The sequence below is a fragment of the Vicia villosa genome, linkage group LG4, assembly GCF_029867415.1.
Source record: "Vicia villosa cultivar HV-30 ecotype Madison, WI linkage group LG4, Vvil1.0, whole genome shotgun sequence".
In the NCBI taxonomy this organism is placed as follows: Eukaryota; Viridiplantae; Streptophyta; class Magnoliopsida; order Fabales; family Fabaceae; genus Vicia; species Vicia villosa.
This window is the reverse complement of record NC_081183.1, coordinates 181,740,547-181,812,635: the sequence shown is the minus strand read 5'-3', so window position 1 is coordinate 181,812,635 and position 72,089 is coordinate 181,740,547. Positions and strand designations below refer to the sequence as shown.

Genomic DNA, 72,089 nt, shown 5'->3' with positions numbered 1-72,089 from the left:
CCCACTCTAATTGAAGTACATGAATATTCACAAGTTAGACACACATTTTAAAATACAAAGATAAAAAAATGTTGATATGCTGAAACGGAAAACCCTAGCGACCTCTCTCATCGTCACGAAAAAGCTTCGATTTCACTTCCATTACGATTCTCCACTAGTTTGCTCATCTTGAAGGACATACGAAATCATCTTTCTACTTAAATCCAGTTCTCTTTTACGTTGAATAAGTAATTTTCTATTTCTCTTCTACTATATTATTTTTCTTATTTTCCATATCATTTTTTCAATTCTCTTTAGGATTTTTCATCTCTTCTCTTATATATTTTGGGGTTTTATATTTATTTTTTTTAATCATCTGGGTTTGTGATTTTTTTTATTATTAGGATTTTTTATTAAGAGTAAGTTTATCCTTTGCAAGCTTATGTAGTTAGTATCTTTTATGCTTTGCAAACTTCTGCAATCATTAATTTATGAGTAATCTAAATTGATTTTTTGATATGGTTCTACTTTTACTTTTTGAGTTGGGTTCTAAGTTATAAGATTCTCTTCTAAATTTTTTGTTCTATTGTTTCCATGAGATTTTTAATTTGGGTTTATTGAAGCATGTCATCATCAACAACCATTTTAATTGTGGAATTCTGTTTTGTGGTGTTTAATCTCTATTGGGTAAGAGAACTTTGTTTTGTGGTGTTTATGGAACATATTTTACCTTCCTGAAGAAATTTTGTTTTGGATTGTAATTTTTTCCCAATTTTGATTGATGAATTTTGAAAGGTGAACCTAGTCTTAGTGATGAGAGAAATGTAGTGAGAGTTTGAAGTTGCAAAAAATCTATAGTGAGCGGTTGAAGTGGTTAAATAAGATGGAATAAAGCAATACACAGAAGAACACCCTTATAAAGAACACCCTTAAAAATATATGAGAATGAGAAACATTTACAACTGTAAGAACCTCTGACTCGAAAAGCGTAAAAGGTATTAGCACCCATAGGTCATGAACGACTGGGAGTGAATGTCAAATAAATCATCTGATGACCAACTACGGTGACCATGTTAACTCGTTCCTCCTCGGAGTTGGCCTCGAAGAAGGCATCCTCCTCGTAGCCCAAGATTGATATGTTTATTCCTTTGCGAAAGGAATTTACTTTTTCTTGGGTTGTATAGATGATCTCATAATAATCAACTTTTGATAAGTTGGAAGAGATGGAAATCATCAATGCTCCAAATTTCCTATGAAACAATATGGAAAAGGGATCACCATCACTACTAGAATTGAAAGTACTATCATAAATTCCAAATATCCCTAATTCGATAAATTTGTAGCTAAGTGTTTTGTCTATCCGCCTCACATTTCTAACATAGTACATCCATACCTCTATATAATCCACATTAGTATATGTGTAACACGGTGAACTGACTTTTTGAAATGTTGCGGTAAGCAAGAGTCGCCACCGACTTTTATTTTATCCAATTTAAAGAAAGGCTAAAAGAACAGAAAAAACCTTTTTGAAAGAGATTGAGTTCGGGGGGTAAATTATACAAAGGGAAGGTTTAAAGCACCCTTTGTATCCATGGTTATCCATGGGCTCTTAATTACTTAGCTCACTTTGAAATGTTTGAAAATGTTTGCAGTGAATAAAGAAAAGGATTTGAATAAGGACTTTAACTTGTAAATAAGCGTAGCCTTTTTGAAGGTTTTTGAAAAAAAGGGTAAAACTTGAATTTAAACCAGAGCAAGCAATTAGGAGGTAGTTACCCTAAAATATTAAAAAGGTTCTTTTAGCCTTTCAGGGCTATCCATACCATAAGAGGGTAGGAAGTCCTTGTATTGGATGTTGAAGGGTCATCGAGATATCGTTCGCCATAAAACTGTCCCTGCCATAAGAGTGTAGGTAGTCTAAGGGAAGGATAAAATAGTCATTTTAGGCAACCAAAGAGGACACCTCAGCAATTGAAAGGGACTATCATATCACATTGTAGGCAGCCTCGAGGGACGAGATCATAAAACCGAAGGCAGCATCGAAGGGACTTATGATCTTTAGTGACGAGAATGAACTGAGGGCAACATTTGCTGAGGCATCCTCGTATCCGAGGGACTTGACTATTTTGTAATAAACAAGGCAACAAATAACAAGGCAACAGGCAACATGCAACAAGAGGGGTTACCTTTAAAGGTGTGTGGGTGCACAATCACGTGATTCAATTCAGATAATTATCTTGTAATTAATTATTCTAAATTCAATTCGAGGTTTTCACGCCCTAAATTACTAACCACGCAGTTAATCAGAAAATAAAGAAGCAAAATTAAACCCTAATTACTATTACAACCTCGGAGAAGTTACATAATAAGGCAAAAGGGTTTGTGGGCAAACCACAAAAAAAAAAGAAATAATTAAATAGATGATAAGTTTAGGGTTACCACAAAGTTTGAGCTTTAATCAATCTGGTTAACCCTGAAAATTACGCACAAATAAGAGAAATGTTAGTGCATTACAAATTCATTGACTATTGACACAAACCCTATTTTGACCCAAAGGACAAATAAAAATAAAGTGATGATAAACAAACCCTAAAAGGTTAATGAAATCGAAAGTTCGATTAAATAGATAAACCAAAACAAAAATCTAATAATTATAGGGTTAAACCTGATATTTTAATTAATTAAACGTATGCACAAAAAATTAGAAACTTAGCTTTTTGATCTGGTATGGCGCGTGGCTGAAGGATCTTGGTCAACCTTGGAAATTAGGCACGAAGAAGAGAAATTTTAGTGCATTATAGTTCCACAAACCCTAGTTCCACAAACCCTAGTTAAATAATAATTGTTTGATTAATTTAAAGTATTTATAAAAAAAAGAGTTGAAAAACAATTATCAATATAATTAAAAAAAATCGAACTTTCGATAAAATAAATAATTATAATTTTATTATAAAAAAAATCAAGTTATTAGTATAATTAAAAATATAAATAAAAACTATAATAGAAAAAAAGAAAGAAGAAAAAAAAAGAAAATAAAAGCATTTGTGTAATTAAATTTAAAAAAATTTTAGAAAACTTAGCGTTTAATCTGGTGTGGTAGAGATCTGAAGGTCCATGGTGAGCCTGCAGGTCCAGATGCGCTAGATTTGAGGAGAGGATGATCTGAAGGCCATAAACCGAGGGCGTATGGTAGGCTCTCGTTGCTGGCACACATGGAATCTGCATGGCTAATTCATTAAAAAAAATATGTTTGGGACGGAGATCGAACCCACGCCCCCTGAGTGAGCACTGAAACGCCTTGCCATCCAACCAAACGTTGCTAGCTATCTATTGAATGCGCATCATAAAATATATAAAAAAACAAGCATTGGTTAAAAACGCGCGCGAGATTCAAATTCTCCAATGATGCGTTGACACGCCATCATCTCTTACCTCAGGACCTGCAAATTCTGGATAAAATTAGCTACGAATTAGCTACGATTACATTCGTAGCTAACAACCTATAAACCGTCAAAAGCTTCATGCACGCATAAAAATTAAAACCGATACCATAGTCCAGTCTGTCTTGTCCACGCGAAGTCACTGGTACCTGTATTTCTTCCTAATTCGTCTAAATCAAAGAGCCCTAATTCAAGATCCAAAACCCTAATAATGGCGAACCATGGTACAAACACCCAACGACCAAATTAAAAACCCAGAATCCTTCCAAACATCACAACAAATAATAATATGCAACCAAAAATCAATTATGCATGATGAATATATGGAAAAGAACGCGAGTTTGATAAGGCAAACCGTGACTAGTGGAGAAGCGATTCCGACTGTATAGATTGAAGGTAAGGACTTGGTTAGCTTCAGAATCGCCTAAGAAAGTCTTCTGAACCTTTAGAATACCTTGAATCTCCTTCTAACTCCAAAGCCGACCTCCACTTGTTCTTGTGTTTTTGAGAGTTTGAGTATGGCTCTTGACTGCAAAATTTCGTCCTTTACAGGTCTGCCATGATTACGTTTATATAGGGGAATGCATTAGGGTAAAAATTATGGACTGAATCTTCTTCAATCTTTGATTTCAATCTTGGAAATTTGATTGGAAAATATGGTTCATAATGTTTCCAATTTTGGCCAATTTCAATCTCTCTTGCACCAATCTTGCTTGCACGAAATTATATTGGAAATATGGTATAAATGGTGATTGAATGTAATTGGAATAAGATTCTTAATTGAATATTTGAATTTTATGTGATTTATATAAATTAATATCACTTTTACATGATTAAAAATTCATATAAAATCAAATAAAAAACCAAAAATTCGTGGAAACTAAATTTGGGGCCTTGGATAACTTTATGATCAAGATTGGGTCATAAAAAGTTGGGCCTCTTTGCAAAGAAATCCATTTTGAAGCCTTTTTGTTTCACATTTTTCTCTCAAAATTGTCCAACTTTGGTAAGGCATATCTCTCTCAAGTTTTAAGATATGGAGGATTTATAGGACTTTTTGGAAACCTCAAGATGTCCTTTACCAGCCACTTTGGAAGATTTTTTCCATTTGAGGATTTTATCTTGATGATATGGGCTTTGACAAAAAACTGCTTTTGATTGACTTTCAAAAAGGACCTATAATGTTTTGGTCCATATATCTCAAATCAAGCATTTCTAGACTTGGCATGTGAGAGACAAAGTTGTAGGGAAATCAATTTCCTTCAAAATGAGATTTGGATTGAAAATTTCTGATGCTCCATGTGAAAGTTATGGCTGGTCAAATTTCAGTTGACTTTTTAGTCCAAAAACCCTAATTTAGAAACTTTGGATTTTGTTGATTTCTGAACTTTTCTTGATGAATCATGATCAATCCTTGCCCAAATGATGAATGATACTTCAAAATAAGGATGTTGACCAAAAATCAGGAATTTTGACTGTACTTTAACCACAGTTGACTTTTAGGTCAAACTAGTCGACTGTTGACTTTCTGAGCAATTGACTAGGTAATCCTTGGAATTGAAACTTGTACTTTGCCATAGAAATAGTTTTAAGCATCATAGGCCATATGAAATCCATTGGAGGATTTGATTCATTGGTTTTCTTCAGAGAAATCAAAACCTTAGTTCATTGAGCCATTGTTTAGGAGGATGTGTCTTTGAGCCTGAACCTTGGTATGAGCTTGAATAGGAGAAATGAGATGGGCAAATTTTGGAGTATGACAATATGGTTATATCATGTTGTCACAATTATTTACATTCTTAATAATCCCTATTTAAAAATAAGGTAAAATAGAAAGATAAAATATTTAATACTTGCACTCGAGATAAAATATTTAATAATCCCTATTCCAAGTCCTAGGATTGTGCCTACAAATAGGTGGGTGGTAGGACTCATACAGACCAGATCATATGCAAGAAGATTATCAATGGCCCATGATGATTGTGCCTTCTTAAGACAAAAGGTATTAGCACCCCTAGGTCATGAACGACTGGGAGTGCATATCAAATAAATCATCTGATGACCAATTACATTGACCATGTTAACCCGTAACTCCTCGAAGTAGGCCTCAAAAAGGCATCCTCCTCGTAGCCCAAGATTGATAGGTTTATTATTATGCGAAAGGAATTTACTTTTTCTTGGGTTGTATAGATGATCTCATAATAATTAACTTTTGATAATTTGGAAGAGATGGACATCATCAATGCTTATAATTTCCTATGAAACAATATGGAAAAGGGATCACCATCACTACTAGAATTGAAAGTACTATCATAAATTCCAAATATCCCAAATTCGATAAATTTGTAGCCAAGTGTTTTGTCTAGTCGCCGCATTTCTAACATAGTACATATACATCTCTATATAATCCACATTAGTATATGGATATATCATGTTGTCACAATTATTTACATTTTTAATGATCCCTATTTAAAAATAAGGTAAAAGAGAAAGATAAAATATTTAAAACTTGCACTTGAGATTCTGATGGATTGATGATTAAGTTGAACTTGGAAAGAAGAAACCATGGTAAACATTTTTACGCTAAAAAAATATAGAAAGCATGGAGAGGAATCTGGTTTCCACTCCTCTATTCAAAGTCCAGAGAACTAAGGCATAATAGGCATCATTTCCAAGTCCTAGGATTGTGCCTATGAATAGGTGGTAGGACTCATACAAACCAGATCATATGCAAAACTCTCATCCTTCTTGATCTCTATTAGCTTTTCCCAATCAAAAGTTGATCATTCCCTCTACACTAAATCTACCGCAACAAGTTTTAAAACCTTACTAGTTTATGTGGATGACATTGTTCTAACATAAAATTTGATAAGTGCCAAAATGTACTTATTTTGTGTATGTAAATAGTGGCACTTATCGATACTTTTGTTAATACCGTTTGAATAATTCCTCGTTTTGTGTATAAATACGTATACTTTGTGAATAATTGTATTTTCATATACTTTTATACCATTTGATAATTTTTCCTTTGTTTTTATAGGTATTCATGCTTATTGGAGCCTTGAGGAATAAAGTGTCAAAGGCACGGCTTCGATTTCGCAGTTTTGGTGCAAGCCCGCTTAGCCACCATCAAGCGGACTTCCAAAGATTCAAAATAAGGATGATCAAAATCTTCAATTTGGTTTCCATTCATTCATTATTGGATAGATCATTGAATAAGCTTTCCAACGCTTCGAACCGGGCGCAATTCGGAGTTACGGTTCTCGAGTTATGGCGAAAACAAAATCTGATTTTTAGCAGACTCCGCTAAGCGGAGGGGGTCCGCTGAGCGGAGCTCCAGCGGAGCAAATCAGCGTCTGGCAGCAATTTTGAGTCCGCTGAGCGGAGGGGGTCCGCTAAGCGGACCTGCTAAGACAGCAGCTCGTTAAAAGGGGCCAAAATCACATTTTTAGGTCATGGGTTGGGTATTTTTGAGTCTCAACACCATCAACTTCATTCTTAGAGTAGAATTGGCTTAGAAAACAACTTCGGAGGTTGCATAAGGATGATCGGGGGTGGATTGAGCGTCGAACGGAGCTGACAAACCGGGAGATTTTTGGTTCATTTCTCTTCTTCTTTGTGTATTTCTCTTTGGTTGGGTTTTGTTTGTATATTTACTTGAATCTTATGTATATTTACCGATTATAATGTTATATTTAACTTGCTTTACGAATCTGTGTTGATGTTATCCTGGATTTTTGCTCTATGCTGGGGATTTGGGGTGCTTTAGAGATAAACTTCTTGAATCCTTATCTAGGATGATTATCTGTTGGTTCTGAACTCTAGAGATAGATTTAGAGCTAGCATTCACTGTTTGTATCTGTACTTAATGCTTTCGTGTTTGAGCGGCGCGCGAGAGATCGCCGACGCGAGAATACGGATGTTCTCGTGACTTCGCGTTAGAGATAACCTTAGTTATGAGATGATCTCGTTTGTGCTCCAGAGATGGGCGCTTATGTGAGAGATACGTGATGACATAGATGAGTATCGTAGGTTGAGTATAACGGGTTGGTAAGTGTATGTTTGTGAAGAGTGGATATATTTACATTCCTGATAAGTTCTTTCTCTTCTAAGAATGTGTTTATTCTTTTCCTGTCTATATCTTTGTTTACTTTTTGCTCATTCAAACCCAAGCTCAAAATCATAGAAACTATTGAAGGGCATCTCTCCATCTCTGTGGACGATAATTCCCGGATCAATATTTCCAAATCTTTTGTTGTTGCTTGCCCTATACTGCATTCAACAAAATGGCGCCGTTGCCGGGGATGGTTGTGATTGCATCGCAATAGTTTTCGTGGTTTTGAGCTTTGTATGTATCGTATATATTGTATAGTTTCACTTGTATATATATTTACTTGTACATGTTTACTTGTTTATGTTCACCATATAAGTTTACTTGTATATGTTACATATAAGTATACTTTTGTTGGTGAATGTTGGTGAAACATGTTGATCTCGGATGAGCTCTTTAATAACAAATCATCACTTTTCAACTTGTGAATCCAACATTCACTAACTTTTCTCTTTTTATATGATAATAGTTGTTCTTGTTCCATACTTGTGCATATGTGTTGGTTTGTGTACATAATTGTATACTTGTGTTTTCTTTTATGTTCGTATAATTGTTGTATATATTTGTACCCGTAACGTTTGTTGAGTGGTTGGTTAGGACACTTTCTTTAGGCTTGTGCGGTGAGACGTCACCATGGCATGACGAGAGGAGGCTACTTTCCAAACACCGAAACAATAAAGGCGTCGAGCTAACGACGTAAAACAAGCGCTTGTTGGGAGGCACCCCAACGGTTGTAAATGTTGTTTATATTTCTGTTTATGAGGTATTTAGGTGAAGTGGCGAGTGATTGAAACAGCTGGTGCAATTCTGATTTTTCTGAGTTTTGATGTGCCCGCTAAGCGAGCATAGCAGAATTTTGTTTTTCTGCTCTGTACCAGTGGGGTTCCTATTCCACTTGGTTCCCTTCTTTTTCCCACTTTCACAAAGGCTAATTACTAGTAGATAATAATTTTGTTTTTCTAATTCTTTTATTGGTTGTTTGGATTCAAATTTTGTTCGGTAATTCGAAGATTTTTGAGGTGATTTTCCAAAGCTTGAGTGTTTCAACTTGCGGATGTATGGTAGGGTATTGTTTTTGAAGTTGTATCATTCAAGGTACTCATTTATCGCTTTCTATAGCATAACATGTTTAAGAAACTTTTCATTTGTACAATTACCATACAATTCATTCTTTTGCATTACTTGCTTGTTGATTGAATCACTTTAGTTCCCAAACCATAAATGTGAGGAAGCTTTCCATTATTCACATATGCTGGAGGCCACAATCTTTGTTTTAACTGGATTTTATTATGCTTAATCTTTTGTTTATGTTGATTTTATGAAAGCATGAAAAGGATCAAGGCATTTTGTTTCATTTTGAGCACAACTACAAAAACCAAATAGTTAAATTCACCTTGTGAGTGTGTGATCATTTGTTAACTCTTCTGAGCCTTTTTGTCAATATCCATGTTGTTTTTGCTAAATGCTTATCTTTGAGTGTTTAATTCTCATTTTTGCATGGATGATTGATTCTTTATTTTCTTGAACCCTCAACCATGATTTTTGGTATGAATTTTTACCTTGCCTTAGAAAGTAGGGAGTATTCATATGATGGTGTGGTTGAATTCAAGTTGGGGAGAGAAATGGTTGCTACTTATGTGGTTGTTGCTATGAGGTTGAAAAGAAAGAAGAAGAAAAAAAAGAAAAAAATGTGAAAAGAAAAGAAAAGAAAAAAAGAAAGTGAAAAAGTTTTGAAAAAGAAAAATAAAAGAGAAGTGAATAATTGTGCTAATAAGTATTGTGATTGGTTTGAGAAACTTGTGTTTAAGGAAGAAGTTTAATCTAGATTTTGTTGTTTGAATCTTTGGTGGATTGATCACTCCCTTAGGTTTAGGCAAGTTTTTGTTTCGATTAGCCTTAGGACTTATCCCTTGTTTATTAACCAAGCCACATTACAACCTTGAAAAGCCCTTGTGATTCTTGCTTTTATATCTTCAATGTGATTTTTGGATGAATGCATAATTTAATCTTTTGTTTGCAAGATTGTTGGATGAGTGTTAAAAGTCCTCCACCTTTGTGTGTTCTTCATCCATTGATGAAATTTTGCTAGGTGTGATTCATGATGTGAGCATGTATTGTGTTAGAATGTTTGGTATGCTTTTTGTGCTTAGGATTCGTTTCGTTTACATGTTGTCGTTGTAGTATAGTGGTAAGTATTTACTTTGTCTATACATTTTTGTGTGAGCCATACATTTGTTTTTGGTTTTCAAAACTTGTTGATTCACAATTCTTTGGTTTATTACTTTTGATTCTTTGATTTATTTGACATTGTTTGAGGACAAACAAAGTTTCAAGTTGGGGAGAGTTTGATAAGTGCCAAAATGTACTTATTTTGTGTATGTAAATAGTGGCACTTATCGATACTTTTGTTAATACCGTTTGAATAATTCCTCGTTTTGTGTATAAATACGTATACTTTGTGAATAATTGTATTTTCATATACTTTTATACCATTTGATAATTTTTCCTTTGTTTTTATAGGTATTCATGCTTATTGGAGCCTTGAGGAATAAAGTGTCAAAGGCACGGCTTCGATTTCGCAGTTTTGGTGCAAGCCCGCTTAGCCACCATCAAGCGGACTTCCAAAGATTCAAAATAAGGATGATCAAAATCTTCAATTTGGTTTCCATTCATTCATTATTGGATAGATCATTGAATAAGCTTTCCAACGCTTCGAACCGGGCGCAATTCGGAGTTACGGTTCTCGAGTTATGGCGAAAACAAAATCTGATTTTTAGCAGACTCCGCTAAGCGGAGGGGGTCCGCTGAGCGGAGCTCCAGCGGAGCAAATCAGCGTCTGGCAGCAATTTTGAGTCCGCTGAGCGGAGGGGGTCCGCTAAGCGGACCTGCTAAGACAGCAGCTCGTTAAAAGGGGCCAAAATCACATTTTTAGGTCATGGGTTGGGTATTTTTGAGTCTCAACACCATCAACTTCATTCTTAGAGTAGAATTGGCTTAGAAAACAACTTCGGAGGTTGCATAAGGATGATCGGGGGTGGATTGAGCGTCGAACGGAGCTGACAAACCGGGAGATTTTTGGTTCATTTCTCTTCTTCTTTGTGTATTTCTCTTTGGTTGGGTTTTGTTTGTATATTTACTTGAATCTTATGTATATTTACCGATTATAATGTTATATTTAACTTGCTTTACGAATCTGTGTTGATGTTATCCTGGATTTTTGCTCTATGCTGGGGATTTGGGGTGCTTTAGAGATAAACTTCTTGAATCCTTATCTAGGATGATTATCTGTTGGTTCTGAACTCTAGAGATAGATTTAGAGCTAGCATTCACTGTTTGTATCTGTACTTAATGCTTTCGTGTTTGAGCGGCGCGCGAGAGATCGCCGACGCGAGAATACGGATGTTCTCGTGACTTCGCGTTAGAGATAACCTTAGTTATGAGATGATCTCGTTTGTGCTCCAGAGATGGGCGCTTATGTGAGAGATACGTGATGACATAGATGAGTATCGTAGGTTGAGTATAACGGGTTGGTAAGTGTATGTTTGTGAAGAGTGGATATATTTACATTCCTGATAAGTTCTTTCTCTTCTAAGAATGTGTTTATTCTTTTCCTGTCTATATCTTTGTTTACTTTTTGCTCATTCAAACCCAAGCTCAAAATCATAGAAACTATTGAAGGGCATCTCTCCATCTCTGTGGACGATAATTCCCGGATCAATATTTCCAAATCTTTTGTTGTTGCTTGCCCTATACTGCATTCAACAAAATTCCATTGATGATATAACATATGTTAAACAATAATTAGACCAACAATTCAAAATCAATTATTTGGGACAATTGAGATATTGTTAGACTTTGAAATTGCCAGACAATTGAGATTTTTGTGCTTTGAATTTTCCAGATATTTTTAGGTATCTTTTTAAACCAAAGACAATATACCTGAGTTTTTCCAAGACACAAATCATCTTGATGTCAAACCTTCCTTAGTACCATTTGATCCAACATTTAAATTGTCTACATCAGATGGATCTCAACTACATGATCTTACCTTATATAGAAGACTAATTGACAAGTTGATCTACCTAACAAATAATAGACCCAATATCTCATATTTTGTTCAACACCTAAGTCAGTTTGTCTCCAATCCTCTTATCCCTCACAACCATGCTATAATTTCCATCTTAAGATACCTCAAATTCCTCTAATTAAAGAGTCATTATCACTACCAGTTCCCTCAAAATTCACGCCTCTGTAGATTTTAAATGAGCTAGATGTGTTGATACTAGAAGATCAATAACTAGTATTGTTTTCTCCTTGGATCCTTTCTGATCAGTTGAAAATCCAAGAAGAAACATATAGTCCCGAGGTCTTATATTGAAGTAGAGTACAAGTCATTAGAAACCTTAACCTTTAAAGTAAATTATTGCAACATCAATTCAGAGGCTTTCACATCAGTTTTCCCCAACCAAATTTTATTTATTGTGATAGTAAATTAACAATATGCCTTGCTCATATAATCAAATCTTTCGTGAAAGAAGAAAACATATTGAACTTGACTGTCATGTCATATGAGAGTAGATTTAACCAAGGCTTGTTCACTTACTTCATGTATCTAGAACAAACCAGCTGGAAGACATGCTCATAAATCTTCTCCATTATCTTGCCTTGTCTTCTATCTTGTTCAAGTTGAGACTCTGCACTATACAATACAATAAACCTTTAGGGAAGATTTTAACTATCTTAAACCCATTAATATTTAGTCTAAGACTCGTCTTTCATTTATTATACTTGGCCCTTTTACTATCTCAAGCCTAATCAATTAGGGCAATTAATTAGTTTTAGGTTAGTTAAAAAGTTTGTTAGAATGTACCTAACTTCATATTCTTCCTCATATTCATATAGGTCATTCTTTTTCCATAGTAATATACTAGTTTCATTGAATAACGAAATATACTATGTTGCTAAATCACTCTCTTTGTACATATCATTAACATAAAACTAACAATTAGCGCTTCTTCCTTCTTTGGTGTACATAATATGGCATCACTCTTTTCTTTTGCAACATATACTAATATAAACATCAAACTTGTTTATTTGCAAAATATTTCTAATGTGTGCATTTATAATTTTCTTATGAAATGGTTTCTGTCTGGACTATGAAACCATTTTTATCTATGTCGCATTGTATAATTATTAAACTTGCACTATTACACAATCATTTGTCAACTTCTATAATGGAGGAAAACAACTTACAATAATTTATATTGATACTTTTTTTTATCAGAATTGAATTTTAAACCCTGCTAGCATTGGGTTCAATTCCACCTAACTTCCTTGTACTAAATGTCTTATTCATAATGCATGAAGTAATTAAACTTCTATGTAATTTGTCACAAACTGCTTTATGTTTTTACACAGTTTAAAGAAGGTGAAACATCATCATCTGTTGTTCCATTAACATTATTGCATATTGTTTTACTTGATTTCGTTGGATCAACTGCGGTAAGCTTAATATGCTGCAAGGAAATATTGTCACACCCTATCTTGGCACAATCTAGCACAATAGGTTCTTCGCCAGTATATGTTCCCGAAATATTACTAAATGTTATATTACTCACTTTAAGTGCGTCTGGCTGCAACAACAAAAAATTGCATCTTATTAATACTATCCATATTCCATGAACAAAATCAATACAAGGTGAGTGAGAAAGAACATTAACTTTTTCTGGAGTTTGCATGTAATGTTGATCAAGATATATAGGATTGTTTACTTCATTGACTATGATGTGATCGAAAACAACATATTTGACGTATCCTTTTCCACCCTTGAAAAATAAATAGAAATTTTTTATATATTAAAAATAAAATTCAAATATATAAAAATAAAAATTCTTGTTATATAATTATATTTATTTTCAATTAAACTTGTAGTATTACTGGACATGTCTTGATTCTTGCTGCACTAACAGCTCCATTGAAAGTGCAATTCTTGATGTTTATATTTTCTGCAAATTCCTCAGATTCATCACCCCCTAGACTTCCCACACTGAATCAAAATATAAGGCATGCCAATTATATAGTTATATAGTTGGTTGATATATATTTTAGAGTATTTATTTTTTACATTACCTAATGCCATGAGTAGTAGGTCCACATGTAACATGAGTGACATTAATGAATTGTGAACCACCTTTAATAGCAATGCAATCATCACCTATATAATAAAATTCAAGAGTAACTAACACTGGAAATCCTAAAATCATTAATATTAATAATTATAATTCATAATATATTTACCGCCTTGTATTGTGGAGTCTTGAATATTGACTCGAATTGCATTTGTGAGATCAATTCCATCAGTATTGTGACTACTGGCTGTCGCATTTATATTAATATACGAGATTGTTACATCTTTACTGTGAACTATATTTAAATGAAATCCTGGCCCGTTTAAATGATTGATCCCACTTAATTGTAGTCCGTCACACCTATCAAATATTAAAGCCTGCTCGAAATATATTGGAATTTATTCATATCATAATTGGTTTTATCGTCTAATAAATGCAATAAAGATGATAAAAAATTGAAAAAACTTAATTTTCTTTTTAACAACTTTGAAAAGGAAATAATTACTTACCGTAGGTGATCCATTACATTGTGTAGTTGAATTATACTGCAAATTAAAAAAAAATGCATTGTTAGATTATTTGTTTATCTACTAAATTATATTTAATTAAAAATTTAAAAATGTATAATCCAATATTAAATAAATGTGTATGTTTATGTCATTACATCTTTCCACCAATCTTCTCCATTACCATCGATCACTCCTGATCCATCAAATGTAATCCCATGCACATTAAGAAACTGAAGCCATCTTTTTGAGCATGCTCCCCATGCATTTCTATGAGGTGCTAGTATAGTTCCATCAAGCTGCATTTATTAGAAATATTAAATATAATGTAAAAATTAAACAATTATTTAATATAAAATATATATTTTTGTGTACCTTAATATGAAGATTTTGAGAATTGCAAGGACCTTTGAAAATATGTTGATGCACAAGAAATGTATGTCCAGCTGGTACCTCAAGGGTTGGAGTTCCTTTTTTTGCTTCACATAAATCTTTAAATGCTTTCACAAAGGCCTTTAGAAAAAACAATTTAATAAAGATTAATTTAGATAGTATAATAAAACATAGATTAATTCTTTATATAACTAAGTATTGTAAGAAGAAAAAAAAATCATGTACATACATCTGTATCATCAGAAGTGCCATCTCCTTTGGCACCATATTTAAGTACATCAAAGGTATTTTCACCAAATCCAACCCATGAGTTGCAAAATACAATAGAAATTATCAAAAGGGCAGTTATAAGCATGTCCTGCAAGATGAATATATTAATTAAATTGAAAAATTAATTGCAACAATGAAATGAACTATTATACATTTTTACTAACCATGAGTGTTTATGCAAACTAATGTTGTTTATAATTGTAATGACTATACACCCTATATATAGTAATATATAGAATGCCTGTTGTACACTTTTAATAAAAGTAATTTTGTTGTTGTTTAGCTAATAAGGAAAAATTAAGTAACCAGATTCTCTATAAAGTAAATAAAGAAGGAACCATTTTCTAGTTTAAAAAAATAATAAATAATTGTATGATAAAGTTCAATAGGTGTAAGGTTACCTAAGATATAAAAAACATAAAACTATATTTTTTTCCATAACAAATTCATATTTTTTTAAGTAAGGAAATAACCATTGCTTAAAATTTATCCTCTCAATTCTTTTTTTTTATATTGTTGATAATATCAACAATTTATCATTGCTTTATAGCATTGAAAGTGAAACGTTGAATGAAGTCTATTGAAAGATTATTTTTTAATCTTATTTGCCTTTTATAAAAATTATTTTATAGATTAAAAATATCCATTTTTTTAAAAAAAAAGAATTAAATATAAAAATTACTCTTACATAAAGAGTCAATCTCAAATAGACCAACCTACAAAACTAGGGAATACACTGAATTAGTTTATATAAATGTCTAACAAATTGATGGCTTAATAAAACGTTTTTAAAAATTTATAGTTATTTAGTCTCCTATCATACAGGCGAGTTTTGGTTTATGCACTATAAAAAAAACTTGGTTACATAATTTAAAAGATCATATTTGTTTAAACTTTGGAGAAAAATAACACAAATTAAATATTTAGCACGTTTTTATAAAATCAACTTTGACATTTAAATATTTGATTTGTTTTAGAAAATTTCTTTGTACACCTATATGGGGTGAAAACTCATGCTGAAACACTAAAATATCCTTCAGAGATGCAGCTTCGAAGGCACTCATTTTCACATTTTCAATTATTTCGGAGATGCATCTCCGAAATCACCCATTTTATGTGTTTTTGGATATGCATCTCCGAAAGCACTTATTTTCTAGTTTAAACGTTGGATTCAAGATTTCAAGTATTTTTCGGAGATGCATCTCCAAAAAAACCCTTCATATACCTTTTTCCCTCCTTCACTATTTCATTCATTTTCCTCCCAACAAAACTCAAACCCTCTTCAAAAACTCAATCATTTTCAATCCATTTTTCTTCTACAAAACCTCAATCTATTTATGCACAAATATATTGATAGTATAGTTGATGTGGATACTGATGATAATTGTGGGTATCGAGCCGTTGCTGGTTTACTCGGAAAAGGAGAAGAAAATCACACTCTTATTTGATGGGCACTTATTTCGGAGTTGACTTCGCATAGGGACATCTACGACCGACTTTATGAGAAACAAGAAAACTTTGATAAAATTCATGATTCCCTTGTTCCATCAATTACCGGTCACGCACCGGTTTCAAAGTGGATGTCATTCCCCGAGATGGGCCATCTTATAGCAAGTGCGTACGACCGGGTGTGTGTCGATTTGACAAGATTTGGATTTTCGGAGACATTTTTTTCCACTTCATAGTCACCACCCTTCAGGCGCGTCAGGCCGCATCATTTGTATCGGGTATCTAAGACCACGTCACTTTGTACCAGTGTTTCTGAAACTGGGGTGTCCCATTTCGGCTACGTCTTATGAGTCGACGACGCATCATACAAAAGAGGCGGACACTTGGCCGGATCCTTTTTTTAAAAGAATGGTGGAGTTCGATGAAATGATGAAGCAAGGGAGGGAAGAAAATAGAGAGAAGTAGAAGAATTTACCAGTTTTAGAATTAAGCAGCAACGGATCGTTCGACGCATTTTAGATTATACTAGATCTTTTTTGTTTGCAATGACTGAATATGTATCATTTTTCTATGTATTATCGTCTAGAATTTAAAATCTAGCCGATTCAATACATATATAATATATCTATATTTAATGTTGTGAATGTTTATGTCATTCCCATTTAATTGTTGTATCATTATTCAAGATAGCACCCCTAGGTCATGAACGACTGGGAGTGCATATCAAATAAATCATCTGATGACCAACTACATTGACCATGTTAACCCGTACCTCCTCGGAGTAGGCCTCAAAGAAGACATCTTCCTCGTAGCCCAAGATTGATAGGTTTATTCTTAAGCGAAAGGAATTTACTTTTTCTTAGGTTGTATAGATGATCTCGTAATAATCAACTTTTGATAATTTGGAAGAGATGGACATCATCAATGCTTCTAATTTCCTATGAAACAATATGGAAAAGGGATCATCATCACTACTAGAATTGAAAGTACTATCATAAATTTCAAATGTCCCAATCAATGGACTCATACAGACCAGATCATATGCAAAAAGATAATCAATGGCCCACGATGATTGTGCCTTCTTAAGACAAAACCTATCATGCCTAAATATTAAATGTCATATGGGTTTCCCAAAGAAATGCTTGAGGGTATCGCCCCAAGAAATGCTTGAGGGGATGACCTAAGCTACACTTGAGAGACTCACTTCATTAAGTTTCAAAGAAACCATTGTGCATCCAACTTAATCACTTATTACACGTCATACTTGAGGGGCTAGAGGGAAACAGACCATGATCTAGCCAACCCAAAGGAGTTGTGAAAAGGCCATTGAAAGAATAAGTAGGCGCAACCTCAGGTTGCTTGATCGAAGCTTGGGCCATATAACCCATAGCCATGCATATCGCTAATCCTTGTGTCCACCATGTGCCAAATAAGGTATCATAGAAGGGTTGTTTTGATCATACCTACAAAGGAGAAAATCGTTCCTCCATTGTAGGAGAAAGAATAGTTCCTTTCGTACTCCTACGTACTCGTTAGAAAGTTGAGAGATAATTGTTTGCTTCCTATAATCTGACGTATAGTGCTTTTTATAAATATAACAACCTCTAAAATTGATAAGTTTATTCAATATTCACATAATTAGAACATACAAATCCTTTTGTGTTCACCTTCGTAAACATGATCATCTTTATTGTACTTTTTACAAGTACAATTTTTTTTTTATGCAAAATCAACCTAGTCATTTTATATTTATTTTAATCTTATAAAATTAATAAAATTCTAAAAAGTTTAAATAACATGAGACTAGAACCCATACCCTTTCAATTCTAATTCCAACACTTTTTCCACTAGACTATTACAATTCTACTGTTAAACTTTCACACAACTTTTATATGTAATAAATATTATCAATTACTTATTAACTTACTTATTATAGTATCTTCTATGTTTTAAATTAATTTCATATATTAACTTACTATCAGGATTAACATCATAAAGTAATGTCATACATTAACTTACTTATATATATATATATATATATATATATATATATATATATATATATATATATATATATATATATATATATATATATATATATACTGCATGTTAAAATTTAATTTCAATTTTATTATAATATAGCAAAAATTTGTTTTAGTTTGTTTATTCAAATATATACTATATGTAATAAATTAGTTTCAGTTTATTATTATATAGAGAAATTAATTTTAGATTATTTATCAAAATCTATAAAATATGTTAAAAATTAATTTTAATTTATTTTAATATATGAAAATTTAATTTCAATTTATTTATTCAAATATATACTATATATTAAAAATTAATTTTCATTTATTATTATATGTTAAAAATTTATTGCAATTTATTTATAAATATATTCTATGGTTTATTTATCCAAATATATACTATAAGTTATTTCTAAACTAATTTCAGTTTATTTCTATATATTATTTTGAAAACAATTGTACATCAAAATATATTTTAATAGTATATACTAAAATAGAAAATAATTAAAATAATTTTAATAGGTGTTAATATTAAAAATTTTAATATTAAAATAATTATAATAGAAAGTTAATAAAAAAATTAAAATTAATTTTTAATAACATTAAAAATATTATGCCTATAAATTCCTGAATAAATATTTGAGTAAATATTGAATAATATCTATAGAATAATATAATATTATTAAAGTATTGATAATATTATTATAAGTTAATGTATTGATAATATTTTGAATTCTTTTTGGATAACCAAAATTTTTAAAAATATTACACAAATAACCAAAGTTTCAAAATAATTACAGAAATAACCAGTTTTTCAAAAAATTTATACATTGTCACCACCCTAAGTGGCGACTATACTAAGATTTTGGAGCGAATCGCCATCCTAGGTGACGACTATATTGTATTTGATTATTTAAATTTATTTTTACAATATAGTCGCACCTAGGGTGACGACTTGCCCCTATTTTAAGGGTAGTCGGCATCTAAGGTGACGACAATGTATTAAAAAAATAGAATAAATTAGTCATTTCTATAAATATTTTGAAACTTTGGTTATTTGCGTAATACTTTTGAAAAACTTGGTTATTTAAAAAGAAATTATAATATTTACTACATATATAAATAGAGTGAAAGTTATACATGTAAAGTGTCATAGCCCATTGGTATGGGCCTTTGGGCTGAGCTCTAATTGTAACTCAAGAACGTGGAGAAACCTACCTGTCACCCCCTTCTTTATACCTGACATCCCATATTTTTTTTAATCCAATTTTATCCTTGTTTAAAAATGTTGAAATATAAAGAATTTTCGGGATAACGGAAATTTGAAATTTCCGGTACATACCAGAAATTTCAAATTTATGATATCACAGTTTTTTTTTTTTGCAAAAAATACCGGAAATTCAAGTTATAAGGAAATTTCCAGTACATCATACCGGAAATTTTAGTTAATTTAAAATTTATGGTATCACAGTTTTTTTTTGTAAAAAATACCGGAAATTTCAAAGTTTCCAGTAAAAACTAAAGGAAATTTTTAAAAATCCGGTATTTTTTTGAAATTTCCGGTAAAAACATTTATTTTTTTAAAATTAGTAACTTTAAGCAGGGGTATAATAGTAAGAGCATGGATATGGGGTGGCAGGTTTAATTTTAAGGGTGGCGGGTAGATTTCTCAAGAACATGTTTTTTCTAAGTTTAAAACAAGACAATTTCTTTATAGACCCATATGGCTTCTTACTAACTTGTCGCGAAATTTCATAAATGTCCCTATATTTCGGATGTACATCTCCAAATGCACAATTTTCTGAAGAAAAATAAGGTGATTTCGGATGTGCACATCCGAAGAAACCTCTTTTATTAAAAAAAATATGCACTCGTAGATGCACATCCGAAGACACTTTTTTTTATAAAAAAATAAGGTGACATCGGATGTCCACATCCGAAATAACCCTTTTTTTAAAAAAAGAACATTTCGGAGATGCACATCCAAAATATTGTCTGAAGCAGAAAATAAATAACAAACCAACAAAGTTTCAATTTATCATAAATAATCGAAATTACAAAGATAGATTAACATAAAATTAAAGTTACATATTGTTAAACACGGGTAGTTGAGGACATCTCAACATTTTGATTACGTTGGCTCTCGATTTTTGAAGTTTCACATCCAACTCGATCGGACCCTTCGAAGAATATCAATCAAAATTTGACCATATAACCGCTATATCTTCGTCGTTCTTGACCTCAAATGGGGTGAACTGGACGTTTTTCACGTCGTCAAGTGAAGGTGAACGGTACTCAAGCTTGACAACCTTTTGATTTTCCAAGTATCGCAAGAGAGAGTTAAACATCGATATCAACTCTGGGAACGGGTGTCGCGCAAGAACCTAAATTGGAACGACATTGGATAACCACTGCTGAAGTAGACAAAAGCAAGGTGGGGTAGGTTTGTGTCATTGTTGTTTGTGGCTTAATTTCAATTTTATTATAATATAGCAAAAATTTGTTTTAGTTTGTTTATTCAAATATATACTATATGTAATAAATTAGTTTCAGTTTATTATTATATAGAGAAATTAATTTTAGATTATTTATCAAAATCTATAAAATATGTTAAAAATTAATTTTAATTTATTTTAATATATGAAAATTTAATTTCAATTTATTTATTCAAATATATACTATATATTAAAAATTAATTTTCATTTATTATTATATGTTAAAAATTTATTGCAATTTATTTATAAATATATTCTATGGTTTATTTATCCAAATATATACTATAAGTTATTTCTAAACTAATTTCAGTTTATTTCTATATATTATTTTGAAAACAATTGTACATCAAAATATATTTTAATAGTATATACTAAAATAGAAAATAATTAAAATAATTTTAATAGGTGTTAATATTAAAAATTTTAATATTAAAATAATTATAATAGAAAGTTAATAAAAAAAATTAAAATTAATTTTTAATAACATTAAAAATATTATGCCTATAAATTCCTGAATAAATATTTGAGTAAATATTGAATAATATCTATAGAATAATATAATATTATTAAAGTATTGATAATATTATTATAAGTTAATGTATTGATAATATTTTGAATTCTTTTTGGATAACCAAAATTTTTAAAAATATTACACAAATAACCAAAGTTTCAAAATAATTACAGAAATAACCAGTTTTTCAAAAAATTTATACATTGTCACCACCCTAAGTGGCGACTATACTAAGATTTTGGAGCGAATCGCCATCCTAGGTGACGACTATATTGTATTTGATTATTTAAATTTATTTTTACAATATAGTCGCACCTAGGGTGACGACTTGCCCCTATTTTAAGGGTAGTCGGCATCTAAGGTGACGACAATGTATAAAAAAAATAGAATAAATTAGTCATTTCTATAAATATTTTGAAACTTTGGTTATTTGCGTAATACTTTTGAAAAACTTGGTTATTGGTTATTTAAAAAGAAATTATAATATTTACTACATATATAAATAGAGTGAAAGTTATACATGTAAAGTGTCATAGCCCATTGGTATGGGCCTTTGGGCTGAGCTCTAATTGTAACTCAAGAACGTGGAGAAACCTACCTGTCACCCCCTTCTTTATACCTGACATCCCATATTTTTTTTAATTCAATTTTATCCTTGTTTAAAAATGTTGAAATATAAAGAATTTTCGGGATAACGGAAATTTGAAATTTCCGGTACATACCAGAAATTTCAAATTTATGATATCACAGTTTTTTTTTTTTGCAAAAAATACCGGAAATTCAAGTTATAAGGAAATTTCCAGTACATCATACCGGAAATTTTAGTTAATTTAAAATTTATGGTATCACAGTTTTTTTTTGTAAAAAATACCAGAAATTTCAAAGTTTCCAGTAAAAACTAAAGGAAATTTTTAAAAATCCGGTATTTTTTTGAAATTTCCGGTAAAAACATTTATTTTTTTAAAATTAGTAACTTTAAGCAGGGGTATACTAGTAAGAGCATGGATATGGGGTGGCAGGTTTAATTTTAAGGGTGGCAGGTAGATTTCTCAAGAACATGTTTTTTCTAAGTTTAAAACAAGACAATTTCTTTATAGACCCATATGGCTTCTTACTAACTTGTCGCGAAATTTCATAAATGTCCCTATATTTCGGATGTACATCTCCAAATGCACAATTTTCTGAAGAAAAATAAGGTGATTTCGGATGTGCACATCCGAAGAAACCTCTTTTATTAAAAAAAATATGCACTCGTAGATGCACATCCGAAGACACTTTTTTTTATTAAAAAAATAAGGTGACATCGGATGTCCACATCCGAAATAACCCTTTTTTTAAAAAAAGAACATTTCGGAGATGCACATCCAAAATATTGTCTGAAGCAGAAAATAAATAACAAACCAACAAAGTTTCAATTTATCATAAATAATCGAAATTACAAAGATAGATTAACATAAAATTAAAGTTACATATTGTTAAACACGGGTAGTTGAGGACATCTCAACATTTTGATTACGTTGGCTCTCGATTTTTGAAGTTTCACATCCAACTCGATCGGACCCTTCGAAGAATATCAATCAAAATTTGACCATATAACCGCTATATCTTCGTCGTTCTTGACCTCAAATGGGGTGAACTGGACGTTTTTCACGTCGTCAAGTGAAGGTGAACGGTACTCAAGCTTGACAACCTTTTGATTTTCCAAGTATCGCAAGAGAGAGTTAAACATCGATATCAACTCTGGGAACGGGTGTCGCGCAAGAACCTAAATTGGAACGACATTGGATAACCACTGCTGAAGTAGACAAAAGCAAGGTGGGGTAGGTTTGTGTCATTGTTGTTTGTGGCTTGATGTTGATGAAAATGTATAGGTGCATTATTTATAGACTTCTTGGAGTAATAATGACCCAACAAATCTTATCTTGCTATCAGTGGATGTTTCAGAAATGCATTTTCGAAATAAGCCCTGAAGCATTAAATTTTTGAAAATGTACTTCCCAATTATGTAGAAACAGAAACAGAACAAAAGTAGCCTGTTTTGTACAGTCTGTTTTGTCCAATTTCACAAGTGCACCAAATGACAACAATTAAATGGGAATGAAATAAACATTGATAACATTAAATATAGATATATTATATATGTATATAATCGGTTTGGTTTTAGATTCTTGACGACAATACATAGAAAAAATGACACACATCCGGTCATTGCAAACAAAAAAGATCTGGTATAATCTAAAATGCGCCGAATGATCCGTTGCCACTTTATTCTAAAATTGGTAATTCTTCGACTTCTCTCTATTTTCTTCCATCACTTGCTTCATCATTTCTTCGAACTCCACTATTCTTTCTTAAAAAAGGATTCGGCCAAGTGTCCGCCTCTTTTGTATGATGCGTCGTCCACTCACAAGATGTGGCCGGAATGGGACACCCCGGTTTCAAAAACACTTGTACAAAGTGGCGTGATCTTAGATACCCGATACAAATGATGTGATCAGACGCGTTTAAAGGTGGCCAACTATGAAGTGGAAAAAATGTCTCCCAAAATTCAAATCTCGTCAAAGCGACACACACCCGAACGTACGCACTTGTTATAAAATGGTACATCTCGGGGAATGACATCCACTTTGAAACTAGTGCGTGACCGGTAATTTATGGAACAAGGGAATCATGAATTTTATCAAAGTTTTCTTATTTCTCATAAAATCGGTTGTAGATGTCCCTATGCGAAGTCAACTCCGAAATAAGTGTCTGTCGAATAAGAGTGTGATTTTCTTCTCCTTTTGCGAGTAAACCGGCAACGGCTCGATACCCACAATTATCATCGATACCCACATCAATTATATTATCAATATATTTGTGCATAAATAGATTGAGATTTTGAAGAAGAAAAATGAATTGAAAATGATTGAGGTTTTGAAGAGGGTTTGAGTTTTGTTGGGAGGAAAATGAATGAAATAGTAAAGGGTTTTTTCGGAGATACATCTAACACCTGACATCTTAATTTCAACGTTTAAATTGGAAAAAAAGTACTTTCGGAGATGCATGTCCAAATATACCTAAATGGGTGATTTCGGAGATACATATCCGAAATAATTGAAAATGTGAAAATGGGTACCTTCGGAGATGCATCTCTGAAGGGTATCTTGAAGTTTTCAACGGGAATTTTCACCCCACATTAGTGTATAAAAAATTTGTCTAAAATAAATCAGATATTTAAATGAAAAAATTGATTTGGAAAAAAGTGCTAAATATTTATTTGGAGTGTGTTATTTTTCTCCAAAGTTTAAACAAATATGATCTTTAAATGATGTAACCAATTTTTTTTACAGTGTATAAACCAAAATTCGCCTGTAGGAGACAAAATAATTATTAATTTTTTTAAATTATTTTATTAAGGAATCAATTTGCTTTTGGTTGTATAAACTAATTCAGTGAGTTCCCTAGTTTTGTAGCTTGGTCTATTTGAGATTGACTCTCTAATTATAACTAAAGAACATGTAAGACTGTAAGACTAATTTTTATATTTTATTATTTCTTTTTAAAAAATGGATATTTTTATTCGTTAAAATAATTTTTATAAAAGGCAAATAAGATTAAAAAATAATCTTTCAATAGACTTCATTCAACGTTTCACTTTCAACGCTATAAAGCAATGATAAATTATTGAGATTATCAACAATATAAAAAAAAGAATTGAGAGGATCAATTTTAAGCAATGGTTATTTCCTTACTTAAACAAATATGAATTTATTATGGAAAAAAATATAGTTTTATGTTTTTTATATCTTAGGTAAGATTACACCTATTGAACTTTATCATACAATTATTTATTATCTTTTTAAACTAGAAAATGGTTCCTTCTTTATTTACTTTATAGAGAATCCGATTACTTAATTTTCCTTATTAGCTAAACAACAACAAAATTACTTTTATTAAAAGTGTACAACAGAAATTCTATATATAATTGTATATATAGGGTGTATAGCCATTACAATTATAAACAACATTAGTTTGCATAAACACTCATGGTTAGTAAAAATGTATAATAGTTCATTTCATTGTTGCAATTAATTTTTCAATTTAATTAATATATTCATCTTGCAGGACATGCTTATAACTGCCCTTTTGATAATTTCTATTGTATTTTGCAACTCATGGGTTGGATTTGGTAAAAATACCTTTGATGTACTTAAATATGGTGCCAAAGGAGATGGCACTTCTGATGATACAGATGTATGTACATGATTTTTTTTTTCTTCTTACAATACTTAGTTATATAAAGAATTAATCTATGTTTTATTATACTATCTAAATTAATTAATCTTTATTAAATTGTTTTTTTTAAAGGCCTTTGTGAAAGCATTTAAAGATTTATGTGAAGCAAAAAAAGGGACTCCAACCCTTGAGGTACCAGCTGGACATACATTTCTTGTGCATCAACATATTTTCAAAGGTCCTTGCAATTCTCAAAATCTTCATATTAAGGTACACAAAAATATATATTTTATATTAAATAATTGTTTAATTTTTACATTATATTTAATATTTCTAATTAATGCAGCTTGATGGAACTATACTAGCACCTCATAGAAATGCATGGGGTGCATGCTCAAAAAGATGGCTTCAGTTTGTTGATGTGCATGGGATTACATTTGATGGATCAGGAGTGATCGATGGTAATGGTGAAGATTGGTGGAAAGATGTAATGACATAAGCTCATTTATTATATATATTGGATTATAAATTTTTTAATTAAATATAATTTAATAGATAAACAAATAATCTAACAATGTATTATTTTTATTTATTTTTAATTTGCAGTATAACTCAACTACACAATGTAATGGATCACCTACGGTAAGTAAATATTTCCTTTTCAAAGTTGTTAAAAAGAAAATTAAGTTTTTTCAATTTTTTATGACAATTGCATTTATAGAATAAATTCTAATATTTATCAAGCAGGCTTTAATATTTGAAAAATGTGACGGACTTCAATTAAGTGGGACCAGTCATTTAAATGGGCCAGGATCTCATTTATATGTAGTCCATAGTAAAGATGTATCAATCTCGCATATTAATATAAATGCGACAGCCAGTAGTCACAATACTGATGGAATTGATCTCACAAATGCAATTCGAGTAAATATTCAAGACTCCACAATACAAGACGGTAAATATATTATGAATTATAATTATTAATATTAATGATTTTAGGATTTTCATTGTTAGTTACTCATGAATTTTATTATATAGGCGATGATTGCATTGCTATTAAAGGTGGTTCACAATTCATTAATGTCACTCATGTTACATGTGGACCTACTAGTCATGGCATTAGGTAATGTCAAAAATAAATACTCTAAAATTTAAATCAACCAACTACATAACTATATAATTGACATGCCTTATATTTTGATTCAGTGTGGGAAGTCTAGGGGGTAATGAATCTGAGGAATTTGCAGAAAATATAAACATCAAGAATTGCACTTTCAATGGAGCTATTAGTGCAGTAAAAATCAAGACATGGCCAGTAATACTACAAATTTAATTGAAAATAAATATAATTATATAACAAGAATTTTTATTTTTATATTTGAATTTTATTTTTAATATATACAAATTTTCTATTTATTTTTCAAGGGTGGAAAAGGATACGTCAAATCTGTTGTTTTCGATCACATCATAGTCAATGAAGTAAACAACCCTATATATCTTGATCAACATTACATGCAAACTCCAGAAAAGGTTAATGTTCTTTCTCACTTGCCTTGTATTGATTTTGTTCATGGAATATGGATAGTATTAATAAGATGCAATTTTTTGTTGTTGCAGCCAGACGCACTTAAAGTGAGTAATATAACAATTAGTAATATTTCGGGAACATATACTAGCGAAGAACCTATTGTGCTAGATTGTGCCAAGATAGGGTGTGACAATATTACCTTGCAGCATATTAAGCTTACTGCAGTTGACCCAACGAAACCAAGTAAAACAATATGCAATAATGTTAATGGAACAACAGATGATGATGTTTCACCTTCTTTAAACTGTGTAAAAACATAAAGCAGTGTATGATAAATTACATAGAAGTTTGAGTACTTCATGCATTATGAATAAGACATTTATTACAAGGAACTTAGGTGGAATTTGAATCCAATGCTAGCAAGGTTTAAAATTCAATTTTGATCAATAAAACTATCAATATAATTTATTGTAAGTTGTTTTCCTCCATTATAGGAGTTGACAGATGATTGTGTAATAGTGCAAGTTTAATAATTATACAATGTGACATAGATAAAAATGGTTTCATGCTCAAGACAGAAACCATTTCCTAAGAAAATTATAAATGCACACATTAGAATATTTTGCAAATAAACAAGTTTGATGTTAATATTAGTACTATAATTATTGTTAGAAGTATATGTTGCAAAAGAAAAGAGTGATGTCATATTATGTACACCAAATAAGGAAGAAGCGATCATTGTTAGTTTTATGTTAATGATATGTATAAAGAGAGTGATTTAGCAACATAGTATTCTTTGTTATTCAATGAAACTAGTATATTACAATGGAAAAAGAATAACCAATATGAATATGAATATGAGGAAAAAGATGAAGTTAGGTAGACTCTAACAAACTTTTTAACTAACCTAAAACTAATTAACTGCCCTAATTGATTGGGCTTAAGATAGTAAAAGGGCCACGTATAAAAGATGAAAGATGGGTCTTAGTCTAAATATTAATGGGTTTAAGATAGTTAAAATCTTCCCTAAAGTTGGATTGTGTATAGTGGAGACTCTCAACTTGAACAAGATAGGAGACAAGGCAAGATAGTGGAGAGGGTTTGTGAGCATGTCTTCAAGCTGGTTTGTTGTAGATACATGAAGTAAGTGAATAAGCCTTGGTTAAATCCTCTCTCATATGACATGACAGTCAAGTTCAATGTGTTTTCTTCTTTCACGAAAGATTTGATTATGAGCAAGGTATATTGTTAATTTACTATCACAATAAATAAAATTCGGTTGGGGAAAACTGATGTGAAAGCATCTGAATAGATGTTGCAATAATTTACTTAAAAGGTTAAGGTTTCTAATGACTTATATTCTACTTCAACGTAAGACCTCGGGACTATATGTTGCTTCTTGGATTTTCAAAGGATCCAAGGAGCAAACAATACTAGTTATTGATCTTATAGTATCAAGACATCTAGCTCATTCAAAATCTACAAAGGTGTGATTTTAGAGGGAACTGGTAGTGATAATGACTCTTTAATTAGATGAATTTGAGGTATCATAAGATGAAAATAATAGCATGGTTGTAAGGGATAAGAGGATTGGAGAAAAACTGACTTAAGTGTTGAACAAAATATGAGATATTGGGTCTATTATTTGTTAGGTGAATCAACTTGTCAACTAGTCTTTTGTATAAGGTAAGATCATGTAGTTGAGATTCATCTAATGTAGAAAATTTAAATGTTGGATCAAATGGTACTAAGGAAGGTTTTTCATCAAGATGATTCGTGTTTTGGAAAAACTCAGGTATATTGTCTTTGGTTTAAAAAGGTACCTAAAAATAACTGGCAAACTCAAAGCACAAAAATATCTCAATTTTCTGGCAATCTCAAAGCCTAAAAATGTCTCAATTGTTCTAAATATTTGATTTTGAATTGTTGGTCTAATTATTGTTTGACATATGTTATATCATCAATGGAATTTTACGTTAGAACAATGTCATCCTCATAAACTAGTAAGGTTATAAAACTTGTTGAGGTGGATTTAGTGTACAGGGAATGATCAACTTTTGATTGGGAAAAGCTAATAGAGATCAAGAAGGAAGAGAGTTTTGATCATACAATTATCTGCTGGTTGCTTCAAGGTTTTGAATACCACTACAAAAAGTTTATGAAATTGTTTGAAAGGAGATCGGTCTATTCAACCCCTCTCCCCATCGAGACTGTTTCTTATCCATATTGTCACGCAGCAAGCAAGAGGCATAGAAGTGAACTCAGAAAAAGGCAGTAAGTCATCAAGATGGAGGAAAGAATGGCGTTTTAAATGGACCTTTAAATGGAATGTTGATGGCCTTAAATAGGTTCATTTCCAGATTAACTAAACACATTTAGTCATTCTGCAAGTTGTTGAGGAAAAAATGACGCTTTAAATAGACCTTTGGAGTGTAAGCAAGCATTTACATTCTAGAAGACAATCCTGTTAACCCCGTCAGTCTTGTCTCATCCCATTTTTGGGGAAGTTTTGTTCCTTTATCTGGTCGTCTAGACTAAAGTTGTTAGTTTTGTCCTCATAAGACAAGTGAATTTCACTTAGAGTCCGTTTTACTTTATCTATAAAACCTTACCTAGACTCGTAACATGTTACCATAAGATAAATAAGGTATCATTAGCTCTCTTTACCACGTCCAGAAAGTTATATAGGTACTTTTAGCATACTTAATTGTAATCCACACTAATCTATCGATGAAGCAAGTGCTTCATCGATCTCATTTGGTAAGTCAGTTAACCAAGTGGTCCATCGAAATGTATGAATTTGACATCTCTTTCTAGCTTAGTAAAGCCCTGAATGTGCAATTGTTTGCAGATTTCATAGTAGAAGTGACCCCAGGAACATTAGAGTTAGCTAATACATGGATCGTGTTCACTAATAACTCATCCAATAGTTGGGGAAGCGAGGTTGGATTAATATGTGAGAACGAAACATGCTTTATGATTAAAGTATCCTAACATTTTAAACTTTTAACTACAAATCCAAGACAACTATGAAGCTTTTATTGTCAGTCTAACATTGGTCGCCGAGATGGGGGCTGAGAACATTAAAGTTATATATGAAGAGACACCTAACTGGTAGTATGCTTAATTCAAAGATTTTTTGTTGCAACAAAATGTAACCTTGTCAAGAGAAAAGTTGAAGAAATTCAAATCTTATAAAATCTTACATGTCCCAAAAGAACAAAATACTAAGGCGTTCCTTTAAAGCTTTCCTACACCAGAGTCTCTCAATTAACCATTCCTTCATATAGGAAACTCTGAGAAGCTCGAGCATTGAAGCCCTAAAGGTGACAATGGCAATCATAAAAAGAAACCTCACCACCTTCCTGAATCTTACCCATTATATTATACATTGAGCAATGAATACTTTACACCGATCTGGCAAAGGTCACCCTAGTAAAGAGAAGAATCAACTTATATTCTTTGATAGAAGGAATTTTGTACAAAAAAAAAAAATTATGTTTAAAATTGATTTTTATGAAAAAATTATTTAGAATAGTAAAAGTTATTTTTAGTTATTTCTTATAAATTAAAAAATTACTTTTGACATCTATAACAATAATTTATATTATTGAATATTAAAATATAGTAAAATTTACATAATTATTTAAAAAGATATATCTTAAAAATAAATTTTGTAAATTTTTTTTCAAAATAGCTTCAAATTTAAGTAATGTTTTGAAACTTTGATACATAAAATAAGTCATAACAAAAAGAAGAAATATCTAAAATAATATTTTTTTGAAAAATTCTTTAAACCAAACATTTTTTTAAAAAATCTTATACATTTTTTTAATTTTTGAAATATATATAATTTTTGAAAAACAAAAATATATTAAACTATAAACATTATATTTAAAGAAGCTAGAGTAAACGGAACTCTACTCTTCAATTAAGTTTAGTGGACACTAATATTTCTCACATAAATAGAGGTTAGTCAAACAAATAAATTTATTCTTTTATAACAGGACAAATTAATGTTCAAATTTAAGTAACTTTTTAAAATTTTAATACTTAAATAAAATTATAGTAAAATTATAAAGTATCTAAAATAATATTTTATTTAAAAATCAGTTGTAATAAATTTATATTAAAAGTTTTTAAAAGATTATTTGTAAATTTTTAAAATAAAAATATATAATATCACATATCATTTTCAAAAAGTTATAGAAAAACAAACCACACCTCTTTGATTGCATTAAGTGAACTTTAATACCTCTCTTGTAAGAAGAATAGAGTCAAACAACTTTGATAAAGTTCCAGCTAATATTTATTTCTTTATTTCTTTTTATGATAGATAATCTGTATAAATTACAGTACATTTTATTTTGTTTTTATTATTTTTTGTACATAGAATGTGTATAAATTACATTTTATTTTCTTTTTTCTTTTTTGACCACTATTAATTAATTTCTTATTTGTTTATCACAATTTTTATATATATATATATATATATATATATATATATATATATATATATATATATATATATATATATATATATATATATATATATATATATATATATATATATATATATATATATATATATATATATATATATATATATATATATATATATATATATATATAAGCAATTGTAAACAATAATAGTTTGCATACTTACTCATTATCATAATCAGAAAAATATATCATGGTTAGTAAACATATAAATTAGTAGTTCACTTGTTTAGTTTTTTTTTTTTAATTCAACTAATATATCCATCTTGCAGGAGTTATTTGTAATTGGCCTTTTGATAATTTCAATTGTGTTTTGTAATTCATGGATTGGATTTGGTGAGAATAGCTTTGATGTACTTAAATATGGTGCTAAAGGAGATGGCACCTCTGATGATACACAGGTATATCTACAATACTTAAACAAATAATATCATGTATCAAATTCAAATTTTTTTAACCTATGTTTTAGTATCTTATCTAAATTAATCTTAATACATTATTTTTTTTCTAAAGGCTTTTGTGAATGCATGGAAAGATTTATGTGGTGCAAATGAAGGGACTCCAACCCTTATTGTACCAGCTAAATATACATTTTTTGTGCGTCAAGCAAGATTCAAAGGTCCTTGTAAATCTCAAAATCTTCATATTCAGGTTAAAAATTTATTATTATTATTATACTTAACTTTTCACAAAATAAATTGTATATGAATTAAATGCATTATTAACTAATTTGATATTGACAATTAATGTAGATTAATGGAAATATAGTAGCACCTCACAGAAATGCATGGGGACCATGTTCACAAAGATGGCTTTATTTTCTTGATGTGCATGGTATGAAAATTGATGGATCAGGAGTGATCGATGGTAGGGGTGAAGATTGGTGGAAAGATGTAATGACATAACAAACACATTTATTGGATATTTAGAATAAAATTATAAATTATTATTTACTAAATCCCTAATTACATATAATTTAGTACATACACAAATAATCTAACAATACATTATGATTTAAAATTTGCAGGTTAGTGGAAACCTTTGTCCGGGGTTACGGCCTCCTACGGTTAGAAAACTCAACATTTTAAGATTGTCAAAAAAATTTGTTCTTTCATTTTTGTTTTCAAAGAATATATGACACGTAACTCACGAAATTGGAATCCCCTGGTCATGATTTTGTCACATTTACTATGTTAAGATGTTATAAATCATTTGATCTCGATCGCATGGCTTAGAAAAAACACATTTGATCTTAGAATTCATGTGTTTGTGATGCGTTTACGCTGATCATTTGATTTCAATCTTGAATGTGTGAATACAACATGAAATGTGGGTCCCCAATGTTCAAGTGTTCAAGTGTCCCAATGTTCAAGTGTTCAAGTGACTTTGCGACTTTTTATCATTTGAATTGTAATTCTAACAAAAAAAATTATGCATATTGTTGAATGTGCAGGCTTTACTATTTGAAAAATGTGACAACCTTCAGTTAAGTGGACTCGCTCATTTAAATGGACCAGGATTTCATATATATGTAGTCCATAGTCAAGATGTAACAATTTCACATATTAACATAAGTTCGCCAGTAAATAGTCACAATACAGATGGAATTGATATCTCAAATTCAATTCGAGTTAATGTTCACGACTCCACAATACAAAGCGGTAAATATATTATATATTATACAATAATTTAAATAATTATTTTAGGATTATCATTGTTGATTACTCATGAATTTTACTATATAGGTGATGATTGCATTGCTATTAAAGGTGGATCGCAATTTATCATTGTTACTCAACTTACATGTGGACCTTCTACTCATGGCATTAGGTATGTCAAAATATTCTAAAAAAATTAAAAAAAAAAACTAAATAACTATACAATTGGCATGTCTTATATTTTGATGCAGTGTGGGGAGTTTAGGGGGCGGTGGATCTGAGGAATTTGCAGAAAGTATAAACGTCAAGAATTGCACTTTTAATGGAGCTGTTAGTGCAGTAAAAATCAAGACATGGCCAGTAATACTACAAATTTTATTGAAAATAAAAATGTTTATATAAAATATTTTATATACTTATATTTGAATCTTAAATTTAATTAAAAAAAAAAATCTATTTATTTTTTAAGGGTGGAAAAGGGTACGTCAAATCTATTGTTTTTGATCATATCATAGTCAATGAAGTAGACAGTCCTATATACCTTGATCAACATTACATGAAAACTCCAGAAAAGGTTAATATTCTTTCTCACTTGCCTCGTATTGATTTTGTTCATGAATTATTGATAGTATTAGTAAGATGCATCTTTCTTTCTCCTTTTTTTTTTTTTGTGCAGGAAAATGCACTTAAAGTGAGTAATGTAACAATCAGTAATGTTTATGGAACATTTACTAGCGAAGAACCTATTGTGCTTGATTGTGCCAAGATAGGGTGTGACAATATTACCGTGCAAAATATCAAGATTACCGCAGTTGATCCAAAGAAGCCAAGTAAAACAATATGCAATAATGTTAATGGGACAACAGATGATAATGTTTCACCTCCTTTACACTGTGTAAAAACGTAAATTAGTTTGTGACGAATTAGATAGAAGTTTAAGTACTTCATGTGTTATGAATAAGACAAATATTACAAGGAAATTAAGTGGAATTTGAACCCAATGCTAGTAGGGTTTCAAATTCAATTTTGATCAATAAAACTATCAATATCATTCATTTTAGGCAAAATACATTTTTTAGTCTCGTATATTATCTTGGAGTACATTTTAGTCCCTTAACTTAAAAAATGTTCATATTGCTTTCTTAACTCTTCAAAATGTACCATGTTGATCCTTTTCATTAAGTGGTTCGGCTTTGTGTTGTGATTCCACTTCTTATTTCGACGTCATTTAGGGAAATAGAAGATTTTGGGGGAAGTGGGAAGAGGATGTGGCAACCAAGGTTTGGAAGAAGGCAAAGAATTTTGGAGTAGACGCAAAGACGAAAATAGTACGTATATAGTTAAAATCATAGGATTGGAGAAACGAGGTCAAGAAGAGCGTAGAATGAAGGAAGACAAGTCAAAGGGTGTTAAATGAATATTCTTTCTTATAACATTATGGGGTGTTGTAACTCTATCAAGAGAAAGTGCATCTAACAATTGATCACTAAAGGAATGGTGGATCTGTTTGTTACAAGAAACTAAGATGCGAAGTATAGAGGAATCGTGTGTGTTCTCAATGTTGGAAAACTAGAACATGGAATGGATGGCTAAATAGCATATTGGAAGCTCTAAGGTCTCATTTTAATGTGGAAAGCATGTACTTTTGAGGTTAAGTTCAATTCCGTATGTGAAGGTTGTGTGGGGATTCAATTGGAATGGAAGGGTACATCATACTATATTGTAAATAATTACTCTTCCTGCTACTTGCTAATAGAAAAGTTTCATATCACTGTCCAATTTGGATCAGGGTTAATCAAACCAATTACGATCTTAAACCTTTTAGGGTTTTCACTTGTTTGTTTGAAAACCGTGAGTTGTTTTTGTGGTGGAACCTTTTAGGGTTTTCACTTGTTTGTTTGAGAACCGTGAGTTGTTTTTGTGGTGGACGAGTGTTAGAATAAAGCCCAGGTGTGAGGTAAGAGGGTTTTTATGTTTAAATAAAAGCTCAAATTGTTGAAAGCTGGGTTGAGATCTTGGAACTGTGAGGTTTTCGGGAAAGTGGATTTAGGAGTAGAAGAGGCTATCAAGGACATGAGTGCTCTGGATTAATATGTGGAAAATGATACGGAGCAAAACTCTTCTAGGTTTTTATTTTAGGATGGAAGAGATTGTGAATGCATGTTCCTACTTGGATGACAATTTATTTAGAGAATTATAGTCTTGTAGAAAAAATCTCAAGTAAATATCAAATGTTTGCTCGGAGGTTTTTACAAAATAGGCTTCCAACTAGATTTGAATTAGAAATGTGATGGGTATTAAATTGTAGCCATAACTTAATATATTCGTTGTATATTGGTATTGAAGAAACTTCTTTGCACCCATTTTTTGTTGTCCTATAGCAGAAGAAGCGTGGCAGACGAGTTTGAGTTGGACTGGTTTTCACATGAGGTTTGGTTGTGATTCAGTGGTGCATCATTTGAAGGAGTTTCAACATCTTTGAAGGTAATGGTCAAGAAGAATTTGCAACTCGTGTTCTCCTTATAGGTGGTTATTTGTACCGAAAGATTATTTTTGGAATAATTTTTAACGTAAAATGGGGCGAAACTCAAAAACGAATGAATTATGTGTGTGGGGTGCGAACCGGAAATATATTTCTGATTTTCAGGAACATTTTTGAAATTTCGCGTGGTGCACTGGAAAAACATGGGATGAAATAAGAAATTCCCTTAAAAGATGTGACAGGTTTTAATTAAGTGGCCTCACTCATTTAAACGGACCAAGATTTCATATATATGTAGTCCACAGTCAAGATGTAACAATCTCACATGTTAACATAAGTTCGTCAGCAGATAGCCACAACACGGATGGAAATGATCTTTCAAACTCCGTTCGAGGTAATGTTCACAACTCTACAATACAAAGTGGTAAATATATTATGTATTTAACATGAACCCTCATTTAACCAAGTGCTTGGGCTCTAGTGGGAAATGAGCTTCCACTAAGGACGAATCGTTCGGGTACTACCCGAGTTCGATTATTGGTGGAAATAAGGCTTGGTCAGTGAGTTGTCCCTCGAAACCAGATTAGTCGGTTCACTATGTGGATCGGAACTGGTTGGCTAAACCACAAAAAAAAAAAAAAATTAACCCTCATTCTTAAACTATCATTTTCACAAACTAAGTTGGTTAACTAAGATTGATCTCTAACTAAAATAGTCATAAATCAGAGATTGTTTTTGTTGCCAAACTCCAGTTTGTTAGAATGTTGTTTCTTTTAAATTATTTTAGGATTCCAATATCTAGTTATACATGAATTTTACTTTACTATATAGGTGATGATTGCATTACTATTAAAGGTGGCTCACAATTCATCAATATCACTCGAGTTACTTGTGGACCTACTAAGACTCATGGCATTAGGTATGTCAAAGTATATATAAAGCTTTGTTCAAAATTTAGAATGATTGTTGCTGATAAGCTAGGGGTACTGCCATACCTTATATTTTGATGCAGTCTGGGAAGTCTAGGGGGTGGTGAAGCTGAGGAATTTGTTGAACATATAAACGTCAGGAATTGCACTTTCAATGGAGCTGGTGATGCAGCAAGAATCAAAACATGGCCAGTAATGTTACAAAATTGAAAAATAAAATAATCATATAACAAGATTTTATATATTTTTATTTGAATCTTAAATTTAATCAACAAAAAACTCTATTTTTTAAGGGTGGAAGAGGATACGTCAAATTTATCATTTTCGATCACATCATAGTCAACAAAGTAAACAACCCAATAAACATTGATCAACATTATATGAGAACTCCAGAAAAGGTTAATATTCTTTCTCACTTGCCTCATTGATTTTGTTCATGGAATATGGATAGTATCGGTAAGAAGCATTGTTGTTGCAGAAAGAGGCCCTTAAAGTGAGTGATATAACAATTAGTAATATTCATGGAACATGCAGTGGTGATAAAGATATTGTGTTAGATTGTGCCAAGATAGGGTGCGACAATATTAACTTGAGACAAATCAAAATTACCTCGGTTGATTCAAACAAGCCAAGTAAAACAATATACAATAATGTTAAAAGGGAAAACAATTGCTAATGTTTCACCTTCTTTACACTGTGTACAAACGTAAAGCAGTTTGTGATTTTTTGTATTTCATTGTAACTAACTCTGTAGAAGTTTACTCTCATAGAACTTGAGTTAACTTCCTCGAGCAGCTATGCATACTTTGTATTTTAGATTATAGTAAAAAGGTTTTGTAATTTTTGAGTTTTTACCTTGGGTTCAAAACTCTGTACAACTACTTATCTCAAAACTTGTTTTCAAAATGAAATCCAAATTTAAAGTACTTCATGGTCTCAATGACAGAAAAAGTTGTTTCTATTTTCTGACCTTTGTTTTTCATTTGTAAAAGGATAGTCACCAACCGAGGACAACATCCATGTTTTGACATCAGTAGAAGACACTATTAATTTTCAGCAAATGAACACAGAATCTTTGAGGTTCTAATCAATTTTCAATTACCAAAAGTCTCTACAAGAGCACAGACCATTCTTGAAATGGTGAAATCGATTGCGGTCCCGGACAATGATCTCTCGATTATAAACCTTAGATATAAACTTAGTAGCAGAGTGACAATCTTCACAAACACGCAAGTTCTTCACAAGCCTAATGGATGTTCCAGGGGGAGTGTTCAAAAGAGCAAAAGCTATGGCAAGCTTCTCACTATGTCTATGCAAAGCATCTTCTTTATCTTCATCATCGATGTCAAGCAACACTTGAGATGTTGTAGGAACATACCCTGCCCTTTTGATTTCCCTTCCCATCTCATCCACCATTTCATATATCTCCTTATACTGATCATGAGACTTATCACCGGCAACAAACTCATGCATTTCATTGTTTACCTCAATCATGGTACTCCCTGGAACCTTCTTCATCCCTCTCATATCCATTATCTCCCTCACCTTAGTCTTCTTCTCCCATTGTCGCAATTTTGCATAAATGTTCGACAGTAAAACGTAATTAGACTCGTGCATCGGCTCCTTTTTTATTAGCTCTTCGGAGATACTCTCTCCAAGCTTGAGTTCTCCACTTGCATGACAAGCAGTGATTATGGTTCTCCATATGATTTGGTTTGGTTCAAAAGGCATCTTTTGAACAAACTCAAATGCTTCTTTAACAAATCCCCCTCTACAAAACAAATCCACCATGCATCCATAGTGTTCTATCTTTGGCACAATGTTGAAATTCCTTTCCATTGATTTGAAATAAGCTCTTCCTCTGTCAACAAGCCCCGAGTGACTACAAGCAGAGAGCACGCCAATGAAAGCAACATCGTCAGGTGTTATTCCATTTTCAACCATTTTGTCAAATAGAGAAACAGCATCTAAACCACGACCGTGCATCGCATAACCAGCTATTACTGAAGTCCATGAAACTATGGTGCGTGACTCCATTTGTCCGAACAGTTTGGTGGCTTTATCAACATCGCCACACTTTGCAAACATGTCTATCAGTGCGTTACAGAGTTCCACAGACTTTGGAATGTTTTTCCTCTCAATGTATGATTCCAGCCATTTTCCAAGCTCAAGTGCTCCCAAATCAGCACATGCAGACAAAACAGAAACCATTGTGATCTCATCAGGGCAAACACCCATGACCTGCATGAAGAAACATGAATTGCATGAGTAAGATAATGTTTGACAAACAGCTCAGAACATATTAGTTCTTGTCAAGCTCTTTCTACATATCAATAGTAAAACAAGAGACTTGTGCATACTTACATACATTTGCTAACTTAACGGGAATTTTCATGATAACTTCAACAACAAAATTACTCATTTCAAAGCACTTATCTAATCTTATTTGAAAATGAGCTCACCTGCATTTCCCTAAACAAACCAATAGCACATGCAGACCGCCCCAAACGCACAAACCCACCAATCATAGCACTCCACGTCACCAAATCCGTCTTAGGACAATCATCAAACACCTTCTCCGCAAACTCAACCCCTTCTTCCCCCTCACAACAACAATACATATGAATCATTGTATTCACAACATGAAGATCATCTTCAAACCCAAACTTCACCACCTCCCCATGAACCAACTTCCCCAATCTCAAACTCCCAACACCAGCACAACCCTTAAGAACAAACGGAAACGTGAATTTATTAGGCGACACACCGTAGCGTCGCATGGTTCTGTAGAATTCCAGCGCCTTTGATTTAGAATGATGGGTTTGAGTTTGAGCGTAGGCTCTGATAACGGTGTTGAAGAGGAATGCATCGTAGGAGGGAGATGGGGTTTGGTGAGATGGGAATAGGAATGAGGAAGCGTAGTGAATGGCGTTGATGTTGGAGGAAGATGAAGCGAATTTGGTGAGGACTAATGGATTGTTTTGGAGGCCAGTTTTGATGATGAAGGTTTGGATTTGAGTTAGTTTTGGGAATGTGTTGCAGTGGGATTGAAGAAGTGTTAAGCAGGTTTGTTCTAAAAGTCTTGTTTTTGGAGTGTTTGGGGGAAGTTGGAGGGTTATGGTTGTTGAGAAAAACTTGGATTTTATCATGGAGATTTGGTTTGCCTAGATTTGACCGTGCAATGTACTACTATTATGTATTGTACTCTTATAGTTGCACTCTAATAAGAGATTGTTTAAGAAAATTTCTTCACCCACCTCCTAACCTTCTTGCCCACCCCTGGTGAATTTACCAGAATACCCCTTGTTTCGGAAGTTCATTTTCGAAACTGTACTTTTTTTCTTAAAAAAGGTGTTTTCGGAAATGTATCTCCGAAAACGTGTTTTTTTTAATATAAAATATTGATTTCGGAGATGCATCTCCGAAATAAAGTTACTTTTCAGAAAATGTGGTGTTTCGGAAGTTCATCTCCGAACGCACCCCCCTTGGAGAATTCGGAAATGAACCTCCGAAAATATGTCTGGACAGAATAAAATGAAAAACAACAACAATTCGCTTTATTTAATCGGGTGAAGATTACAACGATAATATTACATAAAATTAAAGTTACATATTGTTGAACACGGGTAGGTGGGGATGAGAGAGTGGTGGGGAGAAAAAAAGGCTTCCAAATTTCAAAAGGTTTTTTTATTCTTTTAATAAAAATACGTACTACTGTAAGTAACAAATGACGGAGGAGGTGTAACCGGGGCCGGAACATATGACGGAGGAGGTGGATGTCCGGAGGAAGAAGAACCGGAGGTACGTCCACCGCGAGACAAAGGAGCCAATCAATGTAAGCTATAGTTTATCATTATCATCAGGGGACGTCATTACAAAAAATTGGGAAAAAATCTTATTATTTTTAATCTTGATTTTTTAGAAATGACGTCCCCAGATGATAATGATAAACTATAGCTTACATTGATTGGCTCCTTTGTCTCGCGGTGGACGTACCTCCGGTTCTTCTTCCTCCAAACATCCACCTCCTCCGTCATATGTTCCGACCCCGGTTACCACTTCCAAAAACTAACATGATAAATCCAATACAAAAACATTGTGCGATACAATCCGAAATCAGAACAAAACAAAACAAAACACGTCAAACAAAACAAAAACATGTTATTCTGCCCGACAAGCATTACAAAATACACATCAAACAAAATAAAAACACGTTATTCTTCCCGACGAGCGAACTCCTCCGAATGAAGATAATTATACCAATCCTCATCCCACTCAGTATCAGAACCATCAGCGTTGATCACGCCTGAAGGCTGAGCCTGCACGTCCGAGCCATGGACCCCCAGGGGACGAGAAGTAGAACCAGTCAAAAGCTTCTTCTTCTCCTTCACCTCCTTCACCTCCTTCACCTCCTTCACCTCTTTCACCTCCTTCTTTGAAGAACTCTTTCTTCCCTTAGCGCCCTCTTTAGAAGACGCAGTCCTGCGTGCTGGTTGGTTGCCTGACATGTTCCTGTAAACAATTGAAAACGATTAATATGCATAGACAAAATAAAAAACAAAAAAATTTGAACTTCTGATACATTTCGGAAGTTCATTTCCGAAAACTAGGATGGAGGTGTTTTCGGAAATGAACTTCCGAAACACCCCTGCGATGGAGTTTTCTGCAACTTCTATGACAGACCCCTAAACCAAACTTCAAACCAAATCAAAATGCTTCTAAACAACCTAAATACTACTAACAACCTAACCATATATCATTTATGCAATTAAAACCCTAAATAACATGCATTTCAATAATAGATCTAAAAATTTCAAAACTTACAAAGTGTTAGGATTGAGGGCTTTTGAATGTTGTTTAGCAGTGTGATTGGAGCCTTGATGCAGCTTTGGAATTCTGTTTGCACAAATTTTCGCCTTTGCCACTTTTTGTTTTGATTTAGGGTAAATGATTGGGGGAGGGGGAGTGTTTTGATAAATCTGCAGAAATCGCAGTATTTCGGAAATGAACTTCCGAAATAAGTCAATTTTTTCAAAAAAAAGACGCTTTCGGAAATGAACTTCCGAAGCAGGGGTATTTTGGAATTTTCGCTGGGGGTGACCCCCATAGGGAGGTGGCCAAAGAAATTTTCTTGTTTAAACATGTTTTTATTGTGCTACTAGTACTTTTTCCTTTGTTTTACTTGAAATATTTTAGGTTTTGTATGGAGAAAGTGTACGTTATATGGGAGAAACATGAGAATCTAGCTCATGTAAATTTGTGTTTAGATCATCTTGTCAAACACATTTTTGCATAAAACTCGAGTTAATAGCTACCAACTTTTAACTTGTGAAAACTACTAACACTAGTTTCATCATTAGGAATGACCTCACAAAAATAGTTAAAAAATGTGAAATTTTATTAAAGTATAACTAATTAAATCTAAATTAAAATTTAACATCCATCAAACTGGAGTAGATGCAATTCAGTCCCTACTTAACGCAAGAGTAGAAGAAAATCTCAAATGTAGTGATTTTGTGAAAACATCGGTAATTTGGTTGACATAATTAATTGATTGCAGATAGAAGACTTTGCTTTGAATTTTATCAAGAATAGATGGCAATCCATCTCTATATATTATTGGAAAATTGGATTGGTGGCTATGTGTATGGCGTGTTGGTTGTCACAGTATATGGAGACAGGATTAGCATATGGAATGTGGGGATCTTTGAGTAGATAGAGGAGTCATTGAGCTTTGCAACATGTGTTGGCTAGGGCTCTATACTCGACCATTGATGATGACCTAGAGACAACTACAAATGTACACGCCAACTATATTATATTGCACAACAAGCAACACTAAAACAAAAGTAAACTAAATTGCGAAAGTGTACTTCCGAATTTATTTCATAAGCATATATTTGGATTTTTTTGACAAAAATGATGGTGTAACTCATTTATGTATGAATTTAGTGTAAATGGATATAGAGTGAATTTGAAAGTGCATTTCTGAAATAAATTTTAGAAAAAAATAGAATAAGTCTCACATTTTTAACACAAAAGGAATGATATTATAAACAAAAGAGGGAATACAAGAACACAAGGGGGGCCAAACCAAAACTCCTTAATGAAGAAGTCTAAGTCTATGGGTATCTTCCTTGTCAAGCAAGAATTCCTTAAAAATATCTGAAATAACATGAGTAAACCAAGTAAACTTTCTAAGTCTAAGGCCTAAACTAGCCAGGAAATCGGCATAAAAGTTGGCTTCACGATAAATATGAGTGATTATGAAATCAATAGTAAGCGTGAAAGACTGACACTGAAGCCGACGAGACTTGATATTCCATGGCACTAAGTTGGAGTTAGAGAAAACATTAACAACAAGAATGCATTTTGATTCCAGCCAAATCTTCTACCAACCAAAATGTCTAGCTTTCTCAATAGCCACCATAACGGCACAAAACTCCGCAAAATCCGCTTTCCCTTCCTCCAAAAAATTACAAAAGCTGCCAAGATGATCACCCTTGTGATCTCTAAAAATACCCCCACAAGAGCTGAGCGAGGGGGGAACCCGTGGCCACCCCATCAATATTTCCTTTTATCCATCTCACCGGTGGAGGGGACCATAAAACATCAATTGAGCGAATAGATCGAGAAGGATTTATAGTAATATCAAATCTTTTTAACAAAGTGAAATTTCCCAGGGAGGAAGTAGAGGATTTTTTAGTATTATTTCCAATAATCTTGACAATCCTACTGATATTACTAATACAGATTTTCCAAACATGTTTAGACGTGAAAATAATGTGTCCGAAAATACATTTCTAAATTCTAAAAAAACTTTTTTTTTCACCACTTTAGGTGGGACAAGCAATTCTCTTTTTTTAATATCTCAAATTCTCTAAAATCCAAAGTGAAATTTAGAACATTCTTTCAAGTTTCAACACTTTTGTAAAAAAATAAAATAAAATCTTCCAATAACAAAAAAGAAAAATTTCTTTCAACCAAAGACAACCTGTCTTAACTTAAGAGAGTTATTAGTTCGGTGTCAGTTATTAAATTTTGTTTGTTTTGGTGGTTAAAGGATCATCCACGTCACTCCTCACCTTCTCTTTCTTTCTCCCAAACTCTTGTCATGAATACATTGCATTCAGTCATTGAAGAAAACAAACCAAGCAATGCAATCAAAATTTTCACTAAACAACCAAAACGCAAAAACAATGAGAAGAATCTGGAACCTTCTCTCCCATAACAACCCTAACAAACTCTTCCAATCCGCATTTTCAATCCCAACCAACTTCCGCGTCACTCCGTTTCGTTCTTACTCCGATCCATCACGCATTCCCAAGCAAAATCGTCCAGGTTCATCTCTATTCAATTCAATTACCGTTCAATTCAACATTTACAAATTCTCGAAATTCAGTTTTACTTTATTCAATTATGAAAATTGCCGCGTTTTGTTTGTTCAGGACCGCTTGTGCAGTACAAAAATCTCGTTGATCAAGGGAAGTTGCAGCATGATCCTTACCAGGAAGCTGTTGCTACTGAGCTTCAGAATTTGTTAGCTAGGTTGGAGAATTATGAGAGGGAAATGGAAGAGTATCATGTAAATTTTTTGATTGGATTTCTTCATTTCTTTGTGGCTTTTTGGATTGTGTTTGAATTGAATTGGTGCTTGTGTGGTTTGTAATAGGTTAATTTATCGAATTGGGAGAAGAGTAGGGAGAACGAGCGGCAAAGGATTCTCATAGAGGAAGTTGAGAAGCAGCAGAATGAGGAGGATTGGTGGAAGCGGTTGAATAATAAAATCACTGAAAGATGGACCGCTGGGTAAATTTTGAAATTTGAAGTGATTTTTATTCAACTAGATGCTTGAAGTTCAATATTTTGAGTCAGTTTTAAGTGATTTCGATTCAACTAGATGCTTAAACTTGTATATTTTCCACTGATTATGAGCATTTTTCAAGTGAAAATAGTGTTTTTGTATTCGGCTTGTGTTTCCTTGATGCGAATTCAGCTTGCATATTTTGAGTCAATTTCAAGCGATTTTAATTCAATTAGATGCTTAAACTTGTATATTTCGAGTCAAATTTAAATAATTTCGATTTAACTAGATACTTAAACTTGTATATTTTTCAATAATCATAAGCATTTTTCTAGTGAAAGTACTGTTTTTGAATTCGGCTAGTATTTCCTTTGATGCGAATTCGGCTTGCATATTTTGAGTCAATTTCAAGTGATTTTGATTCAACTAGATGCTTAAACTTGTATATCTTTTGTTGATTATGCTAATTTTTGAAGTGGAAATAGTGTATTTGAATCCGGCTTGTGTTGTGTGTTTATTTGTTTGTTAATGATGCAGGAAAAGACCCGAGAATGTGGAGTCAGGGGTAGGAAAATGGGTATCATATCTTAAACGTGAGAAGAAGCTGGATTCACTAGTTGGTCGCCGCCCAAATGCTCCTCCAGCTCCCAAAGGACTTTACATTTATGGCAATGTGGGCAGTGGTATTTACCTTCTTTTATTTTTTGTGTGGGTATATTATCTTCTCCATCTTTAAGATTGTTAAAATTACATTGTTCTTTCCTTTAATTTTAAAAATAGGACTCCCCTCAATTAGAAGATAAATGGGTTACTCTTCATTTCATTTAATGAAGACAAGTTTCTTAGGGACCTTTTTGTCTTTATCTTAGTCTCAACATTTTTGGCATCTTGTATTGAACCTCTGTTATTGAGACTTAAGGAAATGAAATGAAGGTTTTTGATGAAGTCTCAAAGCTAATAGTAGGAGTCTTTAAAACTTCATTCTGTATTGTTGAGTAATAAAATCAACAAGACTTTCAAAATTACTGAGAATTGTGAAAAGAAAAATGTCAGATAATTTATTCATAGTTGCCCACCAGTCACCCCTCCTAATAGGAGACGTGTTCATGTTAAAATGAATAAAATATCACACGTATCATTTCTTAGGGAAGAGAGGTGCAATTTTTATAATTAGAGGGAAGAACAATATAGTTTAAGCAGCTCTCAAGGTAGAGGTGCATAATTTAATCTTTTCTTTTTCAACTGATGTTTATGTTTACTTAAAATGGCTTGATTGAATTTCTAGTTATTGTATTGCTTAAAGTTTCTCGCTGTTTCATTTATGTCACTTGTCATAGTCGACATTATTTATTACCTTGTTTCTCATTTTAGCCTTACTTTTCCAGTTTCTTTACTAATGATTTGCTCGCATTTTTAATGCTGAAGGGAAGACAATGCTGATGGACATGTTTTATAGTGCCACTGAAGGAATAGTTAAGCATCGGAGAAGGTATCACTTTCATGAGGTGGGTCTAACTACGTTTTTGGGCATAACCTGAATTCTTGTGGTCATGAGGATATAAATGTCATCGCTGTTATATTCTGGTTTATATGTAAAAAAATTCTATAGCAAGACTGTTAATCAATGTTGTGAACATAATGCTGAAATGGATAGACTTAATACTTTTTCCATTCATTTGCAGGCCATGCTTAGAATTAATGAGCATATGCACAAGATATGGAAGAAACAAATGGAAGAGAAGCCTTTGCAGTCAGGCATTGCTGGTTGGATTATGAATCTTCCCTTTGACACTAAAGCTAAAGAGTGGCTGGCTGCAGAAGAAAAATACAAGCAAGAGGTGCAAATGAAAAACATTCTTCCAGCTGTAGCAGATAAATTTTTTCTGGATCGAGATGGGGACAAAAAGGGAGCTAACATTTTGTGCTTTGATGAGATACAGGTTAGGGAAAATTATTACAATGAGTTATAATGTATTCCCCACATTTGTATACTAAATTTTAGATTTCCACATCCTTATTCGTCAATGCTGATTCAACACTTGAGGAATACTCTCTTATTTATTAATCTGTTTGTGTTTCCAGTGAAAACTGGGTGCATCCTCCTTCCCACTGGAGCAGTTTTTCTTGATTAATTTCAAAGGATTTTATAGAAGTGTGCATTTTGTGTAGTTTTCCACTTTGCTGGTCTATTTTATAGTATATGTTATTTCATCAGGTTTTTTGGTTAGAAATATAGTCCCTACCCATATCTTTGCTTCAGTTCCAGATCATAACTATCTGGTGGAAACCCAATGTTGAACACCTCTGTTCTAAGTTTCTGTTGCATCTGTTTTTGTCCATCCTTGTCTTATTGTTAACATGATTGTTGAGCTTCCTCTTTATCATATCATTTTTTTCTTCATACTTTGACCTGTAAATTGCAATAATGATTGTGTCTTAATATTGACGCTCTTTATTTCAGACTGTTGATGTATTTGCTATTGTGGCTTTATCTGGAATTCTAAGCAGATTGCTGAGTAGTGGAACTATAATTGTGGCTACAAGTAATCGAGCACCAAAGGACTTGAATGAGGTGTGTTCTTTATTAGTCAATCTTTTTACTTAATGTGTTACCATTTTCCCTTTTTATTCAATTTTGTTACTGGGGGTTGATAAACTATTAGACTTATTATTATGGTAGTTATGGGCAGCCATGTTTTTATTACTTGTTAGTTATGTTATTTATTTTTAGGAACAAATAGAAAAAGGAAATGAGAAAGTGGTTACAGGATAGTTATTGAGTCGTTATGGGAGGGATAGACCAAACTCTCTAATTCTTGGGAGGGAGAGACCAAGACTCTCAAATTTCTTGGATAGGAATTGTCTCGTAACAGTAGTTTATATCTTTCGTTAGTTTATGTGTGAATTGTGGATTCTCTTTAGTGTGTGTGATTAAGTTTTGTCGTAAATGTAAATGTATTTTTCCATCAATAAAAATCAGTTTCGGCAATGCCAGTTTCTAACATAAACACTCTGAGGACATCCAGGATGATTTTTTGGGGGATCTAGATTTTAGACCAATTGGAAAAGGGCCTAATATTTGTTTTTTGATATTTTCTTCAAAAATGTCTCTTTTCTTTTGTGTGCAGGCTGGTATGGTACGAGAAATCTTCCAAACCCTTGTCTCCAATTTGGAAGAACATTGTGATAAGGTGTTGGTTGGCAGTGAAATTGACTACCGTCGTTTTATAGCACAGAGATCAGTAAACCGGGTGAGAATTAATCTATCATTTTCATCACACTTATCATTACCACAGAAATATGTCTATGTGGACTTGTGATGTTAGTATACTTCTCTGGTAGAATTTTTTGTCAGCCATAGTAACGATGGAATTATAGCCAATAATAATCTGATCTACTTTTCCTCAAAAAAAAAAAATTAAGATATGCATCTCTAGCAATTTTATTTGCAGTTTTGCCTGGTCGTTGATTTTTTTTATACACACAAATGTGATGTGATGTCAGTAGATTTCATAGTTATAGAGTAATTTTTATGTTTAATCAGTCATATTAGTAGAGAAATATCCAATAATAATTTGAATATTTTTCGAAGCTAATTATTTTTTATGATATGCATCTCTAGGAGTTGTATTTGACTATATTGTGGTCATTGATTTCTTAGATAAATCATTTACCATATATAGTTACTGAAGTTATTAAAAGTAAAATTTAAAAAGTGATAGTTTGGTACAGATGGTGAAAATGAGTGCATTGACAATTTAGGGGGAATCATCAATAGTCAGGGTTTTTAGCTCTTGGTTTTGTATTACCTATCAAGGGAAAAGCAAAAGCTTCATCTCTGATGGTGAAAATGTGTGCATTGGCATTTAGGGACACGTGGAATGATCCAATATCGATAATGGTTCGTCAATAAATTCATGTCATTGTGTATATACCCTAATTGATGTACCCCCATTTCATATTGACTTCGATATTGGTTGGCTTTTGGTTTTCTTTAGGGTGTGTAAACATGAGCCGAGATGGTTGATTAACCCTAAAAGAAAACGTGTGGCTCTTTTAGTTAGGTAGGTACATGTACATCAATAGAAAAAGTGATCTTTAGTAGTTTGCTTTACATCAACAGTTCAGTAAAACAAAACAACACATAAATAACTTTTTCCAATTTACGAAATACCAGTTCAATGTAAACGTGGCTTCTTTGTCAATTACAAAGCTATGATGCTGCCAACGTTACAAATATTGTGCAGCCAATATGCTTCTACTCAACAATATAATCATAGCATGGAAACTGGAAAGTTCCCAAGTTTGACATCATCAAGCCCTATCCGTAACCAATGTTGGACTTGGGATTTTCCCAATACAACCCAACAATATTGGACTTGGTGCATAGATATAAATAGCGGGTGGCCTATGGTCTGAACAATAGACCCTGGTACCATATTAGAGTTCAAGTTTGTCCTAACTCATCATACAAAACTAGCTTGTAAGGTGAGAGGTGTCACTCTACATAAACTATTTACACAAGCTCTATCCATAAAGGAATGCGGGACTTGGGATTTTCCTAATACAAAAAGTCAACTACATGTTTCTATCCATGCAGTGTATTCTGATAGTTGTGATAACTCGCGTCCTATTATGCTTTATAGAATTTGAACATATAGGAATTTAAGTTGGTATAGATATGCAGGCGCACTATTTATGGCCTATTGAAAGGGAAACCACCAATGAATTTGAGAAAAAGTGGCTCAATGCAACAGGCCAATCTGGAGGAAAAATAATCTCTACCGCCATCTCAGTGATGTTTGGAAGGTAATAGGTTTCCCATTTATATTTAATGCTGTCAAACAAGGATGCTTAATAAACATGTATCATATAATTTTTTTGTGACAGGACTCTGGAGGTTCCTGAAAGCTGCGAGGGAGTTGCCCGTTTTACATTTGACTATCTATGTGGTCGTCCGGTATGTTCTTTCTCTTTGTTCGGCTGCTGCTTAAAGTATTTACTCCTAGAAAATATAGTTACAAACATATCGTTTGGCCGGGGGGAAATGAATGGGAGGGAATTATGACAAGCAAAATTCCTCTTCAGTCAATTTTTATTCCCCTACAACATTGGGGAATTTGGAGGGGAAAGAAGATGAATTGATTTTTTTTTGATATGTTGAATAAAATATCCTTTTATAAACTCTATTCTTCTCATCAACCAGACACCGAAATGCTATCTATTTTTTCTAGCCACCGCCGCCACTGTCCGACCAAGGTTCTGTCTCCACTCTTATTGATTAGGCTTTTGTACCAAATTAATCATACATATTTTATAACTCAATCATACTTAGGAAGTCTTCATTCTTTCTCTCTCCTTCTTTTGTGTAAGCCCCATAACTTCAACAGTTGGAAACAAATTGAGTTCTAAGTTTGATTTTGATAAAGTTAAGCCAGTGTTATTAAACTTGAATTGGTGAGTCCCTAGTCAAACAAGTGGGTCACTGGTCGAGCCGCATCAATGATTGGTGTTTTATTTGCAAAATATTATACTATAGATATTAGATATCCTATATATAATTTATTTATCGTAACAAAAATGGACTCATGCCTTAGTATGATGGTAAAAGTAACGAAATATAATTATTGGGTTGCCAGGACGTAAGCTCTCTCTCTCTCACTAACTGTTTTGATTTTCAGTTGGGTGCAGCGGATTATATTGCAGTAGCTGACAACTATCACACCGTTTTCATATCTGATATTCCAGTGATGAGTATGCGCATTCGTGACAAGGTATTAATTGAAAAAGGTTAAGTTGGCCTCAGATGTGTTTATAACTGTTTAATGTATTTTAAGAAAACAAATTGTGGATTAAAACTTTCTTTCTTGCTCTGCTTCTATATTTCCCAAATTATTCCCCAATTTCAATGCTTGTAATTTGTATGCATCAGCCTAAACATTACAATTTAATACACTTCTCTTTTTAAATTTCCCTACCTTATTTTGAGCCAAAAAACATTTTCTACTTTTTAGGCACGGAGATTTATCACTCTTATTGATGAGTTATACAATCATCATTCTTGTCTATGTTGCTTGGCATCCTCTTCAATCGATGAATTATTTCAAGGAACCGAGGAGGGCACACTTTTTGACTTGGAGAGGTAATTTTGTCTGTTTGAGATTTATGATACATTTTGTCTATTTGTATGAGATTTATGATGCATTTTGGATTACAAAGTTCAAATGCTTTGGATCTGCTGAAGTAGTGCTGTCATAATTGTATTTACCTTTTTTGTCACTTAATTGTCAATATATAATCAAGTTATTGATGCTTGTTGCGTTGTAGCTGAGAATAGGTGGTTTCAAATTGGAAATATTTACACTAAATTCCTAATTCTAGATTGTTTGTTGATGTTGTTGCTTGACAAACCTATTTAAAGAAAAATTATTGTAAAAACTTATCATAGATATTTGTTTCCTCAACCAACCATGTTAGACCTAGATAGACAAAGACAGGACTTGGAAGGTGTAATCTCCAAGAACATCAAACAGATAGAGATGTTTAGACTGGACAGAGTTGTTATCAAGATGGAACTCTGTTAAGATCAGTTATAAAGTAGGGGAAAATGTATAAAGAGAGGATTCAGAAACATTGTTAGGAGAATGAGTCTTTGATAAGTATAAAACAAAAACATTTATTAAACTTTACACAAAGAGCGCACAAACTCACAATTCTGGTAGGTGAACTTTCCTACCAGTCTTAGAGTTAGAGACATTTGCATTAACTGCACTCTATTTTGAGGCTGTAGAATGCAGATCTTCTCTTTTATAGCTGCAAGAGTGTAGACTGTAGAATGCAGATCTTCTCTTTTATTGGTGAACTTTCCTACCAGTCTTATAGTCATTTGCATTAACTGCGCTCTATTTTGAGGCTGTAGAGTGTAAATATTTTCTCTTTGATAAAACCAACTGGTGTATTATAACAGAAAATGGGGAAGAATCCCCTTTGATAACAAACAACGGCAGTACTTCGAGGGTCTTCCTACCTCTCAATGTCAAAAGGCCTTATTCCTCCCCAAGGGCAAGATAATCCCCTTTCTAATCCTCCTATCTATTTATAGGAAGCATGCCATATTTTGCCTAACTACCTCTCAACAAAACTACTAACTACCCATTAACTAACTAACCAAATATTTAACTAATAAGTAACAACTTCTTAACTAACATATTGTCCTGCAATGAATGAAATGATTTAGTAATATGGCGATAGGGCTATGTATCCTGCTTTGTTAAGATAGGATAGCCATTCCTCTTCATCGGTGTTTTCCGTACCGATGGTATTGACTATTTGTTGAACAGGTTGAAGAAAACCTCCACTGTAGAAAGTTTCATGAATTGGGAGAACTACCTCAATCCCAGGGATAGCTTTTGATGATGTTGGAAAGAATCCAACTCCTGTTCTGTCCTTGTTGTTGGTAGGAATATTAATGTGCCCCCAACCACTGGTAGTGCCATCCTTTACAACTTGGATTGCATCTTTGTATGAAGAGATAGACGCTGCTTTCTCCTTTCCTTTTTCCTTATCCAAGGAAAGTGCTTGGAATTTAGTTCCAACAACTTCTTTTGGTTCTATGTCGGAGAATGATGACAGGTTGCTGACGATCAGAGCTCGTTCCCCACATACGGTTACCAATTTGTCATTTCTTATGAACTTCAGTTTCTGATGAAGTGTTGAAGTAATTACCCCAGCCTCATGAATCCATGGGCGACCTAGCAAACAACTGTATTGTGCTGGAATGTCCATAACCTGGAAAGTGATTTTGAACGTCTGAGGTCCAATAGTTATGGGAAGATCCACTTCTCCAAAAACTGACTTCCTCGCCAACTTCTTAACTAACAACTTCTCCACCGCATGCAATGAAATGATTGCTACACAATTGTCCTGCCATATTACTAAATTCAAACCTGTTATTTTCTTATTTATCAGTGTGTACTTGAGCCACAGTTTGGGCTTGTTTCCTGCATGATCCAGAAGCTGGCCCGTATTTGGAGTTTGGGCTCTATTTGAACAGGGTTAATCTCCTTGCTCACTCATTCAATAATAACTGATACACTATTCATGATTCATTCTTCAATTAACAATTTCTGTCTCTTCTACATTCTGTTGCATTTTTGCTCCCTCTAGGGATTCACAGACAGACCACACATTATTTTTGCCATTATGTAGCATAAATGTGATACTTGGCAAGAAGGGAGTTTGTTTGTTCACACTGTACCAGAGATCCATGTTAAGTTACTGCTTTTATTTTATGAAGTTAGGTTGCGTAGAGGCCAAGATGATTGTAAAATTGATTTTACTGATTGAGTTAAGATGTTGGAGACCATGTACCCTGATTTAAAAGATACACCTCCGGTGTGTTTCCAAACATGGCATATAATCTAGGCAGACTTAAAATAAGGAAATTATTAAATTCCTTGTAAAATAGATCTTTTCTTGACAATTTGTGGTTATAATTAGTAGTTTGCATATGTTCTGTTCTTTGGGTCTGACATTCTTTTTATTGGAAGATGATTCTCTTAATGATGTATTAACCAACACTAGCTGTCAGATTTGCTTTTGATTGAAATTTAGCTGTCCTAATTAAATGATGCATTGGTAACTGAACCTTCTCACTCTTGTGGTTTCAGTTTCCAGTTTGAAACAGAAGCTGAAGGCAGTAAACTTCGCCGTGATGTCTTAGCAGAAGGCAACGTGGGTTCAGGGGGTACTCCTGTTGGAATCACATCCATACTATCTGGTCAGGAAGAGATGTTTACTTTTCAGAGAGCTGTGAGTAATGATGTTCCTGTATTTCTTTTTCCTCACTGCAAATTTCCTTGATTTATTTCCCAATCCCATACATGTTTCCTACTTGCTGGTGAGTTTAACATATACTAGATTCTCATATTTAATGATAAAGGGTGCTAAGTATATAATAATTTGTTGGACTTTCCGCCTTAATTGCGGTCTGCCCCTAGTCGCCTTAATTGCGGCACTTTGCCTTGCCTCATTGCAGCCTCCAACACCTTCATTGTGTTGGCTTTGAAGGGGTGGATTTAGTCCCACATTGCTTAGAGATATGGTCTATGTTGTGTTTTTATAAGTGGGGGCAATCCTCACCTTACAAGCCAATTTTGTAGGGATGAGTTAGGCTCTATGAAGCACAGACTCCGACACGGACACCGGGACACGACACGACACGGACACTCCGACACCGATAATGTTGAAAACATAGGACACCGACACCGCTATATATAAGCTAATATTTGAGTTTCATTTATCCATATATTGATCAAAATTAATGTCTGAAATTCTTTATTGATAACATTGTTTCAATACATGTCTAACTCTTTTAGATGTGTGCGAGATTTGTCCAAAAAATATATAAATATGTGTTGAAGCAAAGAAATAAAACAAATTTTTGTTTGAAATATTTGTCTTAGTTGTCGGAAATATGTGGTATGAGTGTCATACGAGTGTCGGACACTGATTAAAAGAGTGTCAAAGCAAAGAAAAAACTATTTTTTTAGGGGACACTTGTCTGACTTTTCCGACACTTGTTTGACTTTTCCGACACGTGTCGTACGGGTGTCATACAAGTGTCGGACACCGACGCGTGTCGGACACCGCGACACGCCTACTCCTAGAGGTGTCCGTGCTTCATAGGTTAGGCTCAACCCAAATTCTGAGATGGTATCAGAGTCTATCCTAGATCCATTGTTGGGCTTCCCGCACAGGTGGGGGGGTGTGTTGGACTTTCCGCCTTAATTGCGGTCTGCCCCTAGTCGCCTTAATTGCGGTCTCACATTGCTGTGTTGTGTCACCTTTATCTTTATTTGGTTTCTATTAGAAAGAAATCAAAGACCCATAAGAGATGTAGTTAAAACTTAAAACAAAGGACGATAAAATTTATCCATATCACAGACAACAGACTTGTACAATGGGAAGCCTAATTTGCATGGAATGGTGAGCTAAACCTTTTGTAGTTGCAAGAGTACCTTTAATGCATGGTCTTCCTACTTTCAGAGTTGCTAAAGAGCCATCTTCTAAGAGTATGTTTCACCAGATTTGACATGTCATATTATTGACTATCTACTGTGTCAAGTTTCTGGTAGAGTAATGATACTTTGACAGACTCTTTTTTGGCCTCAAAAAACTTCTGGAGGACTGCGACGTTATCCAGAGGCTCGGTTAAGTGTATGTAAACTGTAAAGGATTTGTGAGGATAAAATCTGTGCGACTATCATTGCTATATTAGAATATATGCAGCTGATTAATTTCTGTTGTAATTTATCTTGTAAATTTTGGGTCCTAAATTCTTTATATTGCTCAGTGAGCTTTGACAGATCAACTAAGAGGCAATTATTAACATTGGTTTTTCTCTGTAGATCTCACGCCTGATTGAAATGCAAACTCCATTATACTTGGATGGAGTCAGTGATTTCCATCCTTATTTTCAGAGGCATCATAAAAAAAGTCAAATAAATTGTGACAACTTACTGTCTGAGTCATCGTCAATTTGAAAGTAAGTATTTGTATTATATGACAATTATTTTCTAACACCAAATTGACTTTTCTACACTACGTGGATATCCGAGCAATAGTTGACTTACTATCAGCAATAAGCACAAGTGATCAAGTTAGTGTTAGTATTATTATTAATATTGAATAGTGATTGTTTATTTCCGTACAGCTATTTTAAATAATGCAGCAATGCAGGATAAATTGTTGTCATGTTAAAGTTCTTAATGTACAAATGCTGAAAGATTCAATCTTATCTAAGTAGTTGTTAGCTGCTATGATTGATCAAGTTAAAGAATAATTTGTTGCTTGTCAAATTGGTGTGTAATTGGCAGATATATAGTTAAGAAAAAAAAGGGATTAATGAATTGTTAATGGAAAAGAAAACAAGTGATGCCGAGCAACCATATTGTTGTATCACATAATAGGAAATTGTTCCAATATACTTTTTGTATTGGTTTCCATTTTATGCTCATTTTGGCGATTAGCCAATATTGTGGTGAGTTGGACAATCAAAGAGGAAGCTAATTTCAAAACAGACTTGAGATTATGGTTCTTTACCGTGACAATTATCAATAAGATTTTATTGTCAAATAAGAGATTTATAAAACTTAAATATGCAAGTGCAGTTCTCAGGGGCTTTGATAAAAGGAAATGATTGAGCGGAAAGAATTGAAGGATTTTAATTAGGAAGATTTTAGAGATTATTTTTAACACCGAAAATTCCTTAATTTAGGAAATTCCAAATTTGTACTTGTACTGATAGAAGATTTTGAATGGCCTACATAAATTTGGACTCCTCCTCTCCTCCAGTATCTGTGTGGGAGTTTAGAGGGGAAGGGAGGGGAGGCTTTTGAAAAAATGAAAGCATTGAGTGAAAAGAATTGAAGGATTTTGGTTGGGAGGGTTTGTTATTATTCATATCACCGAAAATCTTTAAATTTGGGAGAATTTAAAAGTTGTATTGATAGAGGGTTTTAGAGGTCTTACATAAATTTTTCAAATATATTGTATATTATTACATTATTATGAAAATTAAAAATTAAGAATGTAGTGATGATTAACACTCTTTTATCATTCTTTCAAAAAATATTAAATATTTTTTATACTTTTTTCAAAATTTGTTTTCGGAAGCCCTTCCATCCTCTCCAAATTTCCGAACAGAGCCTAAAAGATACGGGTGAGAATAGGTCAGACTAACTAACAGAGGCCTACGATCTAGTCTAGAAAAGGCTTAGGCATTTTTTAAAGTATAAAAGGCCTAGGCTTTTTTATAAGTCTATTTAGTTAAACAAATTAGATCACGAGGATTTTACATGCCACCCCCTAAGTTATATTTGACACCTCTCAAATTAAACGAAAATTTCACTATAACCCTACTCAAAATTTTCACCATTTTCCAAAAATTTAAAAAATCTAGAACTATATTGGAAATTTCAACTTAATACCAAAAATTATGTGAAAATAGTAAGTAGAATACCATAAATTTCACCTTCATACCGGAAATTCTTGGGAAAAAAAATAGAATATCAAAAATTTCAAAAAAATTTGTAGATCTTATCGAAAATTTTGAAATTTTCAGTTATTCAAACTTTTTTGAAATTTTCATAAATTTAAAATGAACTAAACTTTCAGTACAAAATGGTAAATTTTGAAATTTTCGAAAAAAATTGTAACGTACCGGAAATTTCAAATGAACTATCAAAAATTTTGTCGTACCAAAAATTTTCATTATGGTACCGAAAATTTTGTTCGAACATGTTATTTTTTTTAGAAGGGGTATTTTTTGTATTAAGAAAAATTGGGGGTGGCAGATGTAATTTTCGGGGCGGCATGTAGAACCCTCCTAGGTCACAAGTCATAAAAAAGTCAGACCTATTTTAATAAAATATGAATAAATTTATTATTTTTCATATAATATTTTATACTTTATAAAAAAATACAAAAGTAAAGTTTAGTTATATTGAAGAACTTGTAAAATTAAATTGAAAAACCCTTATGAATATAAGTTGTTTTCATAAATTCTCCCAAACAAATAATCTCGCGAAACCTATGCTACTATGTAAGCTCAAAAAAGTCAATGTAAACAAATGTTTAGCCTCATTGTACTTTTTATTCTCTAGTATATTTAAAAATTAGTTGAATTGTTTATTTACATAAGTTCAAATGATATAGGCTTTTTAAGCTGGCTAATCTGACCTTCTAAAAGACCAGACTCAAGCCAAAAAAATAAGTCTATAATAAGTCACAGGTCAGACTTAGGCTTTGAATTTTATAGCTGGTTAGAATTAGGTTTAGCAAAGCTTAACACAGTCCAGTCTATTCTCACCCTTATTTAAGGATCTTTCTATTAAAAAGGTTCTTTTAATACATATGAGAGATGATATCAAATTTTTTATTTTTAGATTGAGGGCATACATTTAGTGATTTTAATATCATTAGAAAAAGTATACAATCAAATCAACAAGACAAATGTAGAAAATTTGATAGACATAAAAAATACAGATAATGCCTCTTAGTAGAACAAAAGTAAGTATTTTTTTTATCATATTTACGGGAATTGTGTGATAATTGAAAATCGTTCAATAATTTTTATAATTCTAGGTTTAGATGTTTGAAAAATTTGATTGTTTGGTAATTAAGTTAAAAATAACAGTTCATGAAAATAAAAGTTTAACTAGTGAAATTGAGATTGTTGAGGTTAAATTTTATTATCATATTTTCATGCATTTTCTTGATCAGTTATGTATATACTTAGTCATCAATTAATATTATCACCTAACACTTTGTGTTTGTTGTTTATGCCTAAACAGCCACGTGAAATCAGTCGTATAGCCGAATACACAATTTTTATGTCGGTTAACCAAAATGACAGCTTTAAGATTCGACAATATATGTGAATGTTAAATCTAAATTTATTGTTGAATATGTGACTCCACACACACAAGAGGGGTAGAATTGTGAGTTTCAAAAAAAACTTTAATTTGAGAAACATTTGAGATTATTTTCAGAGTTTAAAAATATTTTAAGAAAACATTTTAGAAATTTGGAGCGGATATTAAAAACACAGAAAGTAAAAGTTATGGGATAGATAAATAACACTAAAAACGTATATAGGTTCAGTAAATAAGACTTAGTCATGTCTCCAAGATTTGATCTTGAGAGTTTCTAGTAAATACTTAAGAGCACCACCCCCTTATACAAGAAAAAATAAAGTTTCGGGAAGACTTCCAATGAACAATAGAGAGAAGTGGTTAGTCTACCTTCCAAACATGAATTTGCAGAGTGATTACGAGTGTATTTCCCTAACTTACACGACTCACAATGTAAATTAGATCCCTTCGATAAACATGACACCAACTTTTGTAGTTTGGGAAGACTAGGATGACCTAATTGTGCATGGATAGTGAGTGGAGAATATTTGGCTGAGCATGTCTGAGATGACACTGAGAGGTAATAAAGGCCTTGAAACTCACATCTGATGTCAATCGTCTATCCCGAACTCCGGTCATGCAAGATAACATTACTATTCGTGAAGGTGATAATACAATGAAGAGAAAGAGTTAAACGAGAGATTGAAAGTAAACTAAATGGACAATTAGGTACATATAAAGTAGAAGTAACAGAGAGAAAATGTAGAAGTTGAACAGTACCAATTCCTTGGAATCGGTTTTGAGAATCATTGGCAGAAGTTATAATAGGTAAGAAACCATAGGTAGAGGGGGGAAGATAAGAGACTTTTATTACTGGTAACATGATCATCTGCACCAGAATCAAGGACCCGAGGTCCAAAAGGAGATGATTGAGACAGGTAAACAGATGAATTACTAGTGTGTGCAACTGAAACGGTAGAATCTAAGTTATGAATATTTTGATACCACTCAAGGAAATCATCGTAGTTTGGCATAAAGTTCTGAGGAAAGTCCATGAGTATCTGAAGAGAGAAATATCATGCAAACCGGGTGAAAAGGGCTATGGTTGAACTGGATCATAATTTTCCGTGAATGGAAAATAAAATTTGAGACTGGATCTAGAATAGTTGCACAGTCGCGAGTGGAGTGGTTCAAAAATTATCGGGATCGAATCACGCACCTCTACCGATAAGGTTAGTTTGCCGGAAGTTCATAGGGAACATTAGCGGTGGCGGCGTCAGTGCAGTGGTGACCAAAGCATTTCGAAAACTGATGTCAAAATGAATCAGGTGGTGTATAGAAGGCAAACTAGAGTTATAACATGGTTTGCCAAAACTTTCTCACCAGAAGATAGTGAGTCAACCGAGTAAAGCACAGTGAAGGGTTGTCTCTCAGTAGGCTCTGGATGCCATATTAAAATACGAGAGATTAAGAGACATTTGAATAAACCGTGTGTTTTTAAAAGCACTACAGATACTATATTATATATAGAGAGAGATTACAACTAATAACATGATATAGTCGATGTGAGACTATTTTATGTAAAAATATTCCTAACACTATATATACAAATATCAACACCTATCACATACGATACCTCACACATATCTTTCAATTTAAATTTATTTGAGAGAAACTTATTTATATCATGTAACAAAGATATATCATTGGTAGGAAGTAAAATATCAACATATAAGACCAAAATTATGAATTTGCTCCCACTGAACTTCGTATATATACATCGATCTACGGTGTTCTCTACAAAATCATATGACAAAATGATATTGTTAAATTTAAGATACCATTGCTTAAAAGCCTATTTTAGACCAAATATTGATTTCTTTAATTTATAAACTTATTTTTCTTTTCCTATAGTAAGAAACCCTTCAGGTTATAAGACATATACATTTCTTCCTTTAAGTCACCATTCAGAAAAGTGGTCTTCACATCCATTTGGTGAAAATCTAAGTCATAATGTGCCACCAAAGCCAAAAAAGTTCTCAAAGAGTCCTTCTTTGAAGCTTAGAAAAGGGTTTCTTTGTAGTCAACACCATTTGTTTGAGTCAAACATTCGGCGACGAGTCTACCTTTATATATTTCAATATTGCCTTTCGAGTCTCGTTTGGTCTTAGAGATCCATTTAGAAACAACTTATTTTGAATCTTTAGACAATTTAACTATATCCCATACATTATTGTCATCCATTGATATTAACAATTCTTTCATGGAATTGATCCCATTTTCAAAATTGGCACTTTCCATGGCTTGTGTGAATAAGACATGATCCAAATCAATACTCAAGTCACATTCATGTTCTGGTGAATTAATAACATAATCTTTTGAAATAGCTGGTCTTCTTTGCTTTTCAGACCTTCTTACTGCTATTTCTTGTGTTTGTTTTATCACTTGGCTTGCTCATTTGTGACTTGTACATTGCCAACTAGTTCATAAAATATTTGTTCATTTTACAGGTTTTAAATGTTGGCTTTCTCTTTATGTGTGTTTCATGACGGTAATACAACAAAAGGGACAACAAACTAGGAATATCTTTTAGGTGAAGAAGATTCTTCACTAGTCTCCATAACGATATCTTGAATAAAGACCATGGTTCTACCGAAGACCTGAGGGATGAGAACCTTCAAAATGAAGAGCCTAAGGTTCAAGGTGAAGAGATTGTGAAGAATAATGAGCATGATGTAAAGGGTATTACAAATGTTAAATTGTCTAGTGAAGGAAAGAAGCTTCCCAAGAACTCTCCATCAATTTCTTTTCATTCTGAATAGAGTACATTCAAATGGAATTTTGCTTACAATAGGAGAATGATTCTTAATAAACTATATGTTGAAGCACTAAAGTATAATGAAATTATGGAGCTTCTTATTGATGCTCATTGGTTGAAATAATGCTTAATGTTGGATCCGGATATCCTAAGTTGATAAAGGAATTTATGGTTAAGAATGATGGTATTACTCCTGGGTTGCAGAATTTCAATTGCAGGCTATTTGTTGGGAAAGATATCACTGGCATTAGTCTTCTCAATGTTCTTGTTATTGATGAATCTAGTTTTAGTAATATGTTAAGTCTGCAATCAGAAGTAATCTAATGTGCATCAGTGGTTTTCTTTACCATGTGGGAACTCATGCTACCTTGGAGTGTGGACAATGTTATCTTAGTCGATTGATTAAAGATGTTGAGTCTCAAGGAATACCATCACTTACTGGTGTTCCTAATCTAATTTGTGATATTTAGAGTGATCAAAAGAAATGTGATGATGAGATTGATGATGCCCTAAGTGTTTTGACTTTGAGTTACATACTGAATGCTACGAAAGATGTGGTTGACATTGGGTTACACATCTGTGCACTTGTTGTTGAACTGAATTGGTTTTTTATTTAGAAATGTTCGAGCTTTGTCACCTCAACTTGTTGTTGATGCTACTGTAAGTTTGTGGTATTATTATCTAGTACTTTTGCTCGTTCTAGGCTGGATTTTTCTGTTACCCCTTTCCCATTTTGAGAAAATTATAGGGATGTAATGATATTCAAGAAAGTCATTCGTTGATCTATCTGGTGTTCATAAGGAGTGGTTGGCAGCTGTTGAGTACAATTGTTTTTGTTTGATTAAGTTCTTTTAGGCCCTGGTTCTGCATTGGCTCTGTAACTTCAACAATGGTTCTGCACAATGGCATTGATTCCTATTTTTTCCTGTTATGATCGTGGCTTGGAATTATTGCTTTAGTTTTTCTATCTATTATTTTTCCAAATTGTGGCAAAATGGGGGTAATGATCATGTGGGACAAGATGTTCCAACATGATGTTCTGTGTGTTTGTTGATCTGATCTTTTGATGTGTAGGAACCATATTTGATCTCTTATAAATCTTTCAAGGTTTTTATATAATTTAATATAAGTTTTATGGTTTGCTTCTTATTGTGTTTTGTTTGAAGATTTACTTATGCACATCTTGTAGATATTATAAATCTGTTTTAGCCAAAATTTGCCAAAGGGGGGATTGTTATTCCTTTTCATTGGCTATATTAGATAAACCAACATGGATAGTACAATATGTATTTTGGTGAATATGCATCATGTGAGACAACATAACCAGCATGCGATGCAACATTTGGCCTCAGTATGATAACTAGATTTTGTGAGTAAATTTGAGTGTGATTGTGTTTATTTCTAAAAAGATTGCTTTTGGAAGAAGCTTCTTAATCCAAAGCATTTTGAAAAAATATTTTATTAAATTATAGTCCATAAAGGTTAAAGAAGATTTAATTGGATATGATTTAATTAAAAAGATTTCGATTTGGTTTAAAAAAGAAGATTTGGTTTGATTGGATTTGCATTGAAGAAAAGATTTATTTGAATATGCTTTAAAGGAAAATTTGGTTCATATTTATCATATCCAATATTGTTTTGAAATTGATATGCCAATATATGGATTGAAGATTTATACTCCATGAAGATATCTTATTGAATTTGTTTTTAATTACAAGATTTGAATTTCCACTTAATGAGAAAATCTCCAATCTCTATTAAATATGATTTAGTGTGTGGTTGAATTTTTGCAAGAGATTTATTATGAATCCTTTACTTGAGAAGTTCCAATTATGTTTTATATTAGGTAAAGATTTTATTTGATTTGTTGAAGATTTAAAATTTTGTTATGTGGACAGTTGTCATGTCAAATGTTCCAACAATTTTGTGAGACATCTGTCTCGGTTTGTTACTTGGTAAGCAAGATAATTTAAAGTATATCTTTATCCTTTTAATATTTGTTTCCTTTTATGTTATATCAAATATATAAGTGTGATAGCTTGAGTGTGGATATGGAAAAAATCTTATTCTAGCAAGATTGCATGAATGCTTATTTGTATCAATCACGCATCTCAATCTTTCTAATAAAGATTTGAGTGATCACGTGTATTTTTGGAAGATGTGCTTTGAATCAAATACAACAAGAATAATCAATAGATTCAGACTTATTCAAGGTCAATCAAGATTGGAAATCATAATTATTGAAGATTGATCTCATGTACTTTTTAGAAGTCCAGCCGAAATTCATGATGGGCTTTGGGATATGGACTTTTGTGGCTATATAAGGAGTTCATCTCCTTTATGAAGACTCAGAACTTAGGAGAAAAACTACTATATAGGAGAGTTTTAGTTGAGTCTTGTCTTTGATAGTTTGGTTGTAATACTTTGTTCCTAGATACTAATTCTATAAGCTTGAGAACAAAGTATTTGTGTGTTATGATTATTTCATTCTTTCAATCATATTGTAATTATCCAAACACCGAGATAGTGTTTGAGTGAAAGAAAGCGGGGTCTCTTATTTAGGGGGAGCCTGAATGAAGCTTCACGTGCAGTATTAGGAAAGTGGCCTTGAACTGAGAGAGTTAAGAGTAAGCCTATTCGTCCTTCTGATTATTGAAAGTGTAATAGTTTTATGGACAGTCTTGAATAGGAATACACGGATAGTATTAGGAACATGGGCATTGGACTAGGGTTGGAAAAACGGTCCGTGGCCCGCTGGGCCAGCCCGCGCACCCGTCAAAAAATGGCGGGTTAGGTTGGAATTTTGGGCCCGCAACTCGCCAAAACTTGTCGACCGCCCCGCCAAAGTCCGCCGCTCGTCAAAGCCCGCCGCTCCTCCAAAACTCACTCTTTTTTAGTTAATTCTAGTAATTCCAATTCTTGATGGTTTATTTTACACATTCATTTGTAAATATATGTAATATTTTTTAAAGTAAAATTTGTTAAAAAGTTACTTCTATAAAAAATTGTTTTAAAAAAAAAGTGAAAAATTTAATTAAAAGGTAAAAAAATGTATTAATGTATTAAAAAAATGAAAAAAAATATATAAATAAATATAGGCGGGCAAGCCCGCCGCCGCCAACCCGCCATATTGGCGGGGAGGGCATGATTTTTATGTCCATTTCACTTGGCGGGCATGCCCGCCCACCTTATTTTTTGGCGGGCTTTAGGCGGGGCGGGGCGGGCGGCCCATATTGCCACCCCTACATTGGACAATGGTTGTTCATCTAAGACACTATGTATTAATACGATTGAGAGTGAATATCTTTTCTTGGGTTGGAAACCCCCTCGTACGTAGGTAACGTTGCACTGAACTAGTTAACAATCCTTTGTGTTCTTTATTTTCATATGATTTATTTTCTATTACCTGTCAAATCTGGTATAAGATGTTGAACACATTGTCTTAGACGTCGTGTCCAACATTTGTCATGCGGAGAAAAAAAATTTCAAATAGGATCTTCTTGTTGTTGAGTTAGTAGGTGATTCTTCCTGAAGATTATATGCTACTTTTTTAATCCTTCCTTTCTCTAGGATATAAGGCTAAGTCTAGGGGTGGTTTGGTTATGATCTAACACGTTTTAGTCTATATCATTTGTAGAGCCGGTAATGATTTCATCTTTAATGATGTTACAAAAACAACAAAAGAGGTGGAGGAGAAGGGTATTTTTATGGTCCGGAAAAAGTTTATAGGTAAATCAGGAGTGAGAGCTTATGCACATGTTCTGTGTGGCTTCGTAACCCAATTATCTATCTTAACTAATAATAGAGCCAGTGCTTGCCCTGGTTGAGGTAGACTATGGTATGTGGTTTTATTTTTCTCTTGGTGAATCCTGAATTGTTGATGGTGGTTCTGGCGGTATGATTTCTAACCTGAATTCTAAGGGGTTGGTCTTTAGCTCCGTAGGCATTTTTCCTTGCTCTTTTTTTTTTTGTTATTTTGTTTAGCGGTATTCGCGGTGCGGTTTGAGCGTTTTTGACGAAAAAATCATTTGAATCGCAAGAGAAAAAATCGTGCGGTTTGGTTTGGATTGGTTGACTTTTAGAAAAAAATCAAACCAAAACAATGCGGTTGGGTTCGGTTCAATTGATTCATTTTTTTATAAATATTTTATTGAGCCATACATACACATATAGATGACAACATAACTTTGTATTTAGACATTCATACACTACCAAATAACAACAAAACTCGTCATATTTTGACAATAATTTTCTATTTAATATGTAAAATTAAATTAGACAAAAGTGGAATAATAAACGTAAAATAATAGCATTAAATAATGTAAAAATTATTATAATGAAAAAAAATAGAAGAGACAAGAGATTAGTGAAGATGAAAATGAAAAAACAAAAGAGCTGGGAGATTAGAGAAGAATATGTGCGATAAAAACGAAACTAAAATAGGGAACATTTACATAAAAATGAAAAGGTGAAAAAGAAAGAATACAAGAGAGTAGAGATTAGAGAAGAAGAGGGAAGATGTATGTGGCAAAGAAGACGCGATAATGCTATTAGAGATTTGAGAAGATCGAGACTAAAATCATATTTGTAAGTATGAGAAAATTGTTCCTAATCATAAGGCTAAGGTATAGTAGGTTTAAGTTTGAGTTGGATGTAAGTTAAATAAAAGTTAGTTTGTAACATAATGCAGTTTGATTTGGTTTGGTTTCGTTTACAAAATACAAACCGCAAATCGAACCGAACCGTGCGATTTTGTTAAAAAATGATCCAAACAAATTCGAACCAAATACAGTTTTTTACAATTTTGATTTGATTTGGTTTAGTTTGCGATTTTCTATTGGATTGGTTTGGTTTTGAACACCCCTAATTTTGTTACTTGTGGTGTTTAGTTCTTGTTGATTTATTGGCTTGTTGTTTTTTAGACACATCTTGTGTTTTGTGATTATTTGTATTTAGATGATATTTATCTTTTTTATTAATATATTATTTTGTCATTAAAAAGATAAAAAAATAAAAAATAACAATAATAACTCAAGTAAATGGTTTCAAGTAAAATTTAATTTGTCAAACAGTAAAAGTAAAATTACAAAAATAAGAAGAAAATAAAAAGACGAGTACATATATAATTTATTTACTATGTTCGATTAAATTAATCTATTTTGAAGGAGAAAAAAGTTCTTCATTCTATTATAATTCAAGAATTGTAATTGGAGATTATGCTAATTAAAAAAGTTTATAATAATCTTTCAAATTTTTTTATCAAGTATTTTTTAATCTCTAACCTTCTCATATACTCACTAAATCACACAAAATTAAAATATTTAAAAGTGTTTTTCAATAATTCTTAAGTATTTCAAAGAGATAGAAATAGCTAAATGTAGAAAATTAAAATCCAAAAAAATTTATTTTATATTTTAAGACCAAAAGTTTAGCTCCGAGACCTATTCTCATTACTATTAGTGACCCTTCATAATCCAATTCACTTAAAATTGTTATAACTAAAAATAAATATGTGATAACATTGTTCTATTGAGATATTGAGATATAATATGTGGGTAGAGAAGAGACATTGCAAACTTTTTGTTTAAATAACACTTCTCTTGTACAAAACTACAAATAGCTTATAAAAAAGTGGTGCTTGGTTTGAAATATATATATATATATATATATATATATATATATATATATATATATATATATATATATATATATATATATATATATATATATATATATATATATATATATATTTGTATGAACCAACTAATATTAAAATAAGAGTTTAATAACTATGCATAGACAATGTAAAATAATTTTACACGGTTAATTAATAATAATAAATTATTCAAATTATAATAATAATTTAAAATTTACAGCTTAATGTGGCGAAATTCATGGTAGTGATTAATTTACACTCCCGATGTTTATATAATTTTCTCTTAAAATAAAAAATATTAAGTTAATTATTAGGCCAAAGACTTTTTTGTCACTTTATATCCTTTTAATAGACAATCAAACGTAAAATGGTTATTTGGTCATGTTTTAACGCCTTTTTTTAACTGTCCAACTATTTAACCATTGAAATAGTCACAAAATTTCAGAATTTATTTCGCGGCGGTTTAAAACCGTCACAACTTGAACGGTAAAAAATTTGTGACTAAATAGTCGCATATGAACAATAATAAATTTGTGCCTGTTTAAAATCACTACTCATTATTAAAAATATAAATTAAAAAAGAGTCTTGCTAATCGATGCCCTCAGAATAATGGTTAAACATTTCAAAAAAAAAAAATTATAAAAAATATAATATTTTAATTTTCAAGACATTAAATACCCAGATTATCGTGATAAATTTACTATTTTAAAATCTCTTACCTTAGACGGTTTTATAGTTATGGTTTATATATTACAAGACTTAAAACTAACTTTGATTTTAATTTTTTTTGTTTGATGCACTAACGTTTGAATTGCATCTAAAATGATGGATATGTAATGAACTTGAGTACTCTTTGTATTTAATTAATAAACTTATTAAAAAAAATTAAACAAGTTTAATTTTTGTTTTAGCATATGTATCCGATACAAATATTTATATAGAAAAATATTTAAACCTCTTAATTCTAAAAATATCTTTTGATAATTTACTATATGTATGTATTTATTATATTTAAAATTAGGATTATTTTTATAGTTTTTTATATGCATGCATTTATCATATTTAAAATTATGATGTTTTTTAATAATTTACCATATGCATGCATTTACTATATTTAAAATTATTAGCAATATTTCCTTATTCTAAAAAAACAATATTTCAATAAAGCAAAAAAAAAAATTATTTTATTTTTCATCAAATGAATATCACAATTCTTGAGTCAAATTTTGAAAATTCAACTTAATCAAAAAATTTGTGTTCGAACTCAATTATTCATAGTGGTATTTTTGTATTCGAAAAATTAATATTTACAATTGTACACAGCAATATCTAATTTCTAGGAAAAAAATCTCAAAGATTAATACTACAAATTTTTTAACTTTAGTGCTAAAAGTAGTATGCATTAAAATTGTGCATATTTTCCTTACAAAAACATTATGAATATTGAAAATCATAATGGAATCAAAGATTAAGGTCAATAGCCTCGTAATTTGGTCCATAAGATTAAAAGATATGCTTATAAGAAGTGTGTTGATGATGCCACAAAATTTGCATGCCTCATGTTGATTACCATGATCTTTGAATTATGAAAACAACATAAGAACATATCCGTGTTTGATATGGTCAAACACCTAAAGATGCTCTATCAAGAGCAGGCTAGGCATGACACCTAAAGATGATTTATCAAGAACAAACTAGGTGTTGGTGTGTGGAGAACACACACTTTGATTCTTTCAATGTTCTTGGAAAAAAATGGGTTTTAGGGTTCTTAGTGATTGTTCAAAGATCGATTTATTCAATTGATCAATTCTATCTCTTAATTTTTGTTCTATTACAAAAACACACAAATGTTACTAGAGATTTTGTGTTCCCACACACTCATCAGAGGTTATTCTCTCATTTTTTATTACACTTGTTGTATGTCATAGACAATAAAAAAAGAGACAGGAGAATTGGTGCTAGAAGGTAGACACATTTGAAAAAAAACAATGATTTTCTATCAAATCATGAAGTAATGACTTGAATCAAAGAAACAACAACTTGAATCAAATGTTAGAAAGGAGGGAATGAGCCACGAATTGAGTCATGTATGTCCCATGATTCGACTCAAAGAGAGTTGTGATTTGAATCACACTCTCCTGTGATTCAAATCAAATGAGGTAGAGGCAATTCCCAATTTTCATAAAAGTTCATGATTCGAATCACACTTTGCATGATCCGAATCAAACATCTTTGCAATCTTGATTTAAGCATTCTAACTTGTGATTCAAGCAATAGTTAACACAATGGTATAAAACAAGTTGTCAGGCTAAAAAAGAAGACATTTACATGGATACACCAACTAAAACATTGAATAAAGAGGTTCTCAAAGGTACAATAATAGTTATAGCTGAAGCAAATGAATCCAAACAAACTATAAACATGTATTACAACAATAATGCACATTCTCATAATTGACAAATTACAAATATGTGAAAAATCAAATAATGCATATACACAAAAATGGATAAATCATCAAAACTAAAATATTACCAATGATGACTGTAATTTCATTGTGTTCAATATACATGTGAGGGGAAAAGGGTAATCATAGACATAAACACTATCACATTAAGGTTTTGTCATATCACATGACATTTTTGTGACTTGTTTAATAGTGATGCTAGAAACCACTCATTGTTTATCATATTAAATTTGTAATTTATATAATTGACAACGTCACAAGAACCTACAATATCACACACATAAGGACAAATTGATGGAAGAAAATCAATAAGCAAAGCTTATTCAATTGTGTGGTCTTATAATGCACTAGGGTTAATTAGAGAAAGATGGTACAACGTTAGGTATAGTGTACTTAAATGCAATATGGAACATCGTAAGATATGATGTACTTAAGTTATATAAGAAATACTGTAAGATATGATGTACTTAAGTATAATACAAGACACTATAAGATATAATGCACTTAAGTGAAATATATTACATCATGAGGTACAATATGCTTAGTGGGCTTATTCAACTTACAACCCACACAAGCGGTTCTATAAACAGAACCCTAATACTTAAGTATTTTTTGTTTGACCAAATTCTATTTGTAAAATCCTAACCTTTCTCTCTCCCTTAATTTGTATGGACGGAGACACTCAATTTGTATGGACGGGGACACTTAATTTGTTTGGACTGAGTAAAGGCATTATTCTTTGTTCAAAGTTTGTGGACATCCTTAGGATTTTGCATCAAACTCATGTTTAAAATCACAATCTTCTAAGTTATTTTGTAATCAATTTTAAAAATAAATGTCTCTACTACTAGTAATCTATATGATTTTTCAAAAGAAGTGTCATAATTCTTCTAATACAATTTTGTATCCAATTGCAAGTCATATCGATAACAATGGTGAAGTTTATTGCAATGAAATTGTCACTACCTCTATTTAAAAGCATTTATATCACTCGACCCCAAACGTACACACTGAAAAGTAGATTTAGGTATGACAAATCGTCCAATTGTACCTTCTTGAATTCTAAAAAGTGTTTTTCCATAGAGTGTTCCTGACATTCAACCTCATGATTGCATTAGTCATAATTTGAATTGAACTTGAGGAGACACATAGTTGTATGCTACAAATTCAAAAAATATTTCAAAAAAAAAAGAATTGTTGAACAACATTGATATCATTAAAAGATAATATTACTTGATAAAAGTGAAGAAGATGAAAATAAATGTATTCTTCTTATAAAAGTTAAAAGATATTTTGATAAAAGAAAATATTAAGGAAGGCAAATTTATTTTAAACACGATTAATTGTCGTACAAACATAATTTTACGTCTCTGAATCGTTATAAGTATTATGAATGATATGTAAGTGTTAGATGACTATGAGTGTTAGGGCCTCCTTCATGCAACTATTTAATTGCGTGGGACGAATCTACATACACCTAACTTTTATGAAATCTTCTAGCAAAAATGGTACAAGCGACATCTATCAATAAAACGATGGAAACAAAAGTAGGAGAAAATTCAAACATTGACGAGGTCATGATCAACTTTCCTACAAAGACGGTTTCACGAACCCTGATCGTCACAAATGATATGAATATAAGAGTTCGATGACTATGAGTGTTGTGTCATCCCTCAAGCAACAATTTAATTGCAAAAAACGAATCTACATACACCTAAATTTTACGAAATCCTCTAAGAATGAAAGTACAAGCAACATCCGTCAATAAAACGATAGAAATAAAAGTAAGAGAAAATTCAAAAATCAATAAACAACCTAATAAAATTTTCCTAAAAACATGATTTCACACATCCAAATCGTCATAAATACTAAAAATATTTTGTAAGTGTTTGTGATTATAAATGTCGTAACATCTCTCGATCAACGAGACAAATCTACATACACCTAAATTTTACAAAATCCTCTACTCCCAACATCATCTCGAATAACACCACCACTCGACATCAATTTTCTCATTCATATAACCACATCATCATTTACAATATTAAAATAACAAAAATAATTTTTTCAACAACAAACTTGGATTCTACCCTCTTTCTCGGACTCTTCAAATTAAATTTAAACATGTAATTACAAACCTAATTTAAATAAAAAATACGAGTAACCATTTTTCTTGACAAGATTATTAAAAAAAAACATAATACTATGATTTCTGTTCTTATCACCCGACCCGTTTTGTACTTATCTCCGAACCGTTTCGTACTGTTTCTTCTCATATATATAAATTCTCTCATTCAGCGTATTTCATTCCTCGAGACCCTTTTGCCAACAAGATTGGTGCTTTTGTTTTGAGTCTCTCTCACACTCAGATTCATCACCTACCCCCTCTCTCTCTCTCTCTCTAAACATTCTTCTCTCTCCTCTCGCATTCTCCGCCGTTGTACTTTTTTTCGAAACATCTATAGCGGTTTAGTTTATCACAAGGTTTTGAATAATGGGTCGGAAAGGAATCAGCAAAAGCAATCTCTTTGATGATAAAAGAGATGGTTTTTTCTCAATCTCCAATCTAGGGTCACAGTGGGGTGATATTGGTCTTTCTCAGTCTCAGGAACAAGGTTGTTATCCCGTTGGTGGTTTATTTGCAAGCATGAGTCAAATGGGAATGGGGTTTGGTGGAGTTCCACAGCCAAAATCACCATCTTCTGAAAACTCATCTTCTCAACGAAACAATGGGATGAAGATTCCCTGCACTGAGCTGTACGTTAGGTATGTGCAATCAGAAGGGAAAGTGAAGATTCTCGGTGTTCCTGATGAGGAGGAAGATGAAATAGTGGAGGGTGTTGAGAGGAAGAAAAAGGGTGGTGTTAAGAAGTTTAAGGTTAAGGTGAAAAACCCTTCTTTGAGGAAGCTGATTAGTGGTGCTTTTGCTGGGGCTGTTTCAAGGACTGCTGTTGCGCCTTTGGAGACTATTAGGACTCATTTGATGGTTGGGAGTAGTGGGAATTCGAGTGGTGAGGTGTTTAATAATATCATGAATACTGATGGATGGAAAGGGTTGTTTAGGGGGAATCTTGTTAATGTTATAAGAGTTGCACCTAGCAAGGCTATTGAGGTAATATTAATGTTTAGGTTTTTGTTGTTTTCGCTGTTTTTGTTTCATGACTTGTTGTTGAATGATTTTGTCTTCACTGATTTGACTGATTTCTTCAGTATCTGTTAATTTTGATTGTTAATCTTATTGTTGTTAATCGCGGATAGCAGAAAATAGCTGTCTGGTTAAAGTATGCTGCCTAATAGTGCTATTGCC

The 72,089-nt window shown here is 32.3% G+C and overlaps 6 protein-coding genes across 9 annotated transcripts in view; 4 read left to right on the top strand and 2 right to left on the bottom strand.

The window, feature by feature from the left end:
• Positions 1 to 12,714: 12,714 nt before the first annotated feature.
• LOC131598456 (probable polygalacturonase At3g15720) lies at positions 12,715 to 20,651 on the bottom strand. Its single transcript, XM_058871053.1, has 10 exons — positions 20,520 to 20,651; positions 14,787 to 14,915; positions 14,540 to 14,677; positions 14,323 to 14,463; positions 14,168 to 14,203; positions 13,828 to 14,035; positions 13,660 to 13,744; positions 13,468 to 13,576; positions 13,251 to 13,355; positions 12,715 to 13,163 (listed from the first exon to the last, which is right to left on the bottom strand). The coding sequence occupies exons 1-10, from the start codon at positions 20,649 to 20,651 to the stop codon at positions 12,933 to 12,935; spliced, it is 1,314 nt and encodes a 437-aa protein (XP_058727036.1). The 3' UTR covers positions 12,715 to 12,932.
• Positions 20,652 to 25,299: 4,648 nt separating this feature from the next.
• On the top strand, positions 25,300 to 27,529 carry LOC131600467 (probable polygalacturonase At3g15720). Its single transcript, XM_058872625.1, has 10 exons — positions 25,300 to 25,340; positions 25,417 to 25,545; positions 25,660 to 25,797; positions 25,874 to 26,014; positions 26,134 to 26,169; positions 26,275 to 26,482; positions 26,566 to 26,650; positions 26,734 to 26,842; positions 26,953 to 27,057; positions 27,145 to 27,529. The coding sequence occupies exons 1-10, from the start codon at positions 25,338 to 25,340 to the stop codon at positions 27,373 to 27,375; spliced, it is 1,185 nt and encodes a 394-aa protein (XP_058728608.1). The 5' UTR covers positions 25,300 to 25,337; the 3' UTR covers positions 27,376 to 27,529.
• Positions 27,530 to 31,694: 4,165 nt separating this feature from the next.
• LOC131596265 (probable polygalacturonase At3g15720) lies at positions 31,695 to 34,301 on the top strand. The gene is made up of 10 exons (XM_058868873.1): positions 31,695 to 31,751; positions 31,828 to 31,956; positions 32,069 to 32,206; positions 32,308 to 32,448; positions 32,583 to 32,621; positions 33,009 to 33,216; positions 33,301 to 33,385; positions 33,465 to 33,573; positions 33,683 to 33,787; positions 33,890 to 34,301. The coding sequence occupies exons 1-10, from the start codon at positions 31,749 to 31,751 to the stop codon at positions 34,118 to 34,120; spliced, it is 1,188 nt and encodes a 395-aa protein (XP_058724856.1). The 5' UTR covers positions 31,695 to 31,748; the 3' UTR covers positions 34,121 to 34,301.
• Positions 34,269 to 39,797, bottom strand: LOC131596264 (pentatricopeptide repeat-containing protein At4g21065-like). 3 transcript variants are annotated; one of them, XR_009282194.1, is made up of 4 exons: positions 39,087 to 39,797; positions 37,595 to 38,865; positions 36,691 to 36,784; positions 34,269 to 36,104 (listed from the first exon to the last, which is right to left on the bottom strand). XR_009282194.1 is itself a non-coding variant. In XM_058868872.1 (2 exons), the coding sequence occupies exons 1-2, from the start codon at positions 39,771 to 39,773 to the stop codon at positions 37,723 to 37,725; spliced, it is 1,830 nt and encodes a 609-aa protein (XP_058724855.1). In that variant the 5' UTR covers positions 39,774 to 39,797; the 3' UTR covers positions 37,567 to 37,722. The 3 variants fall into 3 exon arrangements, 1 of the variants encoding a protein (XP_058724855.1); XR_009282193.1 differs by having other exon boundaries at positions 34,269 to 36,784; XM_058868872.1 differs by lacking the exons at positions 34,269 to 36,104; positions 36,691 to 36,784 and having other exon boundaries at positions 37,567 to 38,865.
• Positions 39,798 to 43,683: 3,886 nt separating this feature from the next.
• On the top strand, positions 43,684 to 55,510 carry LOC131596263 (uncharacterized). 2 transcript variants are annotated; one of them, XM_058868871.1, is made up of 15 exons: positions 43,684 to 43,965; positions 44,073 to 44,209; positions 44,297 to 44,433; positions 44,966 to 45,111; positions 45,854 to 45,933; positions 46,111 to 46,368; positions 46,890 to 47,000; positions 47,557 to 47,679; positions 49,116 to 49,237; positions 49,319 to 49,388; positions 50,110 to 50,202; positions 50,443 to 50,570; positions 53,098 to 53,239; positions 54,838 to 54,974; positions 55,143 to 55,510. In XM_058868871.1, exons 1-14 carry the CDS (start codon positions 43,782 to 43,784, stop codon positions 54,970 to 54,972), a joined length of 1,866 nt encoding a protein of 621 aa, XP_058724854.1. In that variant the 5' UTR covers positions 43,684 to 43,781; the 3' UTR covers positions 54,973 to 54,974; positions 55,143 to 55,510. The 2 variants fall into 2 exon arrangements, with proteins under 2 accessions (XP_058724854.1, XP_058724853.1); XM_058868870.1 differs by having other exon boundaries at positions 54,838 to 55,510.
• Positions 55,511 to 71,091: 15,581 nt separating this feature from the next.
• The window catches only part of LOC131596262 (adenine nucleotide transporter BT1, chloroplastic/mitochondrial-like), a 3,427-nt gene continuing 2,429 nt past the window's right edge, over positions 71,092 to 72,089 (top strand). The window contains exon 1 of the mRNA XM_058868869.1: positions 71,092 to 71,894. Coding sequence (XP_058724852.1) covers positions 71,277 to 71,894 — 618 coding nt within the window. The 5' untranslated portion in view covers positions 71,092 to 71,276. The remainder of the gene's footprint in view (positions 71,895 to 72,089) is intronic.

Excerpts from the sequence above, each read along its gene's own strand:
- LOC131598456 (XM_058871053.1), bottom strand. The coding sequence starts at position 20,651 with ATGTTTAACTCTCTCTTGCGATACTTGGAAAATCAAAAGGTTGTCAAG. Across the intron at positions 14,916-20,519 it reads AGAACGACGAAGATATAGCG|GACATGCTTATAACTGCCCT; the intron begins GTTATATGGTCA and ends TTCATCTTGCAG. Across the intron at positions 13,356-13,467 it reads CAAGAATCAAGACATGTCCA|GGTGGAAAAGGATACGTCAA; the intron begins GTAATACTACAA and ends TTATTTTTCAAG.
- LOC131596265 (XM_058868873.1), top strand. Across the intron at positions 32,449-32,582 it reads GTGAAGATTGGTGGAAAGAT|GTTAGTGGAAACCTTTGTCC; the intron begins GTAATGACATAA and ends TAAAATTTGCAG. Across the intron at positions 33,386-33,464 it reads CCTTCTACTCATGGCATTAG|TGTGGGGAGTTTAGGGGGCG; the intron begins GTATGTCAAAAT and ends ATTTTGATGCAG.
- LOC131596264 (XM_058868872.1), bottom strand. The coding sequence starts at position 39,773 with ATGATAAAATCCAAGTTTTTCTCAACAACCATAACCCTCCAACTTCCC. Across the intron at positions 38,866-39,086 it reads GTTTGTTTAGGGAAATGCAG|GTCATGGGTGTTTGCCCTGA; the intron begins GTGAGCTCATTT and ends TTCTTCATGCAG.
- LOC131596263 (XM_058868871.1), top strand. The coding sequence starts at position 43,782 with ATGCAATCAAAATTTTCACTAAACAACCAAAACGCAAAAACAATGAGA. Across the intron at positions 43,966-44,072 it reads TCCCAAGCAAAATCGTCCAG|GACCGCTTGTGCAGTACAAA; the intron begins GTTCATCTCTAT and ends TTGTTTGTTCAG. Across the intron at positions 49,389-50,109 it reads ACTATCTATGTGGTCGTCCG|TTGGGTGCAGCGGATTATAT; the intron begins GTATGTTCTTTC and ends TTTGATTTTCAG.
- LOC131600467 (XM_058872625.1), top strand. Across the intron at positions 26,015-26,133 it reads GTGAAGATTGGTGGAAAGAT|TATAACTCAACTACACAATG; the intron begins GTAATGACATAA and ends TTTAATTTGCAG. Across the intron at positions 26,651-26,733 it reads CCTACTAGTCATGGCATTAG|TGTGGGAAGTCTAGGGGGTA; the intron begins GTAATGTCAAAA and ends ATTTTGATTCAG.